The 72,089-nt window shown below is 42.0% G+C and overlaps 1 protein-coding gene and 2 long non-coding RNA genes across 3 annotated transcripts in view; 1 reads left to right on the top strand and 2 right to left on the bottom strand.

Annotated features, from left to right (window-relative positions):
- LOC143115166 (uncharacterized) overlaps positions 1–8,535 on the top strand; it is an 8,600-nt gene extending 65 nt beyond the window's left edge. Inside the window, exons 1-3 of the long non-coding RNA XR_012985062.1 lie at positions 1–35; positions 956–1,157; positions 8,362–8,535. The exon at positions 1–35 is cut by the window's left edge and continues 65 nt beyond it. This is a non-coding gene — a long non-coding RNA (uncharacterized LOC143115166). The remainder of the gene's footprint in view (positions 36–955; positions 1,158–8,361) is intronic.
- An 8,325-nt stretch (positions 8,536–16,860) lies between these two features.
- LOC143114481 (uncharacterized) lies at positions 16,861–18,694 on the bottom strand. Its single transcript, XR_012984927.1, has 2 exons — positions 18,219–18,694; positions 16,861–17,816 (listed from the first exon to the last, which is right to left on the bottom strand). It is a non-coding gene; the product is annotated as an uncharacterized LOC143114481 (long non-coding RNA).
- Positions 18,695–33,908: 15,214 nt separating this feature from the next.
- LOC143114395 (alpha-(1,3)-fucosyltransferase 7-like) lies at positions 33,909–63,129 on the bottom strand. Its single transcript, XM_076275978.1, has 2 exons — positions 62,977–63,129; positions 33,909–35,606 (listed from the first exon to the last, which is right to left on the bottom strand). The coding sequence occupies exons 1-2, from the start codon at positions 62,991–62,993 to the stop codon at positions 34,463–34,465; spliced, it is 1,161 nt and encodes a 386-aa protein (XP_076132093.1). The 5' UTR covers positions 62,994–63,129; the 3' UTR covers positions 33,909–34,462.
- Between the last annotated feature and the right edge of the window lie 8,960 nt (positions 63,130–72,089).

The raw sequence follows: 72,089 nt of genomic DNA, 5'->3' as shown, positions 1-72,089 counted from the left end.
CTAGTGCTTTTGCCCTCTGCAGTGCAAACTTGCTGGTACGTAGCCCTTTTCGAGTGTTAGCCAGTCTTTCCTTTTAAAATATACATTGACATTCAGTTTTATTTCGTATTGCAGAAAACTGCGGGTAATTAACAGCGGGATGGGGAACTGCTGCCGTGCTGCTGTGTAACCGCTGCTGCTTTGTCTTGACTACGTCGGACCCTTTCTGCCACCAGTGTTTAGGCCTTCTACACGAAGTGCTGCAATCTGCCCTTGAATTTTGTTTTATTGTTAGCGGCGCATAGACAAGCGGTCGTAACGCCGCAGCTTACACCTAGCTGGCTAGCTGGCCATCACTCTTCCTATTGTGTATTATCGTGTGACCATCATTGTCTCGACTTCATGTTGTCTTATGTGTCACCCCCTCCATTCTGTGTGTTTAGTTAAGGTGTCCAGCCATCTCACCTCTCCAACTCTGATTTATGTTTGATTTTGTAACTTGTTTCTAACGTCTGATTTCTTTTGTTGATTTGATTTGCCATTGGCAGGAGGCCCATTCACTTGTGCTGCTGATAACCAGTGTCTTAGCATTTGTTTTGTTATTCACTTCTTTATTTTGTATATTTGTCTGTTTGTTTGTGTTCCACTGGCAGGAGGCCGCTTCCCCTGTGCTGCAGATAACCAGTGTCTCAACCTCTGTTACTTTGTAACTCCTTTCTGGTTTGCAGTTATTCCAATTTGATTTACCATTGGCAGGAGGCTATTTCACCTGCGCTGTTGATAACCAGTGTCTTAGCATTTGTTTTGTTATTCACTTCTTTATTTTGTATATTTTGTTTGTGTTGCACTGGCAGGAGGCCATTTTTCCAGCTGCTGAGAGCCGGTGCCCTACTCTTAGTTATTGTTTTTCTTTAGTTAATTGGTTGGTTGACTGTGGCCCCACTAATTGTCTTACCCTGTCCTGTGTCTTTCCTAGGAGCTGAGGCCTGCGGTGGAGGGTCTGCTATCTTCCTGGTGGCGTTCCCCTTCTGGTGTGCTACTTACATCATGGCTGTTTCAGACTTGACCTGGCGTGTGTGTGTGTGTGTGTGTGTGTGTGTGTGTGCGTGTGGACACTTTTGCAGTGGTGTGACCTTTTCCTGGACGCCCCCCTCACTAGTTAGCCGGTCCCTTCACTGGTAAGCCTCAGTTCCTGTTGTCTGTCGCCCTCTTTGTGTGTGTGGTGTGCTTGAGCTACATCAGCTGTAATTTTAGACATTGTCAATAAAATTGTGTTTTTTACTTGGATGAAACCACGTCTCTGTCAGTTAATGAACCTGTGTGCATATTAGACCAATTCACTATATACATTTCCCTGGGTGCAATTCCCAGGGTGGCGTAGTCGATCTTACTTGGGTTAGTACCTACGTACTACTCAACTCCCATCTGCCACATTTGGCGTAGTCGGCAGGATTTACTGCTAAAAACAGAGACGTGTGTTTACATTCTTTTTGTTTCCTTTTTTCCCCTCCTCCTTTAGTATTTGCTTGGGTGATTGTGTGTTTGTGTGCTCCGCAAACTTCTATTTTGTTTGGGAGTGTAACATTTTTTTTTAAAAGGCAAAGCAGCAGCGGCTTTTTTTTTTTCTTTCTTTCTCTTCTCTCTTTTTCGGGGATATAGTTATGGAGGAGGAATTGCAAGGGTTGAGGGATCAAGTGGCACAGCTTAGAGCAGATAATGAACGGCTCCAACGGAAGCGCACTGTACCTGACCCTGATGCTGGGATTCCCACTCCATCTAGACCAGCTACTGTCCCCCCTACTGCTGGCGCTTCTGTATCAGAGCGACTGGTTTTTGTACCGAGGGAGAGGAGATGTCCCATGTTTAGGGGAAGATTGGGGATAGAGTTGAATGAATGGCTTGAGGAAATGCATGCTTGTATTAGATCTCGGCATCTTTCCAGAACTGATCAAGCGTTCTTTTTGTTTGACCACTTAGAAGGGGAGGCACGTGATGAAATCAAATATCGCCCAAGTGCTGATCGGGGCGATCCAGACCAGATAATCTCTGTGTTGCAGGAGCTCTATGGGCGTTCTGAGTCTAATGTAGCTTTGCAGGAGGCATTTTTCTCCCGAAAACAGCAAGACGGGGAGACTCTACAAGAATTCTCCCTTGCCCTAATGGGACTCATGGAGAAGGTCAAGCAGCGCGCGCCCAGTAACATGCCTAATGCAGAGGCATTGCTCAGGGACCAGTTTGTAGAATATGTCCTTGATGGTGCACTGCGTCGGGAGCTTAAGCAGATAGTCCGCAGGCAACCTACTGCAACCTTACTTGAAGTCAGGGGGGAGGCGATCAGGTGGGAACGGGAGGGTTTGCCTGGTGGTGCGAGGAGTCGAAGTCACTCTGTCCCTTCAGCTTTTGGCATCCAGTATGGGGTTCAGAGTAGACCAGAAGTCGTGTCTAGTGCCCCCCAGGTGTCTGCGATGAGTGAGTTGAAGGAGCTATTAAAAGTCCAACAAGAGCAGCTGAAATGTCAGCAAGAGCAGTTAAAGCAGCTCACTCAGAGCATGGCCCTGCTGCAGGGCTCCCACCAGCGTAGTCGTTCTCCTCGTAGTGGCCCCATCATATGCAGACGTTGTCAGCAGCCTGGCCATTTTGCAAGAGACTGTGATTGGGTACGTGTTCCTCCTCGCTCACAGTCTTCACATGTTTCTCCTCACTCTGGGAGGCAGCCTCATCCCGCTCAGGTTCCGGAAAACTAGCGCCCACCGCACTGCAGAGCCACAGTTCGGGTGGGGCCGCCACTGGCTCAGGGTTTGCTTTTAGGGGTGTCGGGGGTGAGTCTAAATTAATGTCGTCTTGTCCTCATTTAGATGTTACCTTGGGTGGTGTTACAGTGTCCTGTTTAATAGATACTGGGTCAATGGTGTCTACTGTAACTGAGAGCTTCTTTCTCCAGCACTTTGAGCCATGGGGTCAACAACGCCTCCAGTCCTGTCACTGGTTGCAGCTTAGAGCGGCTAATGGGTTGGCCATCCCCTATATTGGCTATTTGGAGTTAGATGTAGAGCTCTGTGGTAAGTTAATGCCAAAGTGTGGTGTTTTGGTGGTTAAAGATCCTCCTGGTGGGTTGTCCTCCTTGGTCCCTGGTGTTCTAGGGATGAACGTCCTTTGCAAATGCTACCAAGAGCTCTTTGGTCAGCATGGTTCGGCCTTGTTTGATTTGCCCCCAGTCTCCGGAGTCCCAGAACATATTGTGCAAGCCCTACAACAGTGTCACAGTCGACAGGCACAGGCCCCTCGTGACTCTCCCAGTACAGTAAAGGTTAGGGGTGGGAAGGCCTGTCGTGTCCCCGGAGGAATGATGAAGTTGGTGGCTGCCACATGCTCAGAACAGTATTCTGGGGTCACGGTGCTGTTCGAACCACCAGCCTCTGGGCTACCTGCCGGTCTGCTGGCTTCTCCTGCATTAGTGCAGGTGACACGAGGCACCGCTTATGTACCCATAGTCAATGTGGGTTCTACAGATGTACTGCTGTATCCTCGAACTAGTCTCGGTACATTGGTATCAGTGTATGTGGTTAGTCTACCAGCAGGAGTCACCGAGTCGCCAGCTTGTGTAGCTACAGTGGCAACTCAATCAGTGTCTCCCACTGCGCCAGATCCGGTGGAGGCTCTGGATCTGTCCCCATTGTCTACCGTAGAGCAGGGGCAAGTGAGGTCACTCCTTAAGAAATATGCCACAGTGTTTTCTGCCCATGACATGGATTTAGGTTGCACTAGCTTAATAGCCCATGATATTCCCCTTTTTGACAGCGTACCCATTAGGCAGCGCTACAGGCGGATTCCGCCATCAGAGTACGAGGTGGTAAAAGAGCATACTAATAAACTGGCACAGGTGATTAGAGAAAGTAGCAGCCCCTATGCCTCCCCCATTGTTCTGGTCAAGAAGAAGGACGGTAGTTTGCGTCTGTGTGTAGATTACCGCCAGCTTAACAACAAGACCAGGAAGGATGCCTTTCCGCTGCCACGGATAGAGGAATCTCTAGATGCCCTAACCGGAGCTCGCTGGTTCTCCACCCTTGACCTTGCCGCTGGGTACAATCAGGTCCCGGTTGTTGCGGAAGATCGCCCCAAGACTGCCTTCTGTACTCCGTTTGGACTTTTTGAGTGGAACCGGATGCCCTTTGGGCTCTGTAACGCCCCCAGCACCTTCCAGAGACTAATGCAAAGAATATTTGGTGACCAACAATGCCAATCATTACTTCTGTACCTGGATGATATTGTAGTCTTCTCTTCCACAGTGCAGCAGCATCTGGAGAGGTTGGATGTAGTGCTGGGTCGGCTGCAACAGGAAGGGCTGAAGGTGAAGCTCAGCAAGTGTGCCTTTTTCCAGCAAGAAGTGCGGTACTTGGGCCATGTGATTTCGGACCAGGGCGTCTCCACCGACCCTAGCAAGATCGAGGTAGTTGCCAATTGGCCACCTCCTAACACCATCACAGAGCTGCGGTCCTTTCTGGGTTTCGCCAGCTACTACCGTCGTTTTGTGGAGGGTTTCGCCAAGCTGGCGGCCCCTCTGCATCGTCTGGTTGCAGAGCTGGGGGGAACCAAGGTGAAGAGAAGGGCTGGGCGGAGTGTCATTGGGACCTGGACAGAGGAGTGTGACAGCAGTTTTGAAGCATTGAAGACCAGACTTACCACAGCACCAGTATTGGCCTACGCAGACTTTTCTCTACCCTTTATCTTGGAGGTTGATGCGAGTCATGGTGGCCTGGGGGCAGTGCTCTCCCAAGAGCATGGAGGTAAAGTTAGGCCCATAGCCTATGCCAGCCGGGGTCTGCGGCCCACTGAGCGCAACATGCTGAACTACAGTTCAATGAAGCTGGAGTTCTTGGCGCTCAAGTGGGCCATTACCGAGAAATTCAGAGAATACCTTCTTGGCCATAAGTGTGTTGTCTTTACGGACAACAATCCGCTAAGTCATTTGTCATCTGCCAAGCTCGGGGCTGCTGAACAACGCTGGGCATCCCAACTTGCCTCATTCGATTTTGACATAAAATATCGCTCTGGGAGAAGCAACAAGAATGCAGACGCCCTGTCACGCCAGTATCCACCAAGCTTGCAGGAATTGGAAACCATGGTTCCTGGTAGTCTGCTCCCCATGGCCATACAAGAGGCTGGACAGCGTGAGCAGGTTGAGGTAACTCAGGCCGCTGTCACAGTCTTACCAGGTCATACATTTTCTGATGTTTCTGCCCTCCAACAGGCGGATCCAATCATTCAGGAGCTTTTGGTGTTTTGGAAGCGGGAGCAGCGACCCAATGCCGACGAACGGAAGCAGCTATCGCGACCTGCTTTGACACTTCTCCGACACTGGGACCGCCTACTGGAAAAGGATGGACTGTTGTATCGTCAAGTCTTTCGCCCTGATGGTGCTGAGGCAGTGTTCCAGCTGCTGCTTCCAGGTGCCTTGAGGAAGGACGTACTGACTCAAGTCCATCAGGAACATGGCCATCAAGGGGTGGAGCGCACATTGGAACTACTTCGTCAGCGGTGTTATTGGCCGAATATGTCGGCTGAAGTGGCACAGTGGTGTCAGGCATGTGAGAGGTGCCAGGTTGCCAAAGATACTCACCCTGTGGCCCGTACTTTTATGGGACATCTATTGGCTTCTCGACCGAACGAAATACTGGCCATTGATTACACTTTGTTGGAACCTGCAAGGAATGGACTGGAGAACGTCCTAGTCATGACCGACGTCTTCAGCAAATACACCATTGCTGTCGCCACTCGTGACCAACGTGCCTCCACTGTGGCCCAGGTCCTGGTTACTGAATGGTTTTGCAAGTTTGGAGTACCGGCCCGCATCCATTTAGACCAGGGACGCAACTTTGAGAGTTCTCTTATCCAACAGCTGTGTGGCCTTTATGGCATTGTAAAATCTCGCACCACTCCATACCATCCAGCTGGTAATGGCCAGTGTGAACGGTTCAATAGAACCCTACATGATCTGTTGCGCACCCTGCCTGTGTCCCAGAAGAGAGACTGGAACTCCTGCTTGCCTCAGGTGCTCTACTGCTACAACACCACGCCTCATCAGTCAACGGGTGAGTCGCCATTCTTCCTCATGTTTGGCCAGGAACCGAGGCTACCTGTAGACTTTCTGTTGGGCCGTGTTCCAGATCCAGTTGTTGGCACCGTTCATGATTGGATTCAGGAACACCAGAACCGACTACAGATCGCTTTTGAAGGAGCCCGAGAGCGGTTGCAGACTGCAGCAGCCCGCCGTAAGAAAACCCATGACCTGAAAGTGCGAGATGCACCACTGAAGGAGGGTCAGCTGGTATTTCTGCGGGAGTGTAATACACGAGGGCGTCATAAAATCCACGACCTGTGGAGCTCAGTGGTGCATCGAGTCCTGAGAGCACCAAAGGAGGGTGGGCCAGTATATACTGTCGCACCTGTGGAGGACCTGACCAAATCCAGGCAAGTCCATCGTGCCCTTCTGAAGGCTGTGATTGGCGACAACTCTGACCAGATACCAACCAGTAGTCCACCCCCTATGGCTATACCACCCACTGAAGAGGATTCCTCCGGGGAGGACGATCTATTTGTCTTAAGGGAAGCGGCTCCTGAAGCAATCCCTAGGCCACCACCTGCCCAACCAGTAGCTGTGAGTCAACCTGCTTCTGCATTGCAGCCTGCACCATTGCCTACGGACCTCTTGGCGTCTGCTCCATTAGAAGTCCCCCATGCCCTAACGAGAAACCAAGCATCTGTCCCTGTGTCATCTGCTAGCCAGTCTGACAGTAGTGAAGTGGGACTACGAAGGACCGCACGCTCCACAGCTGGCCATCATTCCAATATCCACCATCTTCCAAGACCTTTGGGGGAACTGGCACCAGGGGTTGCGAACTCTCTTGATCCTGTGTCTAATTCAGTTTCTGCTCTTTTTAGGCCATGGAGTTAATGCTATTCTAGCCCTCTCTGGTCCATCGTTGGGGCAACGATGCAAGAAGGGGGGGTAGAGTGTAGCAGAAAGGAATGTGGTTCCTGTCTGTAGTCAACGTCACGTCAACTAGCAGGTAATTGGTCAGCCAATCGCTTTGGTGAGACTCATACATATATACTCAGTGACTGCCTTTTTCTGTTACGTCCGACTGGCTGGTTGTTGCTCACCCAATTTCCGCTATTTACACAGGTAACAGCGTTTCGGCGTTTTCCTCTCGAGGCTCTGCTTTTGTTTGACTTGGTGGCCGTTTAGTTATACTAGTGCCTTTTTGTGTATACACCGTCCTTGTGGATCGATCCTCCCCCATCTCTGTAGCTGGCATCGCTTCGCAGCTGGTATGTTTACACTTTTCTTCGCGGCACATGTAGGCTACATTGTGTCACATATAGTAAATGTTTGTTTGCATTTTAGGTAGTTGCTGCTACTTTCACCCTAGTGCTTTTGCCCTCTGCAGTGCAAACTTGCTGGTACGTAGCCCTTTTCGAGTGTTAGCCAGTCTTTCCTTTTAAAATATACATTGTCATTCAGTTTTATTTCGTATTGCAGAAAACTGCGGGTAATTAACAGCGGGATGGGGAACTGCTGCCGTGCTGCTGTGTAACCGCTGCTGCTTTGTCTTGACTACGTCGGACCCTTTCTGCCACCAGTGTTTAGGCCTTCTACACGAAGTGCTGCAATCTGCCCTTGTATTTTTGTTTTATTGTTAGCGGCGCATAGACAAGCGGTCGTAACGCCGCAGCTTACACCTAGCTGGCTAGCTGGCCATCACTCTTCCTATTGTGTAATATCGTGTGACCATCATTGTCTCGACTTCATGTTGTCTTATGTGTCACCCCCTCCATTCTGTGTGTTTAGTTAAGGTGTCCAGCCATCTCACCTCTCCAACTCTGATTTATGTTTGATTTTGTAACTTGTTTCTAACGTCTGATTTCTTTTGTTGATTTGATTTGCCATTGGCAGGAGGCCCATTCACTTGTGCTGCTGATAACCAGTGTCTTAGCATTTGTTTTGTTATTCACTTCTTTATTTTGTATATTTGTCTGTTTGTTTGTGTTCCACTGGCAGGAGGCCGCTTCCCCTGTGCTGCAGATAACCAGTGTCTCAACCTCTGTTACTTTGTAACTCCTTTCTGGTTTGCAGTTATTCCAATTTGATTTACCATTGGCAGGAGGCTATTTCACCTGCGCTGTTGATAACCAGTGTCTTAGCATTTGTTTTGTTATTCACTTCTTTATTTTGTATATTTTGTTTGTGTTGCACTGGCAGGAGGCCATTTTTCCAGCTGCTGAGAGCCGGTGCCCTACTCTTAGTTATTGTTTTTCTTTAGTTAATTGGTTGGTTGACTGTGGCCCCACTAATTGTCTTACCCTGTCCTGTGTCTTTCCTAGGAGCTGAGGCCTGCGGTGGAGGGTCTGCTATCTTCCTGGTGGCGTTCCCCTTCTGGTGTGCTACTTACATCACGGGTGTTTCAGACTTGACCTGGCGTGTGTGTGTGTGTGTGTGTGTGCGTGTGGACACTTTTGCAGTGGTGTGACCTTTTCCTGGACGCCCCCCTCACTAGTTAGCCGGTCTTATTGCTTACCTTCACTGGTAAGCCTCAGTTCCTGTTGTCTGTCGCCCTCTTTGTGTGTGTGGTGTGCTTGAGCTACATCAGCTGTAATTTTAGACATTGTCAATAAAATTGTGTTTTTTACTTGGATGAAACCACGTCTCTGTCAGTTAATGAACCTGTGTGCATATTAGACCAATTCACTATATACATTTCCCTGGGTGCAATTCCCAGGGTGGCGTAGTCGATCTTACTTGGGTTAGTACCTACGTACTACTCAACTCCCATCTGCCACACATCGTAGCTTAAGAGCATCGTGAAAACACTCGTAGATCTACGAGTGCTCCAGAGTACTCGTTACCGGCTAAGAGCGTCTTAACAGTACTTCTCACTGAGGTCACCAACAGGACATACAGAGGAATTACAACTTAGAATACATAATCCAATTTACGTTCCCATTCTGTGTTTACCTGTGATGAATCAGATTTTAGCGTGCAAAATAGCCTACATTTAATGGTCATAATAATGTGATGAAAAGCGGACAAAAATGCAATCAAGTTATGAAACGAGACGTTGCCAGAATAGTTTGACATTATCTTTGCTAAGTGAATATTTTATTAGGCCTATGAGGTAAAAAGCAGAGAAAGCAACATGTGGTTTAGTCTGTAGCCTACTGCATCAAAATCTAAGCCTACACATTTCCTCTCTTTCTTACTCGACTTCTTTCTTATCTTCAAACGTGTTCTTAAGTGGCACCGCGAGAATGGTGCAACAATCTAATCTTAAAATAATTACAATTATTTATGTCTCTGTGTGGTATATAACCTACTTGGGATGCTTACATGCAGATGTCAAAGTGTTTCTATTTTCGTATTGATGTGAATTAATGCGTAGATCCGAAGTTTAAATGCTAAGCCTAGCTGTGACGTGCAGTCACCTGACATCACCGTCAAATTAGAGTATATTTCAGAACTATTAACGTGGACAGCTCCCCTTAAGAGCAACTTAAGAGAAGTGCAGGCGCGTTCACGCTACGAGCATGTTCGGGAAACAGTCGGAAAAAACAAACGAACGATCGTAAGATGAATCGTAGAAAACCCTCTTAAGAGCGTGTCTCCGTCGTTATCGGGAAACTGGGCCCAGGTCTACTAATTCACTACATCAACTGTGTTGGTACACACTTATTGCTCTTTGATACAGTGGCATAAGTACTTAGTACTTGGGCAATTCCATGGAAAATTACGTTTTTTCTAACATCCATAACGCCAATAAAATGTGATGGTATGGTATGATGTGAATGATTACATGCAATTTGAGCATTTGCTATTTCTGGCTGAAGAATGTACATGAGAAAAATGCACAAAAAATGAATAGTAACATTCACATCATACAAATGCCAAGGCATTTCACTGGCGTTATGGATGTGACAAAAAGTCAATTTTCCGTGGAATTGCCCACTTACAATTACATATTACATTACATGTTGTGTCATTGGTGTCTTGGAACATGTCTGCCATTACCCTACATACTGTAGTACATGTATCAACTGTGTTATTTATTACTCTTTTGATACAATGGAATGAACCCATTCAAATAAAGTGTACCAGTTAAGTACTTGTACATATACATGTACATATTATATACATCCTGTCAATGATGTCATGCATCCTGTAATTGATGTGTTGAAACATGTCTGCTGTTACACCACACAGTACATGTGAATTAATAGACCTGTTCCAAGACATCGAAGACACAACATACATGTCATATGTGCATGTAAGTAATTAACTGGTACACTTAATAGGTTTATTCCACTGTATCAAAGAGTAACAAGGTTGTAGCAGCACAGCTGTTACATGTACACTGAAGACAATGAGGCCTTGACTGGAGCTAAGAATGGTTTGTATATCAAATCTATCATGACCAGATTTACCCCATCCAGCAGGTCTCAGGTCAGCTCTTTGCCTCTGATGAAAATGTAGGCAAATTGGCAAAGTTTGGTAAAAGCACTCAGTATTACAATGTAACAACTATAGCCTATGTAGGTACCCACAAATACATAATGCAAGTACAATGATAGTACAGTACCTGATAGTACATGTTATTACACAGGTTGTACCACTGTACCTAATTAGGTACATGTAGGTACACTGTAACAGCGACACATTAAAATAAAGTGTTGCTGATGAATTTCCCCAGTAGTGGACAATAAAGACTTCTATTCTAGCCTACACGTCACATGTAGCTTACTAGAAGTGATGTTTCAGCTAGAAGTGATGGTTCATAAATTAACCCTCCAACTTTGCTGATGCACAGAACAGGTGTGCTGAGTTGTAAGTAAGGTGGTGTAAGTAGCCTACAGTATAGGCAGGTGGTGAGACAGTTCAAGAAATATGGTGCAGTGAAACAGTACTATACAGTTGATTTTCAGAAGGTGGTTTAGAGTAGTATAAATGAAATATAAATATGTGCACTGTATTACCTTATAAGAGTAGAATAAATATGGCTATGAATAACAATGTCAGTTGATATTATTTTAAATGTTGGTGACACTACATTAATAAGGAGAATAGCAATAATAAACAATAATGTGAATGCAATATCAATGGGCAATAAATGGAAATCAACAAATACTATAACATACAAACAATGACTCAGAACAGCCTAAGTGCATGGTGAACAAATATGTCTTTACACCCCTGTAGACAGGTGCATGCAAAAACACAGAAAGCAGACAAGGATTTTGTTTTTATAACACATGTAATAAGCAATGAACATTTGAAGATGTATTGTTTTGTTCTTCTAACATCAATAGGAGTTGTGCAGAGGTTGTAACATAATGATAAATACATGCTGCCTGTCACATTATGAATATATACCCTGTCTTGTCTTGCACATCAGAAGCAGCAGCACTATGCTATTACATCGTTCTGCTCTGCACAAACATAAGCAGGGTCTGATTTAGCGTGGCAGAGTGCTGATTGACAATAACATGGTTCCCTGCAGTGTTTGGTTGATTCCCATTGATGTTTGTGGGTTCTGTTTGACTGTACATTTTATGTGTGGCATCTCATTCCTCAGTTCTCTAACATGTTTTCTGACGGCCACTGATTGCATTAGCAGCTGAAAGACCAACTTGTAACAAGGTCCCAATTGTGGATACACCCATTAACAGTCCTTGCGACCAATGACATCCGGATCAACTACAAACTTTTGATTGATTTTCAACAATGAACAGTTAGTTCAGTGTAATATGTCCAGCTCTCTCCCCCATCTTAATAAGTCAACATTATATGATATGACCCTATTTTTACATTATAGCCTACATATTGTAACGATCCTGTGTTCCCTGTCCCTCCTTTGTTTACTTCCTGTCAGCCATGTGCTCCTTTGTTTGTCTTGCCATGTCCCAGTTCCCTGTGTCTCCGCCCCTCACCTGTTTGTCATTATTAGTCTGCTCATTTAATTATGAATTCCAGCCCTGTGTTCACCTGTCTCTCGTTTTACCTTGTTTCGTGTCCACCTGTGCCTTGTTAAGCCCCTGTGTATTTAAACCCTCTGTCTCCCCTCAGTCCCCTGTCGGTCTTTGATGTTGTTTCGTGGTTGTAGTGTGCATTTTGTATTAAAGATTCCTGTTCTGACGTTTACGTGTGCCTCGATCGCTACTTGCCCTGCGCCTCGGTCCAGCTCTCCATACTGCAACCCTGACAGAAAGACCGACCGACAAGCATGGAAGAAGGCAAGTTTTTTGATTTTAATTCTGACTTGCCACTGCACCTAATGACCTGGGAGCTGTTCTGGGAGGATGAAGAGGAGGGGGAAACCTCTGAGGATGACTGGTCCTCTGAGGAGGAGGGACCAGGCCCCTCTCCAGTCCCAACTCCCCAACGCCCTGGGCCTGCAGTTCTTCCGGTAGCTCCCTCTCCAGCCCCGATTCAGACTCCTGCGCCGGCTCCCGCTCCAGCCCCACGCTCTCAGGCACCTCCGAGTTCCAGTCCCGAGTCCCTGCGCTCTGAAGCGCCTCCGAGTTCCAGTCCCGAGTCCCCGCGCTCTGAAGCGCCTCCGAGTTCTAGTCCCGATTCCCCGCGCTCTGAAGCGCCTCCGAGTTCCAGTCCCGAGTCCCCGCGCTCTGAAGCGCCTCCGAGTTCTAGTCCCGATTCCCCGCGCTCTGAAGCGCCTCCGGCTCCAGTCCCGATTCTGGCTCCAGCCCCGATTCCGGCTCCAGCGCTGATTCCGGCTCCAGCTCCAGTCCCGATTCCGGCTCCAGTCCCGATTCTGGCTCCAGCCCCAGTCCCGATTCCGGTTCCAGCTCCCTCTCCAGCCCCGAATCAGACTCCTACACTGGCTCAGGCTCCAGTCCCAACTCCGCCTCCCGCGCCGAGTCCGGCTCCTGCTCCGGCTCCTCCGAGTCCGGCTCCTGCTCCGCCGAGTCCGGCTCCTGCTCCGGCTCCGCCTCCCGCGCCGAGTCCTGCTCCTGCTCTGGCTCCGCCGAGTCCAGCTCCTGCTCCTGCTCCGCCTCCCGCGCCGAGTCCGGCTCCTGCTCCGCCTCCCGCGCCGAGTCCGGCTCCTGCTCCGCCTCCCGCGTCGAGTCCGGCTCCTGCTCCGGCTCCGCCTCCCGCGCCGGCTCCTGCTCCGGCTCCGCCGAGTCCGGCTCCTGCTCCAGCTCCGCCTCCCGCGCCGGCTCCTGCTCCGGCTCCGCCGAGTCCGGCTCCTGCTCCAGCTCCGCCGGCTCCTGCACCGGCTCCGCCTCCTGCTCCAGCTCCGCAGAGTCCGGCTCCTGCTCCCGCTCCTGCTCCGCCGAGTCCGGCTCCTGCTCCGGCTCCGCCTCCCGCGCCGAGTCCTGCTCCTGCTCTGGCTCCGCCGAGTCCGGCTCCTGCTCCGGCTCCTCCGAGTCCGGCTCCTGCTCCGGCTCCGCCGAGTCCGGCTCCTGCTCCGGCTCCGCCTCCCGCGCCGAGTCCTGCTCCTGCTCCGGCTCCTGCGCCGAGTCCGGCTCCTGCTCCTGCTCCTGCGCCGAGTCCGGCTCCAGTCCCCGCTCTGGCTCCAGCACCCGCTCCTGTCCTGGGTTTGACTCTGGCTCCGGCTCCAGGCCAGGCTCCGGCTCCAGTACCCCCTCCGGCTCCAGGCCTGGCTCCAGTCCCTACTCCGGTGCCTGCAGCCCAGTCGCCTGAAACGCAGTCCCTGACCGGCCATCCGCCCGGCCGCCTGCCTGAACCGCCGTCCCTGACCGGCCATCCACCCGGCCGTCCGCCCGGCCGCCCGCCTGAACTGCCGTCCCTGACCAGCCATCCGCCCGGCCGCCCGCCTGAACCGCTGTCCCTGTCCGGCCGCCCGCCTGAACCGCCGTCCCTGTCCGGCCGTCCGCCCGGCCGCCCGCCTGAACCGCCGTCCCTGTCCGGCCGTCCGCCCGGTCGCCCGCCTGAACCGCCGTCCCTGACCGGCCGCCCGCCTGGCCCTCCTGCCTTTGGCCCCCTCCACCCACCCTGCTTGGACTTCTCCTTTTTTTTCTGTTGGGCCGTCTGGAATCCGGCCCTTAAAGGGGGGGGTACTGTAACGATCCTGTGTTCCCTGTCCCTCCTTTGTTTACTTCCTGTCAGCCATGTGCTCCTTTGTTTGTCTTGCCATGTCCCAGTTCCCTGTGTCTCCGCCCCTCACCTGTTTGTCATTATTAGTCTGCTCATTTAATTATGAATTCCAGCCCAAGCAGTTGCAGTATGGAGAGCTACCTTGTTTCGTGTCCACCTGTGCCTTGTTAAGTCCCTGTGTATTTAAACCCTCTGTCTCCCCTCAGTCCCCTGTCGGTCTTTGATGTTGTTTCGTGGTTGTAGTGTGCATTTTGTATTAAAGATTCCTGTTCTGACGTTTACGTGTGCCTCGATCGCTACTTGCCCTGCGCCTCGGTCCAGCTCTCCATACTGCAACCCTGACACATATGTTATAGCCTAACCCTTATCTATAGGTGACTGATGAGATTCATGTTAGCATATAATTATTGGCGACACAATTAATATTGGAGCTATTTCACTGTCGCAGACACAGACGTGCTTGGTAGCCTAGGCTACGTAGTCATAGGCCAACATGAGACTTAAGCCCTCGTGTCGTCATGACTTAGGTTAGCCTATGTTCTTACTGTTGTTATTATCTGTAGGACATATTGTCTGTGGAACACAATTGTAGGCTAGGCCTATATTTGATTTTCAGTAAGCTTATATCAATGATAAAGCCTCTTTACTTTTTTGGAGTAATTATTTAGTTTTTTTTTTTTTATCTATGTAGGCGATTTCTTTAATGTTACATTATTATTTTGTTAATACATGGAATAAATCACCACAAACACACGCGACTGTAGCCTATGGGCTTCTCCTGTAGCCTACCAGGCTTGTGCAGCGTGGCTAACAACGCCCCTAAAACAAGTGTAACCGTCGGCTCCTCGAGGCTTATTACTTAAACGAAGTTATTAGGCCCGAGGTGCAGTGAAATGGCGTCATCTGGTGGTCATACAATTCACCCGCTATTAGACCCGAAGTGCAGGAGAAGTGGATATTCAACCACGCCATCCTTCAGGTCGCAGCGACACGTAGGTGAACTTTATGTGCTGTGTCATGCTGCCATCTAGCGGTTGTAGAATATTTAACACCCATTATGGTTCTGGGAATAGATGTGCCCTCGAATAAATGTTGTACTTTGTTACAAATTATTTGGGTAATCTATCTGATAAATTGTGTTTTTCTTTTTATACTTCGTACATTTATAAATTGGAGTGTATCATTAAGGTACCTTTTTCAATGTCATTACTCTGACATTCGACATTAGTCGACCGTAAATTTGGGCAATGGGCACATTGTTAGGGGTTGACACTTTGCATAAGATTTCTCCACATTACTTGATCCAAATTCTGTGATTTTTGTTGTATAAATGTTGTACAATTATGTAGTTTCGTATCAAAGTGGAATGGTTGTTTTCATAAGTCAGCGGCGTTAGTTTAAACACATAATTGACGTTTTGTTTACATGTGTTCAATGTAAGTCAATGGGAGCCGGAAATCCATAAATAGCGGCGTCCAAAGAATCTTTTGCCGGATAGCATGACGGCGGTGAGAAAAGAGACCGGTAGCCTACTCCTTCCAAGACGCCCCGGACTCTGAAGAAGTTCTGCCCCAATCCGTCAACTCCAACCGGTACAAAAACGCGAAGAAGCATTACAGAGGTAAGCTTGTATTTCTACTTCTTATAATATGACTATGAGAATAACCTCGATTGCCACGTTTCACATGAGTTAATAGTGAGTCGTGATTATTGTCCAATGTGATAAACACTGTGCATTCCCACACTCCTCATTTCCGTGAAATCTATGATTAAATCATCTAGTCATATTTTGACATGCCTTGTATTCTGGAAGCCAGCCCGAATTTCAGTGTAGTGTGAGCAAATGTTACCAGGATAAACTTGTACCTGATGTGTAAGTTGGCCTCTGTCACTTTGTCAACATGTAGAAACTTCATTTTGTAATGGACTAGCATGTTATCCAACCCCCACTTCTGTGCTCTGCACCTCTGTGGGGGGTGGGCAGTGTTTCTCTGACCTGCTCAGCAATTGCATCTGGTGTCACCATATTTAACAGTCTGTATTTTCCAATGTATTGTCAATGCACGTTATACTTAGGCTATACTGTAATTCTTCACACTGATGTGTTCACTTATATTTCAGGTTGTCACCCATTTTCCATCCACTTGACCTCCACCTGGAACACCTAAACAATTTTCTCAAATCATTTATGAGAGGATTGGGACCAAACATGTCAGAAATGTCAGCAGCCAGAATCAGTAGGTCCAATTTGCATCGTCAAAGAGCTAATGGACAAAACGGACACAGAGCTGGAGCTGACAAGGCCGGCTGGCATTCATCATGTGGCCCGAGAACAGGACGTTTTAACACTGGTAAACGTTTTCAGGGAGACACAACTTTCTTAACAAAAATCACCCAGGCAGGCAGTATCATGCATTCCCGAATTTCAAGAGAAACTTATTGGCAAAGCTGAATTACCAGGAGAAAATAATGGACTGGCAAAATGTGCCTATTTAAATAATTAAGTAAATGTGAAATGTAAATGGTGATGGTAATTTGTAAATATTGTTTTCATAAATGACAATGTAAATAATTGTTTTCATATAATAGTTTAGTAGTATCCACATTCTTGAAACCATTTTTGTGTGTTTTCTTATTGGTTGTATGTTCAAAGTTCAGCATATATCTTAAAACATTACCTATTATGTGTAGATATTAAAAATCTTTATTGACATGTCTTATTGTTTGTCTTTTAAATGCAGAAACATCACCAACCAGAAGTATAAACCATTTTAATTTTATTCAAAAATATTAATGTAACAGAGGTAAAAAAAAAGGCATTTGCACAACAACAGGACCCTGAAGCTACAAATTTGAGCCTGAATTTGAAGCTAGTCTGAGATCTTCAACATTGACAAGCCTGATTCCAAGTTACTTGGTGATGATTGTATCTTATCTTATCCTCATCCTCGTCATCAAAGTAACCAGTGTAATCCATGTCAACCTGAACACGGTCATCCTGAACAACACCGTCATCAAACAAATTAGTTTGACTCTGTTTGATGTCATCAAAAACCTCATGCATAATTCATAGTATCTCTTTTGCATGTTCCAGCTTGTATGTAGGGAGATTATGGATAATGAAGTCCAGGTCAAATATCTGTGTGCACTGTTCTAAAACTGATCAATGAGTTCATCTCCAAAACCAGTGCAGGCTGTGTCGACTGTGTAAAGTGGTATGTTTGTATGGTCCTGAAGTAAACTACTCCTGTAAGTTTGTAACAGTTCCCTGATCAAAGGTGTGCCCTCAGGTGTGACTATTCTGTGTTTGTGGTGTGATGAAACCTCCCCTTGAAAGTGTTCATATTTGGGGATTAGCTCCCCACAACCTTCAGGTTCACAAGAACAAACAGAATGGCAGTGAGTGCAGCACAGATGTCCTAGATCAACAGATGTGGTGTGTTCCTCAAAATGGCAGTACAAAGCTTTCCGCAGACAACTAGTGACTCCATTAAAGTACCGTCTTAACTGCTGGGTCAAGCTTTGTACTAACATCCCTCACAATCCAGTGTAGGCACTCCAGTGTATGGCCAGGTACTTTAATCAGACCCAGTCTGATGTTTGTTCTGTTTGGGCTCAGGGCCAAAATGATTGGATTGTCCATCTGAAGCTTTCATAACCCTGGCTCTGGATTCCCGATCAGCAGAAGCGGTTAATGTCAGCACAGGTGTACCTGGAATATATAGCAGTACAAAAAGCAACCAATAAGTAACAGTAAAAATAAGAAATTATGAGTAGTATCATTTAGTACTTTTTAATGACTGTGACATCTAAAAAGAATACATCACTTATAAGGGGTACAGTGACTACCAATATGGGTATGGTGCTTGAGTACATAAAGCAACACCCAAATGCCCTTCTGCCCTTTTGCAGCCTGACCACTGATAGAAATAAAACAGTAACCTACATTAGAATGTTTTAACAGCTAGTTCGCTACAATCACACTAACGTTATGATTGTACCAAGTCTGAGTTAGCGAACGTACAACGATACCTAGGCTACTATGTTTACAACATGGGATTCATATCACGACATTGGGAGTTATTTACTAAGTCAGACAGTTAGATTCTCTTACCATTTGTAAGTTAGATGAACTTCGTCCACGACGATACCCATTACGTTGGCTTGAAAAACATCGAAGCCTAGCATGTCCCTCCACTTGTTGTTCAGCAGCCAGGATTCCGGGCTTCACAAAAGGATCTGGCAACGACCGCTGGCTATATCCACCTCGTCGTGCACGCCGAGTTGCATCGCCGTGATGCCCATTTCAGTTGCTTCGGCAAAAAACATCTTTCTTATCAACAAATGCCTTGATCCCGTTACTCTGTTCCTCTTTTAAAATTAATTTGCTGTCGATATCTTCTAGAACAGACCTGATAGCAGAATCTACACATCTCAATTCTCCAGCGGCAGCGATCGTTGTTGTAAACGAATTCAACCCAAGCGCTCTTTGGTGACGTGGTTGATTACGTTACTGTTGAGCATCTGTCCATCATCGTATAAAGCCCGCCCTGACAATTTGATTGGCCCGCCAGCTTTTGGGCGAGCATACTCGCGCCACTATAGACCTCTCCAGAATATATCCCGCCTCCTAACTTCCGTATCCATCCAACTTCCGGGCGTGGATTGTCTATGGGAAATAACATGGCGTTTTGAAAGATTGTACCTGTCAAACTCTGTAGGTGACACAGTAGAAAAAGCTGCTGGGCAGATTGGCCTACACACTTCTGCCATCTAGTTTCCACTGGATTTTTTTATTTTCGGTGCCGTTTGAGTAGTATAGTCTATAGTATACTACTTAAACGGCACCGACAATCAAAAAATCCAGTGGAAACTATATGGCAGAAGTGTGTAGGCCAATCTGCCCACCAGCTTTTTCAACTTCGCTACCTACAGATGTTTTACCGGTATGATATTTCGAAACGCCATGTTATTCCCCATAGACAATCCACGCCCGGAAGTTGGATGGATACGGAAGTTACGGAGGCGGGACTTATTCTGGAGAGGTCTATAGATCAATAGGGGAGTTCGACTTGCGGCAGATCTGTGCAGATCTGACTTGATGTGATGCATGCTGGGTTGAACACAATGCATACTGGGATGGACGCAATGCATACTGGTTAGAAATTCTGTCCGACTTCTGGTGAGGGAGTTAAGTCATTTTCCGACGAATGACCGTCGCAGGAAGTTGCGTCATAACAAAGGGACGCCAGACCCTCTTGTAACAGCTGTACCCGGTGATACTGCAGACTCGTAAAAGTAGGTAGAAAATGAGGCAGAAAAACGACAAGTTTCCTCATGCTGCTTCCTTATGTTGGAATATGCAAAAATGTACAAACAATCAAGAGGATGCTTTCTTGTATGTGATTTCTGCAACAGTGATACTGCAAATGTGTTGATAGCCTATTGTTAAGCCTATTTTTATGCTGTAGCCTAGTGTAAAGCATGTCACACTAGCCTAGCCTACAGAAAACACTTAATTGATGTGATATAATGATAACTTGTATGCCTACAATGGTTTATTAAACATCGTAGTCATTTATTTAGTCAGTCATCATGTTCATGTTAATGAATAGGAAGGACATCTAAACGATACCAACATTTAAATAAACCAACATTTCGCGCAACATCTGCCGTGAGTCCCTATGTGTGAGTCACGAGCTCCTCCCAGCTGACTGGCAGATCACGTGGACACTCAGTCGCGATTGATTATTTAATAAATACATGTGAATTACGAATAATAATAAAAAGATTCTACCTAATGTGACTATTTTTTCCATGAACTGTAAAAGAAAACACGTTTTTTCCCACTGTATTCTCCATAAAGAGTAAAGTAAATTATGTACTTATTTCTGGAATTGACGTCACTTCCTGGACTCGTCTGAGGCTGGTCTAATGGGTCATTCGTCTCTATAGAGTGGTGAAGTCCCGCCCCTTCTACTTCCGGTCCATGGGACCTATCTTTCAAAAAATTATGAACGGGAGTTAATGGAGAGATAACAATTATTTTTTGGTCCAGTTTGAATTGTGCCACAAATTTCACATATGATGTGTGTGAATTTAAAAGATAATTTTTCACGTCAAGAAAGTACTGTTGTTCGATAGACTTCAAAAGTTATGTTGGTTTTGTGCGAATCCACTCAGTGGACTACATCTCTCGTCTCGAACGATGTACGTCACCAACGTAATGAAACGATAAGAGCTGTTATGCTAGTTAACGGTTGCATCTTGCTGCCTGCTATGTCACTTAACAGTATGTAATGTACAGTCTATGGACGAATACAACTTACCTGATGAGTTTAATCCTCTGACTCATGGTATTTTCTTCGGCAAGGAAAGCCCAATTAAGACCTGTTGCTGGTATGCTTGTACAATCTAGTGTGGCTGTGAATGAGCTAACGTCACTAGCGCGACTGATGGGTTTGTAGTCATTGGAATTACGATCTTTCACAATGTTGTAATTCAATAGTTACGAAACAAACTGCAAATGTCTTTACATGAAAATGTGTCTTTAAAATGGACAAACATCATATGGGTAATTCAAGGCACAAGTCAACCGGGACCAGAAAATAATTTATTTTTCGCCATAGACTGCCGTTCAAATTTTTTTGAAAGATAGGTCCCATGGAGGCAAACGGAAGGGGCGGGACTTCACCACTCTATAAGACTTAACTCCTACTGGACTTCTGTCAGCCGGGGAGGGACTTACCACCGTGACACCATGTCACATGGCCATAAAATATCGCGGGAGTCTTAGCCTGCAGACAGATCTTGCAGTTGCCTTCCACGAGCTGCACGAGCTGAAACACGCCCTCATGACGTCAGTTCAAAGACGTGATAGGGCCATTTGGGAGGAATGTCCTCATGACGATTATGACTAGAGGCTCATGCTGCTTCCTTATGTTGGAATATGCGAAAATAAACAGAAATCGAAGGGATACCTTCTTATACGTGATTTCTGCAACAATGGTAGGCTAGCCTACTGAAAACGTTTGGATATTCTGTTATTTTCTGCTGTTGGCTAAATAGATAGACACACATATAGGGGAAACACTTGATATTGAATGTATGTGCTACAATGCAGGCCTGTTAACTGTATGACAACAGTGGTTTATTTAAACTACATCATAAGAATTTATTTCGTCAGTCATCATGCTCATTTTAATGAGTAAGAATGAAAGTTCTGCTGTGTTTATTGCAAACAACATTCCGCGATATCTCCCGCGATGTCTCCCGCGAGTCACGTCAGGCAGACTGTAGCCAGAGAATGTCTAATAAGGGGAGAACTGCCACTCTCGGAAAACTTCCGGTTTCTGAACTGGTTGCAGTTCCTTCTGTGGTTCCACATGAGGGCGCTCGTCCACGAGTGCAGAATGCATGGAGGTCTATGGAGCTGTACCCCTCAAAATCCACTTTTCTTGGGATATAATTTTTTTTCAAGTAATTTGAATATTGCATTCGAAAGGGGAGGCAAAGAAAATACACTTGGTTGAGTATTATATTTTTTAAAGTCACTTAATTGTTCTAAAAAGCCTTTCAAATGTGTCAATGATGTCATTCATTAGCACAATGCTAGCGTGTTATGTGCAACAACGACCCAACCTGTAAGAAATCAAAAGGACATAAGTGCTCGTTCATTCAACTTTTGACCTATAACCCATGTTGAAGTTATACAAACTACAATCAAATCTGAGATTTGTCAACGACAATCAGGTGAAAGAGACAAATTTAGCTGTCTAGCTCCATTGACTCCCATTCATTCTGCACTCATGGCGATCGCCCCCAGTGGAACTCTGGTGGAACTGCATTCAAAATTCGGTACAATGGGACTTAATACGGAGTGGCAAGGCTCTCCGTAGACGGGCTCTGCTGTAGCCTTTCTGTCCGGGATGAGCTGCCCTCTGTTGTAGCTCCTCCCGGCTAGCCTTTTGAAGATCACGTTTACGTAGAAAGCCAGACGAAAGTCAGACTCAGACAAGACGAACAAGCCTATTAGCCTACTATGTAGACTACTTTTTAACGGACCTATACAGAAACCTAACCGGGACAAATACTAGGGGAGTTCGACTTGCGGCAGATCTGTGCAGATCTGACTTGATGTGATGCATGCTGGGTTGAACACAATGCATACTGGGATGGACGCAATGCATACTGGTTAGAAATTCTGTCCGACTTCTGTCAGCCGGGGAGGGACTTACCACCGTGACACCATGTCACATGGCCTTAAAATATCGCGGGAGTCTTAGCCTGCAGACAGATCTTGCAGTTGCCTTCCACGAGCTGCACGAGCTGAAACACGCCCTCATGACGTCAGTTCAAAGACGTGATAGGGCCATTTGGGAGGAATGTCCTCATGACGATTATGACTAGAGGCTCATGCTGCTTCCTTATGTTGGAATATGCGAAAATAAACAGAAATCGAAGGGATACCTTCTTATACGTGATTTCTGCAACAATGGTAGGCTAGCCTACTGAAAACGTTTGGATATTCTGTTATTTTCTGCTGTTGGCTAAATAGATAGACACACATATAGGGAAAACACTTGATATTGAATTTATGTGCTACAATGCAGGCCTGTTAACTGTATGACAACAGTGGTTTATTTAAACTACATCATAAGAATTTATTTCGTCAGTCATCATGCTCATTTTAATGAGTAAGAATGAAAGTTCTGCTGTGTTTATTGCAAACAACATTCCGCGATATCTCCCGCGAGTCACGTCAGGCAGACTGTAGCCTTTCTGTCCGGGATTAGCTGCCCTCTGTTGTAGCTCCTCCCGGCTAGGCTCTGAAGATCACGTTTACGTAGTAAGCCAGACCAAGTCAGACTCAGCCGAAGTCAAACAAGCCTATTATCAAAGCGTTGAAAGTTAGGTGGGTGTGTGCGTACCATCGCATTCATTCCTGCAGGCGCCTTGTCCACTTTTTTCAAAACGAGGATCAAAATAGTAAAGTCCACGTCCACCCCTGTCCCTGACAACGTTACCGTTATCGGCTCCAACACCCCCCTTGTTTGTATTTGATGTGGCTGGGCTGTGTGTGCGCTAGACTGCGTGTTTCAATGTATTTGACGTCGTGGCTGGCTAGGGCTGTGTGTTAACAATGTATCATGATGTGGCTGTGTGCGTGCGCGCCAAACTCTAGGCTACAATGTTTCATGAGTTCGGGAGTTGCACTGACCTGGGTACTGACAGTTTTTTTCAAGCCTTAGTTTAAGTAATTCATTGATGGTAATAATATAATATTTCAATTTCATTTTTACATTATCTGTCATAATTTAATTGCCTCTCTCTCTCTCTCTCTCTCTCTCTCTCTGTCTTATGTATATTGATAATAATAATAATAGTAATATATGTTGAAAAAAAATGGGGGGAGAGGGGGGGCCCTCGGGGAGGCCTCTGCCCCGGGCCCCAGATGACCTTAACCTGGCCCTGCTCGTGGCTACGGCCGAACAACACCCGTGGGAATATCCATGACCAACCCCACTCTCACTCGTGCTATATTGCTTAAATATAATATGGTTTGATAACTTGGACAGCCTTGACTTTTCCTTTTTTAGTGTATGTAATGAATCTAGAATATATGAAAGATTAACTTTTTGAAATAAATTAGGGAAAATTTACTTTTCCACAATATTCACATTTTGTATTTGCGTGTGTGTGTGTGTAAGAGAGAAAGAAAGAGAGAGAGAGAGAAAGAGAGAGATGTCACAGGCTGAATTGTCTTTTTTAGATCCTGAGCCGGTTTCCCCTGTCCTGCAACTCGTCACCCTGAGCTGTGCGTGCGCCACGCCCCCTGCACCCACTCCCTGGCTCTCCTGTGAGCTCTGCTGTTGGCACACCTGTGGCTGATGAGTGAATCAGCTACACAGGAAATTTGAGGAAATCAAATAGATGGTGCATTCAGAGCACCTCGGAATGACAAGGACCGCCCCCATGGCTACTTTGTTTTTCCGACAGCAAGTGTTCAAGTGCTTTGCCATCGAATGTGTGACAAACACTGATGCCACAACAAAGGTTAAAACATATACTCACTAATCCAAAACAAACAACTGTATTTGCTTAAAATATAGTGTAAGATGCTCGTGAAAGAAAGATATGCAGCTTTTCAAGTGATAAAAAGGGCAATCTTTGTGCTATTTTTGAAGACCTAGGCCTACCTATCAGTTGTTTCTGAGGGCGGGCTTTATCTCTCACTTTCTGTTACGCATAGCCTGCCTGCATATGGCCTGCAGCAGCGATATGACCAAGGAAAAAAAGAAATGTTAGCTAACAAGTACGGGCCACATACACTCTCTCTGACTATAAACTCAAGGTAACACATCATATTGTTAGGCTACTTTTCTCTTGCCCTCGGTGGATTAAATGAAATTGCTGAGGTGAGGTTAACAAGTGTTTACGCGAAACAAAACGACTCTGCACTGAGTGCGATTGTGAATTTAGCTCGGCTTAATAGTTTAATATTGTCTTGGAAAGTTATTGCTTGTTCACGAGTTATTTCATTTAGCATTATATTTTCGGTTTCCAACCGTGGTAAAGTTGGTTTTATATTGGACGTTGGATATTCGACACATTCGAAAAATCTATTTAGCACTGACTATGAGGGTCGAGTTTGTGTCAAACCAACTTTAATGTGTTTGAACAAGGCCTGCCTATATTACACAAAGCTTCTTTTGTCCAAAAACCCATGTTTTGATTTTATTAGATAAAAGATTAGATAAAAGATTTCAATCTATTATGCGGCTTCACCTTTTGACTTACCCATGTCAAAACTCATCTGGTGAACTCGGATTACTGCTCTATATAGTACACAAAGCTTCTTTTTCCCAAAAACCCATTCTTTGATTTTTATAAATATTTTTAATGTAAAAAAAAAATGCTTTAAATCTATTATGCGGCTTGACCTTTTCACCTACCCATGTCAAAACACATCTGTTGCACTCAGCTAACTGCCATTCATAGTGCACAAAGCTTCTTTTTTCTAAAAACTCACTCTTTGATTTTATATTAATATTTTACTATTCAAAAATTCTATAAATCTATTATGCGGCTTGACCTTTTGACCTACCCAAGTCAAAATGCATCTATTGCACTCAGGTAACTGCCCTACATAGTGCACAAAGCTTCTTTTTTCTAAAAACTCCCTCTTTGATTTTATATAATTTTTGCTGGAATGTGATCATTGCAGCCTCAGTAGACACGAGAGGAGCAGAAAGACACCAACATAACATGAGGGATAGATGTATTTGTTAAGGGGGGGGGGGGGGGCATTTAGACCAATACCCTATTTTGAATGACAAAACAGCTTTGGCGTGTGTAACAGCTTAGAATGGCTTACAATGCATCCAGCAACATATTTGGGGACATGAGCACTATGGCTCCAGGCATCCCAAAGTGCTTGGAGGAGATGTTCTTGAATTGTCAAGGACCAGTTGGGGCAGTTTCATGTCTCTGTTGCTGAGATAGTTTCGATCGTCAAAAGGTCAGAATTGCCAAGAATCTTGTAGGGGCTGTTTGGGGCATATCTCTGTTCCTGAGATAGTTTCGATCGTCAAAAGGTCAGAATTGCTAAGAATCTTGTAGGGGCTGTTTTTAAAGAGTAGAGATTGTCTGTGCTGTGGGGGGTGAGACAAGGTACTCATGTTTTGCATGATATCTCAGCACCCAAAGTTGTTATAAATCCATAGTAGCACATATATTATCATCTAATGTTGTGATAGACCTTTGTATGAACGTGTGTTCTATAGATATAACCTATTGAACTTCCATCTGCTATTTATGGCCTGTAGGCCTCATTGACCTGAGCTATTGCAAGTCAGAAAGGGGAAGATTCTATTGGGGAAAGGTTCCAGTGGGGGCTGGCATAGAAGCAAAGAGGGGGAGTGAGGGTGTTTTAATGTACAGAAGCACACATACAGTCCATCTAATCAATAAGTATGTGTCTGGATTCAATTTTATACACTGACCATTTTCTCACTCATTCATTTCTAATGGCCGGTCATATTTGAGACCGGGAATACACATGGGTGTTAAATAAAACACTCAAATTGTCATGAAAATTATCAAAAATTCTTTTGTGTGTTCAGATGCCCTGTATTAAGTCATGGCGCCTCATGGTAGTCAGAATAAGGTAACAATATTTTTGAGAGAAAAGAATTGTCAATCGGTCACATTTGACCGCAAACATAACAGGAGAGGTTTTATAACTGCAGTCTTAAGTGCTGCTGGGAAAATGCCTGAGCTGAGAATGGTTCACAATTTGCATAAGCTCAAATGCCAAACAGCTGAAAACACTTTTAAAGAAGTTTGTAGGCAGAGCGTCAAGACAGCAGGTACTGTAGATGAACTAAGTTGCAGCACAGGTTTTTCAAGGGTTTGGCCATCATAGCAGTAAATTCAGATAAGGAGGCTACATTTTGTCTAGGCTTGTGGTGAACTCTAATATTTAAAATTTTGTGATGAAAAAAAGAACCAAAGTCATTAAACATTTTTGTTGACTTGAAATCTTGAGGTAGCTCTGTTGGGGAATTTGTTAACTTAACTTATCAACAATGGCAAAAAGAGCACGGGAGTTATTAATGTGTTAATAATGTTACAATTAATGAAGAATGCCTGGCCCTATACATAACTCAGAGTTATAAATGTGGAGTCTCTTTTTGAAGATGTCATATAGTTAATCTGAAGCTTAGTGTTTCTCCATTTACGTTCAGCTTTCCTACATTCTCTCTTCTGATTTGCTACTGTTGTGATATTCCTCCATGGTGTTTTAGGTTTACTGAAGTCTTTCTAACCTTGGCAGATGCTATTATATAGAGTCAAGGACCCTGAGAATATTAGAGCTAAATTGAGTAAGATGGTCTTCCTGCACACATGATGTCATAGCTACATAGCTAAGGCTTCCATAAAAAGAGTGCTGCTATTCTCATTAATTTATTTGTGGTAATTTTATGGTTTTACTGTAAAGTTCACTATGATAGTTCATAGTAACACTGTCAACTTATGGATCTTTTACAGTTCAACCATGAAGTATTTATTAACAGTTCTACCATGACCGCTTTTAATGTGTTCATGATAAGTGATAATGGATGGCACTGTGTTCTTTAATCAAAAGTTTGTTTTTCTGTCATGTTGTTAAACTTTAGTCGATACAAGTAGCCTAACATGTGAGTAAGTAAACATAGCCTATTTGATGACCACATCAAACATGGCATAGGCTTAAAAGTAGCCTAGAGGTAGCACAGGAATGTGAAGGATATAAACAGAGGGAATTCATTTCATACAGTCTGGTATTATCCCAGAAATGTGATTTACTTTTGAAGTTGAAAATGTTAAGTTGAACTGTAAACTTTATAGTAAACCTCATATGAAAACCTCAGTCTGACTATAAACAAATTGCAGTCAATCATCATATTTACTTTTTAACTGTAAACTTTAAAGTCCGTATCAGACGTGCGACCATGAAGTTCATAGTAATGGGAGAGTTCATAGTCAAGTTATGATATATTCATGGTCGAACTGTAAAGGCAATGGTAGAACTATAACAAATTTAAGTTGAACTGTAAATTTAATTGTTTTACTGTGAAATGTTACAGTTCATTTTTTTCCTGGGTTTAGTTGATCATTGCAGCCTCAGTAGACACGAGAGGAGCAGAAAGACACCAACATAACATGAGGGATAGATGTATTTCTTCACAAAAAAATATCAAATAATAATGGATTGAAAAGAGGTACTAATAAACCAGACATGCTAGAATAGAGACCAGAAAATGGATATCCACAGTCCCTTAACACTAGTGATTGTTATAGATAAGGATTAGGCTTTAAAACAGATTGTCAACATTTATGTTGTTTGGTCTTTTTTTGGCTGCATACATGAAGGCCAAGGTGGACAATGTGTTTTCCCTTGTTTGAGGTAGTACTGACATTTCTTCAAGGATGGCAGGTCTGAAAATATCTTCTCCATCATTAAGTTATTCAATTAGGCTAAACATGGCCTTAACTCAAAACAGCTGGTAGGCCTACTGTTAGGACTATGTCATTTTAAAATGTAAAAGTGTCAAATGCAGCCATATTTAAATTCTGCTTACTGCACGTTTATTATAATATAATATGATAATATTCAATATTTATTATTGCAGGTCTACCTATGTCCATGTAATGGAAATAGTTAAAATGTAAAATCTTTTTCAAATCTTCTGCGCGGGGGCGGGCGTCTTTCGGAAATATGTCACCTTTTTCAGTCCTTCTGAGTTTGCAGGTATGAAGATGTTAGTAGGCTATATATTTTTTACACTGTAGGAATCACATATCATACTACAACATATATTCATACCAACACGATCAAATTCGTGACTATAGAGTTTTATTTTAGCATGGGTTTACTCCGTAAAAGAGACCTACATGTAACTTCACAGCATGCGGTTAAAATCCTTAAATTCACGGACGTGTTTTGGCTTTATTTTTTTGGCAAAAACATCACTCTTATCAATGTCAATGTCAAGTTTATTTATATAGCACAATTTAAAACAACCTGTGGTTGACCAAAGTGCTCAAAAAAATAAAAAATAAAAAGATAATAGAAGACAAAATGAATAAAGACACACAAAAAAAAACACAACAGGAAAATAAAACTAACATAATATGTACATATATATAGCCTATGTAATTACATTCCACACTTCATTTAAAAGCCAATGATATCATATGTTCTTTTAACTTGGCTTTAAAATCACCAATAGTTGGTGTGGATCTAATGTGAAAAGGCAGGTCTTTCCACAACTTGGGCCCAGCTACTGAAAAAGCACAGTCACCTTTATTTTTTAGACGACTCTGAGGTACTGAGAGCAGCAGTTTATCTGATGACCTCAGAGTTATGGGAGGGCAGTGAAAGTGTAAAAGCTCACTAAGGTATTGGGGAGCTTGTCCATTTAAAGCTTTAAAGACAAAAAGGGAACCATTGCAGAGATTTCAAAACTGGAGAAATATGTTGTCTTTTTAGATTTGGTGAGCAGCCTTAGAGCTGCATTTTGCACCATCTGAAGTCAGGATAGAGTGGACTGAGTGACACCAAAATAAAGAGAGTTACAGTAGTCCAGGCGGGATGAAATAAAGGCATGAATCAATATCTCAAAGTCTTTGAAAGAAAACATAGTTTTGGCTTTACTTAAGAATCTAAGGTGGTAAAAAGATGACTTGACAACAGCATTAATCTGTTTCTCCAATTTAAAATCAGGGTCAAGTAGAAAGCCAAGATTTCTTGCATAAGGTTTTACATATCTGGCAAAAGACCCTAGTTCACTAATTGCATTATTTGCAGCTTCATGTGAACCAAAAAATAGAATTTCTGTTTTGGATTCATTCAGTTTTAAAAAATTGGTCGACATCCATTGTTTAATCTCTTTTAGGCAATCAAGCAATTGGTTTAGACTATAGAGCACCAGAAGAACCACATTTAATGGGAGTACAGTTGTCTATCATCTGCATAACAATGATAGGATATACCGTGCTTTTTCATAATTTGACCATTATATAGGATAATTAGTCCTTTTAGGCAAGTCCCTCCACTCGGCGGCCATACGCTTTTTGGGCACTCGTCGGGCATCCATTTCGGCAGATATGCGCGTACGCAAGGCTTCACGACACCAATCTTGCTCCAGCGGCGAGATCACAACACATGATTGGCACGATGTCTTCACAACACACCATATGATTGGCTCAATGTATTCACATCACACCACATGATTGGCTCAATGTATTCACATGTCGACGTTTTGCCGAGGAAGGGGTGTGATATGTGTAGTTACAAACTAGGCCCATGCATTTCTATGGAGGATTATTTGAGTGCTCCTCATTAGAAAGTCTCTGATTTGACTGAGTGGCAACATGTACAGTGAGAATAAAATACAACTAAGCACTGATCCCTGTGGAACACCATAAGATAAGGGGGCAGATGAAGATGAAGTATCATTGAAAGAAACTGAAAAGGTTCTTCCCTCTAAGAAGGAAGCAAACCATTTCAGTGCAGTACCTGAAATTCCAACCCAGTGCTCAAGGCGCTCTAAAAGAATGGAGTGATCTACAGTGTCAAAGGCGGCGCTAAGATCTAGCAGCATAAGTAATGCACATTTCTTTGCATCCACAGATAGTAACAAGTCGTTAGGGACTTTAATTAAAGCAGATTCCGTGCTGTGTTTAGGTCGGAATCCAGACTGGAAGATGTCTAACATCTCATGATAGAAAGGATTAGAGTTGTTGAAAGACAACCATTTCTAGGATTTTAGAAAGAAAGGGCAATTTTGAGATGGGACTATAATTGTTTAAGTCAGTGTCATCAAGCTCTGTTTTTTTTAAGCAGGGGCTGCACTATTGCATGTTTAAAATGAGTCTTAAAAATATCTGTCGTGTTACTATGTTATTTATGTTGATGTCACACACCATCAAGCAGATGACTATCCACAACACACTTGGCCTATGGGTTGAGATTGAAGTCTTAGTTATTGCCGTCTCAGATGTAGTGAGTATAATGTTGTGATGGGCAGTACTGACATTGTGAATTTAAGAATTATGTTTCACAATTACTAACATTCTGTAGTCATCTTATTCAAGTCATAGAAATCCAAACCTAAACCTAAAATCAGTTAACCCTGAAGTTCACATCCCAACCATAAGAGGGGGTAGTACAGTCATAGTGCGTCTGTATTTCCCCATGATGCAGATGCACAGTGCAAGACACTCTTATCACACAGTTTGGGATATCCAATTTTGTGACACTTACTCAAGTAATCAGGTCAAAGTCACTTGAGAATACAATCAATAAGCCAAGAAAGAGAAGACTTGGGATTTTTCAAAATCTCCTTTATATTTTGAGGAAGGGCTTCTTAATGGTAGTTCTGACCATACTCTGAAAATCATCAACACAATAATGTTGCCCATCCACTGTTCAACAGTGCACATATCTTGAGACGCCACAATAAACAGTTTAGAGAAAAAATAAACATTAGAACAAAGTCCATAGTCAACACTAGTCAAAGCTAGTCTCTTTCAGTTAAGAACCCTATCTAAAATCAAGCCTTGCCTAACCTTTATGGACTCTATATGTTGGCCTCAGCCAGGCCTCCCTTTCCCATTTGCAATTGGTTCAAAAAGCAGCAGCTCACCCCTTAACTGGTACCTGTAAGCGAGAACACATTTCTCTCATAGCCTCCCTTCACTGGCTCCCTGTTCACCATCTTAGCCCCCCTTCACTGGCTCCCTGTTCACCATATGATTCATTTGAAGATTTTGCTAATAACCTTTAAATGCTTGACTGTCAAAGCCCCCACCTATATCTCTCAGACATACAGTATTACACAAATACTCCCGTGTGTGTGTGTGTGTGTGTGTGTGTGTGTGTGTGTGTTACAGTACATGTCTGTGTTTGTGTGTGTGTGTGTGTGTATGTGCATGTGCATGTGCATGCAAAGGCCCCACCTATCTCTCAGACCTATTACAGTTTTTTTTATTTTATTTATTTTATTATTTTAAAGCACTTTGTTCAACTGTTGTTGGTTTTTAAAAGTGCTATATAAATAAATTGACATCGGCCCCGGCCGTGGTGCGACTGGCTGGGGCACCTGCAGCATACGTCGGCGATCAGGGTTCGATTCCTGACCCGTGGTCCTTTCCAGGTCCCACCCGGACTCTCTCTCTCCCACTCGCTTCCTATCATTCTACACAAAGGTACCATTTTCTCATAATCCCTAGAAGCAACTCACCAACTGAATATCTTGATGTCAAATTGATGTCTTGCAGCACTGTGCAGATCTGGCTGAGTGTGATGCATGCTGGGCTTGTTTGCGTTGTGTAAAAGGTCAGCATGTATCTGCACAGTTCTGCAAAAGGTCCAATAAGCCTACTGATTGGCGTCAACTTGATTTGCAAAGTTTATTAAAATTTGGTGTACTTTTGGACAAAAAAAAAAGATTTAAGGTCCAGTAAGTACATGACTGTTTCATCCCCTTGTGGAAAGGGGAAGGCATAGCTTGTGATGACAAAATAGTGAAATATACAGTATATACTTGCACCTTCTCAGGGAGTCCAGTAGGGGGAGAAAACCAAAAAGCTAAACATTGGAGTCTGTGTCTGTGGAGTCTTTAACTCATTGAGTGCCAAAAACGTAATATTACGTTTTTCCTTCCCATGCGTTGAGTGCCAAAAATGTAAGATTAAGTTTTTAGCTTTTTTTTTTAAATTATGAAACTAGACACTCTAACACACCTTATATGTGATTTTGGGAACTCTGTGATGAATGCAAAATGAAATATATGACGATCGAAAACTCATGAAAACGCACAATCTGGACACTTTATCATAACTCGGTTGCCGCTTTGGGTCGAATCAGTGACGCATGCACGTCAGGTCAAAACCAGGCCATTTTCGTGGGTCTATCACTAGGTGGCAGTCTCACCAGGTCTCGCTGATCACTTCCCGGAAAGTTTACAGGCAACACTTCATATTTCATTAAAGACGTTATATCTCCATTTCTAGAAAAAAACAGCGATTTTAATGAAAACTAGCCACTGTTTAGCTTGGGATTTCTCAGGAACAGAGGCGTGTAGAAATACACAGTTTGCAGCCACTAAGAGCTTAAAGTCTCCCCTTTTAAACGAGCCATTGTATGTGTTCATAGCTATAACACAGAATATGCTGTGGCTGTACAAAAATCATCAACAATGGTCTAGATTGCTGGCACTCTAGGACAAAGCTCCCGAAAACAGCTTGGCATCCAATGAGTTAAAAGCCAATTTGATTATTTTCAACTTCCCTGGAAGTGCTGTCATTAAACAGCCATCTGTTTGCCATGTCTCAATTGGTCTTAACCGGGTTAAGGGGTTGTGGGTAACTTTAACTTGACATCTCAAGGACAATATAGTAGCCTAATCAGTGGCGTAACAAACCATTGGTGGGCCCAGGTGCGAGAACGCTGCGCGGGCCCCATACCGACGAATTTTGGCCCAGGATGAATTAGCTCTGATACATGCAATACACATTAAGGGTGACTTCAATTATTTATGCAAAGGGCCTGAGGCACCGAAGTAGTTTAGTAGTTACAGATTACAATTTCAAATAAAAAACACACGACTATTTCATTACATGTGAAAACATTAAAAAATAATTGTATTAACAGCCTGCAGGCCAGGGTAATCTAATATTACTGCATTAACATCAACTCGCATGGAATTATGGGAACACTCAATGCCCCTCTTCAAACCTCTGCTGAAACTGCAAGCGTAGATTGCTTGCTTATAAATTCGCACTGCGCAGACACAAAACTTAATGTAGCCTAACTTATTTAACCGTCCAGAAACCAAATAAAATCATTCATATGCATACAATCCCCAATATGCGTGAATTAGGCCATTAGAAGAAGGCCATCTTACGAGCCTTTCGTTGTGCAAAATCGCCAACCATGTTCCCAATATTTAATGCTCTGGCTCTCGTATTTTCAATGGACAGGATAGCTAACCCACGGAGCCTCTCCTGCCCCATGCTGCTCCTTAGGTATAGGTCTTAATAAGTTTGAGTTTGGAAATAGATCGCTTAGCTGTTGCCACAGTCACAGGCAATGTCAGAAACATGAGTACACACTTCCCCGAATGTGGATGTTACACTGTCATAATCTACCACCAGCATTTTGGCAAGTTGAAAAATAGATGACTTCTGTGAAATCTCTGCTTTAAAGCAAGACCTGAATGAGAGGAGTTGTGTTGGGAATGTCGGTGCAATGTCCCTGCTATAATGGTCGGACAAACGTCTTGCCTTTTCAAGCAGTTCATCATCACCTGCGAGTTGAAGGGTCATACGTAAAGACTCAAACACATGACAAGTTTCCCGCATACTTCCAAATCTTTGGGAGAGCTGACTGATTATGATGTCCAGAGTTGCATTAAATACCTGCACTTTGAAGTATCTCTCTGCATCGGTTAAGCGCTCATCTTCAGATAGATCGTCAAAGTGACGCTTCACTCTCCGTGCTCTAACATTTTAAAGTTCTAAAAAAAAAAAAAAAAAGGAGGCAGGGCGGGGGTAGCGACGGGCCCCCGGGAGGTCACGGGCCCTGGTGCGACTGCACTTGCTGCACCTACTATAGTTACGCCACTGAGCCTAATAATACTAAAGTAATAATTGACTGAATTTGTGTCAATTTCCCCTATTTCAAAGAGCAGTATTGGGTATCATATAACACTCTCTAAAAGAACACAGGTGCCAATATGTTTAAAAGTGCCCTAAAATCAAGTGTGATCGCATAGGCTACCAGTAGCACTTTTTTACAAATTTTTCCTATTTCCTATTTTGCCAATTCCAGCCATGTAAGTCCTTATATATCTTTGATGTAGGCAAACTGCTAAGAATTGGGCAGATATTGCACACTCTCTCCGCCCATCCTGTAAGACCACCAACGGTATAGTTCAGACGCCAGGCGAAGTAGGTGGCGTAGCGCTCTTTATCTGCAGCCAGTGTCTTCATGAAGTGGCCCAGTTCCTCTACTGTGCTGAAGTCATTCACATGGATGAAGGAGTTCTTTGGCAAGACTGCCTCGTATTGTTCCCGTGGCGGGCCTAAAACCACTGGTATGGCACCACCCTTAAAGGCGTTCTTCCAAACTTTCTCCGTGATGTAGTCTGTAGCAACGTTGTTCTCAAAGGAGAGGTAGAAATAGTAACGAGATATTGTGGGTAGGAAAGTATCAGCAGAGAGACGCTTATTTGTTGCTCCTCCATACACATCCACCGGGATGACATTTTTCAGCTTGTTGTACACTTGTGTCCTCAAATATGTAGCATGGTAGTTGCTCACGATCCAACAGGCCAGAGCAGTTTTGCCCTTTGGTATGAAGTCATCAACAGTTGTGCCAATAGGAGCTTTGCTTGGCACAAGCCAGCCATACGGTGCGTAAATGTCTGAGTCCCGGCGATAACACATGGTGTAGTTGAAGTGACCGGCGAGGGGCCTCATATTTCCATTGTACAGTGGACTCTCCAAGGATAGCCAAACCCATTTCTGGGTTTTTGGCCGAGGCAGATTCAGGGGTAACCTACGCTGTCCATTGACCAACTCACGGTTGTGGAAGACAACCAGGTCTGCTTTGGGGAACCAGGACTGATCGGTCACTAAATGACAGTTGGGAATGCCATATTTATCATTGCAATGATTGCCAGATACACTGTCCGATTGGCCAAAGGGCCAATACCACAGCAGAATGATAGTAGTCTTGATGGGTTTCAGTGTGGTAGAATCTGACCAATTTGTCCAACTGATGACCTTTCCCTCCTGCATCTGGAAGTTAACTGGAATTGGATGGGAAGGTTGTAATGTTGGCCATAGGGAATACTGCCCGACAAGAATAATGGAACCAACAGCAATAATGGCAAGGATCTGCTTGCTCAGATGTTTGGTGCTGTTGGCCTGTTCACATTTATCATGCCTGAAAAGAAAAACAAAAACAGTCAGTTGTGTTAAAGTAAAAGACAGCAACTCGATTCTTACCATGTACAAAACAATATCTGAATGATTATTTTTTAGACAAAAGAAATAATCATATAATGCATAATACTTAAAGCCCCCCTATGCAGTTTTGGCAATTTCTGTTTTCTCGCTTTTTCTCAGCAGAGCTCCCCCAACAGCTTTATAATCTATCATAAATAAATGTTCTTCATTACACACAAGTGTAATTCCAGCGAAAATTGACACAAGGCTGATTTTCTGCATTAAAACACATCAAATAAGCCGTGGAGACAGTCATTTTTGTTGATCAACCACTACAGAGCTTGGCCTGGTATATGCTATAGCCCCAAATCGTGAACAGTGGAGTAGCTATGGGCAGTAAGCTAAACGCTTCCCAAATAGCATTTTTTTAACCAGTATTATTGTTCAAAACAGCACCAAACCTCGTCAGTAGCTTGCTTAGGGTCTCTACACATAAAGCGAAACACCAACAACCTAGTTAGCGAACGCAGTGTTTATTACAGAAGACTTACCGCAGTCACGCTATCCAGAGAAATTCTTTGGTCAAATCGTTAATAGAGGTGATCAAAGAATTTCTCCGGATAGCGTGACTGTGGTGCTGGTAAGGAGACAGTTGTAAAGTGTTCTTAACAGTCTTCTGTAACAAACTCTGGGTTCGTTAACTAGGTTGTCGGTGCTTCGTTTTATGTGTACAGGCCCTAAGCAAGCTACTGACGAGGTTTGGAGAGTCTTTCTGTCTCTGAGTCCGGTGTTACACGGCAACTGGCTCCCATGTTAACTGGCTGCGTTGATGACGTTTCATGATTGATGACGAGTCTTTCACAGATGTGGCCGCTTGCAGATTTGTCACTTTCTGATATAAACTAGAGATGAACACAAATATGCATGACATGTTTAAAAGTCAAAATTGTATGCAGTACTACATGCACTGGACCATGAATATGCCACCCAAAAAAACCCCACCTAATAGCATAAATTAACTCTACGTGGGTATCGAACCACAAATAAATTAAACTCAGAAATGACATCGGAAGACGAAGGAGTGAATAGTGGCAAGAGGCAAGCCGAAGGCAGCTGACAAGGGCCCGACGCTATTATAAAGCAATTTACAAAAGATTCACGGAACAAAAATGCTGATGTGGTACATGAAAATGTATCTAAAAATGTGGAGAATGCAATGCAATCAAGCATTTTGGACGATATATTGGCACACAGAATAGGCAACAGGCCGATGTGTGTTTTTCATTTGGAGACTGTTTTGCGAGACAGAGACTGAGTTTGCTGCTGATATTCTGGGGATAGGCTACAACATAGCTAATGTAGGACTTTAGCCTTTTAATATATCCAGGGCTGCTAACTTTTCAAAAAACCTTGGAGTGAGATTTGGTGGGGCCAACCAAAATTTTTGTTTGGCTCATTCAGCATTATACCGTACAGTAAAAAAAACGTACATCAGTGGTTTTCAGGTGTAGGGACCAGGCATGGACAGATTATGAACTTTCGGGCCCCTGGGCCCAGATGTATTAAGGGCTTCCCACTAATTGTCGCATATGTGGAAGGGGGGTTTGGGGGTACTCCCCCAGAATTTTTTTTAATTTGTTTAATGTGATTTCCTGTATTCTGGTGCATTTTGGGGATGGGCAATACTAAATTCAATCAGATTCATAGCCTACATCCTGATGTGTTAATATTGAGGCAATGATTCCATGCAAAGGCTTGGGCTTCAGGGCCCCCTGACACCTTGGGCCCCTGGGTCTGGGCCCGGAAGGCCCGTGCAGTAATCCATCCCTGGGACCAGGGTCCCAGAGTTAAATGAACATTGGTATGAAAGGGATCTAGCCTACTACTAGGACCATGGGCGTTGGAGGCATTGTAAAAATGGGTGGGACATTTAAGCGGGGGTATGGGGGTCCTCCCCCAGAAAATTCTTTTTGGACTAGATGCAATTTTCTGAATTCTGGTACATTTTAACAGGTTATTTAGATACTTCTATATAACAAAATAAAGCCAGCCTACGAAATTAATAAAAAGTAAATCATGCATAATTTAAAAATAACTCAATAGGCTACTTGGTTACGCAATAAGGTTTCCATTACAGCACCGCGGACGTTCAATGAACGCATGAAAGCGGATGGTTTGTTTGAAATCCCGACACTCTTTCAACTATGGAACGTAATAGTGATCATCAAATACCTCCCCAGATTTCAGTGCCCATCAGTCCCAACATTTAACAATATAATCAAACAGTCCAAAAGTAAATTAAATATCAAACTAAACCGAAAATGTCATGCTTTTGAAGGCCTACCAGTATGCCGCTCCAAGAAACGCATGTCTCAAAATAAAACTCGCATAAGAAATAAAGGGCTGTCTCAAATACAATCCTGCCCCTAAAGGCCTGTACTTTGTCTTAAGACCCCGGTCATAATTTGAGGATTTACAGTTATCTAAGTAGACAAACTGGCTTCAGATATCCAACAGAGTGAATAGAGATTGTGCAGTCTTAGCTGTGGTTAGTGACGTGATGCTGTTAATGGAGAGTTTTACATAGCCTAGCGTAAACCTATAGGTTATTATTTATTTGCCGTACCTATAAGGCTTTTTACCTTATCAAAAGTGAGGGGGACGACTGATCTCTTCAACACTGCGGGGGATTTGGCGCTTGTCACTGTGTGTGTGACAGAAGCGGAATGGGAGAATGCGTGTAACAAAAACAAATGAGCGATTTACGCGCAAATGGGAGAAAATGACAATGAAGCACTAAACAGATGCTGAAAACAGCACTGGTATTTCGCACGGCAAAAGTGGGGGGGTCCAAACTAACAATGTTAAAAAGTGGGTGGGTGTTTTGTAAGAATTTAAGAAATGTTTATATTTTAACTTTTAAATGCATCAATCAGGTGCACTTTCAAAATAAATTCAGAGGTCAGACTTGCTTATTTTTTTGGAAATATTTGTGCTGTAGCTATTTTGCACTTCAGAATTATAACCATGCACACACAGGTGGAATAGTTATGGTGATATTGCAATAAGTTCACAACCACAAAAACATATGCTACATTTCACAATTCAGAAATGTTCAAAAATGTGTGTACATTTCAGCACTCCATGAAATTATGCAGAAGTGGTCACCTGTGTTATTCAGCTAGTTTATTTAAGATAATATATTGGTCATTGTAATGGCCATAGCCTATAGCCTACATGCTATTCCTTTTTCAGGATGTACCCATATCTGCATGATGTGAATGTTTGCATATGGCTTAGGCCTATGTCAGGCTTTATATCAATATTTGTGTCTCGTTATTTGATTTTCTTCATATTTTTGCATTAATGTCACTAGGAAGCATGCCAATATAAATATATTCATTTATCTGTAATGGGATTGGCTGGAACCTGACAATATAAGAACCATGATAGTGGGATAATCTATGGCTGAGCAATTTACAAAAATGTATGTAGGCCTACTATAATTTCGCCCCAATGAGGCTATGTAGAAATGTGTTGCAATTTCAAAACCGGATTACTCAGGAACCACTTATTGCACAGAGGCATGCTTTATATCCTCGTATTCGGTTCGGTTTGCTGTTTATTGTGAAATATGGTTTGCCACGTGTTGTGTGAAGGGTTAGTTAAATATTAAACCGAGAGTAATGGGTGTGCACTGTGTGCAAAATGCAAATATGATTAGCCTAAATTGCACGTCGGTTCAATGTTAATTTTCTCGCGAACCATTTATTACAGCAACTTGGCGCTAATATCATTGGAAAGCTTAGATTCCGCACGTTCACATGATGTGTGATATGTATAGGTTTAGTTTAGTTGAACCTCATCTGCCAGGTATTTGACCTACCAGGTCGACACTCAGCGTGAAAAATACTCAATAACACTCAAAGCATACCTGAAGCCGGGGAAATGCTGGGGGAATTCGCCTGGGATGGCTTCTGAAGTAGCATCGCAAATGAGAGAAATTTTAGAAAATTCCACAGACAGGGGGTGCTCTTGAACCCTCTCACCGTTTCTGAAAGCATAACCGTGGCTCAACGGGTAGATCTATAGATAGGCGCAACTCATTTTTCAGGCATCTGACCAACCGGGTTGACACTTCAGCGTGAGAAATCGGGGGTGTGGCGTGTGAGTGTGTGAAACTAATCAAACGCGTGTGTCTCACGGCCAATGCGTGAGAGTTGGCACCTATGATATATTTGCTGCATTGGATCAGTCTTTCCAGCGCAGGGTGGGCGGGTGCGGTTTTGAAAATTGGTCAAAAAACTTTGCTTTGCAGAGCCCGCTAGCATAGCAACATGCTAACACATTCGCGCCGCGCGCCAGAGCGTTTGAGTGCACATACCGACGCGGGAGAGGTATGACTCAACTCGTGAAAGTTAAGGTAAGAACATATATTACTACTGATTTTGGGTGTCGTGTTCCTTTAAGAATTCAGTTTATGAAACACAGGCATTGAAACGCACACTGCAATAGGCAGGAGAAGTCTACTAGAGATGCACGGTTCGCGGTTACAGCCGCGGACTCCTCGGTTAAACCGCGGATCTGGCGGATGACGTGAAGAAATATAATATTTTAATTAAATTCGGGCGGGTGGCGGTTGAACCAATCAAATGGAAAAAATATATAGCCTATACATTGTTAAATTGTGTTACCTACATCCGAAAAAAACGAGCACACTTTGAAATAGTCAAATTTTCATCAGGCAGTTTGGCCTAGTTGCTTCTATGCATGCTGTTTTGTTTATCTATCAGAGACGGTGTTGCGGAATTGGTGTAGCCTATTCCGATGTTTCACTGAGCAACCCCTCTCACGCACACACACACACACACACTAAAGGTAACAAAGTTTAAATTAAGTAGCCTATCGTAGCCTACCAGCATGTTTTCCTCTCCAGTGTGCAATAAGAAAGTAGAATAGGCCTAGACTACAGTGCAAGTTGACCGATGATTCATCTCCCATGTCGCGTCTCGTTGCAGAGCCTTGGTAGGCAGGCCACTAAGCAAATCTGCAACCTATGAGCTTAGCTGCCAGTATTGGAGGAGGCCTAAACATCTCGTAGAAGAGACTGACTGGGTTATTTTGTTATGATATTATATATAAAACACATAGTCATTGTAGCCTATACCATTCAGGGAATAGGCATGTAAAAGGGAGACAGATTATGGAGTGATATGACTCAGAACTGACATCGGGCAATGGCAGTGCGAGATGTTCAGAACGTAAGAGCTAAAACTTCTACAAGCTCAGTAACATCCACAGCGGGGAAAAAAGGTAAGAAAAATAGTCGGAAAACTTAGATGTGTAAGGCAAGCAAGCAAGTTTGGCGGTTGTTACTGAAAATGTGAAAAAAGCACGTTGCACTGCTGTGCGGTGGACTTTCGGAATGAATAGAGTCGGCGTTTCTTTAATATCGAAAAAGACGCGCTCTCTTCCCATGCAGTCAAAATGAATGGGAGTCTTATTTAGAACAGGCTTGTGATAGTGTCACGACATGACAGTGCGTAAAGTAGCCTATAATGTGAATGACTTGTTATTTTATTAAGGATTTCTTTCTTTTTGCAAAAAATAAAGTACAATAGGCATTAATTAGTAGGCTAAATAGCAGCATGTTGAAATGATGTGCCAAATTGCGTTTTTATTACAATGATGATAATTGTAGGCTACAGGTCAATGTGCGTTTTATTTGGAGACTTTTGCAGACAGAGACTGAGTTTGCTGCTGATATTCTGGGGATAGGCTACAACATAGCCAATGTAGGACTTTAGCCTTTTAATATATTTGCTGCATTGGATCAGTCTTTCTAGAACAGGCAAGAGCTTTCTAGCCTCACGTCAGCAGCACCGCATCACCCATATACATTAAAACAACCAGCTGATGGCGGGCGGGTGCGGTTTTGAAAATTGGTCAAAAAACGTTGGTGCGGATGGATGGCGGATGGATGATAAGTTTTGCTATGCGGTTACGGTTGAAATAATAGCCCATCCGCGCATCTCTAAAGTCTACGTGTCCATATTTTACACAAACTTTGCGCACAGGGAGAATCAAATAGAATCTTATAGGCTATTGACGTTAATTTTGCTGACATGTAAACATGGGTAAACATGGGTTTGATGTTTTTTTTATATTTTATTTCTCAAATTGGTGTTTCTCCTGTGGCACAACAGGTTAATGCGTGCAGATTGCTTTTTCACGCAGTTGACATGAGTTCAATCCTCCTCATCACAGTTTTTGGGGGCCAAGCAGCGAAGCTGCGAAGGCACCCATTGTGTTTGTTAGTTTTCTTATTATTGGGGGCCAAGCAGCGAAGCTGCGAGGCAACCATTGAGTTACTAGCTTTTCCTATTATTATTCCTCTGACATTGGAGTCTATGGCAGCCCATAGAACGCCTGGCTAAAAAGTTCAGATTTTTTGGCAGAAAGTTTCGGGACACTCCACTGATCACTCACACACATTTACGGACCTCTACACCTAGCCGTCTAGCGCCACCAACAGTTCGAAATCTGGCCGAAAATTGAACCGCTGGGTCTAAAGTTATGAAATTCGGCACAATGATTCAGCACTGTCCCATGATCACTCTCACCAATTTACAGAACTCAATGCCCAACACTCTAGCGCCACCAATGGGTCGAACCTGGATTGCACAAATCAGGCACTGTTGGAATCCCTGGACCGACCTGAGTTCATTGACTCCTATTACGTCACTTTCCGCCATATTGGACCTCCGCCATATTGGATTTAGTCCAAACTCTACGAAAAGTTTCAGCGTTCACAAATTTCATCCGATTTTCACAGAACTTGGTGGAGATGATCTTCTGTCCGAGCCGCACAAACGATACTTGTCAGATTTTTCAATTTCATTTTTGTTTTCCCGTGACGGCCAATCAAATATGGCGATGAAGCCGCCAAACAGGAAGTGGACTAACATCTCCGTGACGCTTTGAGTTAACATAACAAAACTCAATACCATTAGCCAGGACACTGTCCCAATCACTCACGGCAATTTTCATGCATATACATTGAACACTCTAGCGCCACCACCAGTTCAATGCTGGACATGCGTTCATGCACTTGATCCTTGACTCTTTTGTCTGATTTTCACAATTCAGGTAGCGTCTGAATCTATGGACCATCCCGAGTTCATCGACCCCTATCCCGTCACTTTCCGCCATATTGGACCTCCGCCATATTGGATTTAGTCCAAACTCTACGAAAAGTTTCAGCGGTTACAAATTTCATCCGATTTTCACAGAACTTGTCGGAGATGATCTTCAGACCGAGCCGCATAAATGATACTTGTCAGATTTTTGAATTTCACGTTTATTTGCCTGTGACAGCTAATCACACATGGCGACAATGCCGACTAACAGGAAGTGGGCTAACATCTTGGCTACGCTTTAATGTATGAAGTCCAAACTTGGTACAGGGACTTGGTATCTGATTGTGAGGACGCACTAGGAAATTGGCATCATTTGGCCTTTATAGGGGGCGCTGCAATACAGGAAGTGAGCTTGTATCTCAGCAACGCTTTGGTGTACAAAGTCCAAACTTGGTACAGGGACTTATGGCAAGCGATTTTTATCATTTACCCGCTAAGTTTGACTATCTGGAATTAACATTGTAGATATCAACAACGTCTTTCTGACTAGTCGCAATTACATTTTGGATAGTTGGAATTGTCATTCAAGATATCTGTAACGTAATTGTAACTAGTCGAAACGTCAGATAGAGATATCTGTAATTTAGTTTTGACTAGGTAAAACTGAATTACAGATATCTGTCCTCACGTCATTGAAAACAACATTCAACTCGTCACACATCTTAAATGGCAATCGCAGATATCTTTAATTCAGTTTTGACTAGGCAGAATGAAAGGTGAAGATATCTCAAACGTCATTATGACTAGTGCAAATTATTGTGCAAGACGTTGCTCTTTAGTTCCGTAGCAGAGCCCGTCTAGATTTCTAGGCTAGCCCATCTACTTAGACATTGTCAGCTAATTTCCCCTCCCCAACATAATCGAAAAAAGTGGGCTTATTTCCTTATTTCTATGAATGGAAGAAGAATAAGCAGGCTGTAATGTCGTAGCCTACATTAATTAGTAGGCCTAGGCTACTAAATTCACCAGCACCAGCTACAGGAAATTCCATTCATAATGGTGTTGGCTGTAATCGAAAAAATCAAAGCAACATTGAATCATCAATTCTTGCTGCCAGCTCCTGTCTTGCATAGGCTGCAGCATTAAAAAGACGATTAAAAACTCCTTCGCCCTCTGGCTGCTCTGACATGGTGCTAATTACAAAGTTAACAGTTAACAGGTGCTATGTGATTTGATGATTTCAATAACAACACGCTCTTCTCCCGCCTAAAGTGGGATGCGGGCCTAATTTGCATAGCAATACAGATATCTCTAACGTCATTTCGCCTAGTCAAAACTCTAATTCAAGATATCTATAATTACATTTTGACTAGGCAGAATGAAAGTTATAGATATCTCCAATTTCAGATATCTCTAATCAAAACTCATTCAAGATATCTATAACTTGATAATAGATATCTACAATCAAATTATGACTATCCCTAACTCCAGTTTGAGATATCTACAACGTCATTTTGACTAGTCAAAATTCCATTTACAGATATCTACAATGTCATTTCGCCTAGTCAAAACTTAAGTCAAGATATCTGAAAAGGAACATGTAGATATCTTGAATTGAAGTGAATTAAAGATATCTTCAACTGGAGTTATGACTAGTCAGAATCAAATTGTAGATATCTCTAACTGGAATTACAGATATCTACAATTCAATTGCAGACAGTGTTGGGAGGGTTACTTTCAAAACGTATTCCGTTACAGAATACAGAATACATGCCCAAAAATGTAATCTGTAACGTATTCCGTTACGTTACTCAATCTGAGTAACGTATTCTGAATACTTAGATTACTTCCGCATTGAATTGCATTGGAATGTGGCAATCAAATCCTGCTTAGGCCTACTAAACAGGCCTATTCTGGTGTGTTCATCTGTTCCAAATGACTGTGTTAGGCCCACATAGGAGAATGTAAAGTCAACTAGGCCTAAGCTACCTGATACAACTTTAAAATAGCAAGGTGACCACTAAAACTACAGCAGGCGACTAGGCTAATTAAAACAAACAAAATAAATAGGCTACTTTAAGGGCGTAGCCAGAAATTATAATTAAGGTGTGCCTGTGAGATTTTTCGGTGGCATCAACCCAGTACAAGTGAGGGGCGCATATGACTGGTGGAACGCAAATGACCTGTACATGTAAACACTATGGGCTACTGTATATCAGTGCTCTCAAAATGAACGTGATCGCGTAATCAAAAACCGCACGTTAAAATATGCTAGGCCTACTCGCAAGAATAATTCTTCAGAGGCTGCACCATATAATTCATTTTAAAACGTAAATGTAGATCTAATTAGAAAAAATAATAATCCATAAAGCTATTTTAAGTTAGAATAAACAACTTAGAATGCAGTGCCTATTTTAGAGATTGGTTTTATTGCCTAGGTCTAAATCAACACGTGAACTAGGCTTTGCTTATTGCTTAGCAAACTGTGTAACCGATTGGCCGAAGTAGCCTGAGCTATTAATACTTGGGAAAATATCCTTTGAACAGACATCAGGAACCACGATCAGTGAGGAACAGGAGTTACCTCCACTTACTTTACTCGTAATTTGCTGTGCAAACAGTCATTTCAGGGTCTCCGATATGACGCGTCCATAATGCGCGCTGGCTGCGCTTTGAGGCTAGTGCAAGACGGCGGGGCTTGGATTTAAACATGTAAACAATTTCATCATAGATTGCTTTCAGGAGCTTCTGGGAAATGGACTTGCCTTAATTTATTTAGTGAGTGAACAAACTTATGAAACAGAGAAGTATCGTCATGTAATCCATTGATTTCAACAATGTAACTGTATTCTAAATACCAACTATTTAACTTGTAACTGTATCGGAATACAGTTACTCATAATTTGTATTCTGAATACGTAACGCCGGTACATGTATTCCGTTACTCCCCAACACTGATTGCAGATATCCGTAATTCACATAGTGGATATCTGCAACTGAATTGTAGATATCTGTAATGATAAACCCCATAGAAATGAATGGCAAATGTGGCGTCATTTGTCCTAGGAAGATTGTCTTTGTGGATATCTGAAATGACGATTATGGATAGGAAGAATTCAGTTGCGGATATCTAAAATGTTCGTTTTGACTAGGCAAAACTGAATTATAGATATCTGCAATACATATCCAGTCTAGCGGGAAAATGTTAAAATCGCTTGCCATAGGGACTTGGTACCTGATTGTGAGGACACAGTAGGAAATTGGCATCATTTGGCCTCTATAGGGGGCGCTGTAATACAGGAAGTGGGCTCATATCTCAGCAACGCCTCATTGTATGAAGTCCAAACTTGATACATGGACATATTAGCTGATTGTGAGGACATGCAAGGAAAGTGGTCTCATTTGGCCTCTAGGGGTGCTGTAATAAAGAAAGTGAGCTCACATCTCAGCAACACTTTGGTGTTTGAAATCCAAACTTGGTAGAGGGACATGGTAGCTGATTGTGATAACGCACAAGGACATTGGTGTAATTTTCGCCTCTAGGGGCACTGTAACAAAGTAAATGAGCTTATTTCTCAGCCATTCTTTATCCAATTGCAATCAAACTTGCTGTGAATGCTTGCTCATGCCGTGGCAACGCCATTCCTGCTATAGCGCACTGCTTGGCCCCCACATTGCTGCTTGCAGCTATATTTGGGGGCCAAGCAGCGAAGCTGCGAGGCAACCCATAGTGATTCTACGTATTCTTATTAGGGCCCGAGCACCGAAGGGCGCAAGGCCCTATTGTTTTTGTAAGGATTATTATTATTAGGGGTCCGAGCAGCGTAGCTGCAGGAACCCTATTGTTTCTGTACCGTTCATTTTTTGGCCAAAATTCTGTAAAAATCATACTGCAGCCTAAACCGTAACTCCAAAACTCTTGAAATTTTCAGGTATGGTTACCAGTACCCCCCTCTACCCATAACCCAAAATTTGGGGTACTGCACCCAAAGGTGGCGCTATTGAAAAAAAAAGTTAATTATGCTTATTTCTCCTTACCAGATTCACCTAGACTCAAAATTCTTTCAGAATATTAATCTCTAAACTCAGATGCATCTTTTTGGCCCTGGTCTTATGGTCTACAAATGTTTACTTTTTCCACAATTTCATGGAAAAGCCAAACATTATAAAAAGTTTCACACTCTTCAAAAATAATCGAATCTTCACCAAAATTCTCACAGACAATGTTTAGACCAAGCCTCACAAAAGTTATCGCTCAGAATTTTGATATTTTGTTCCATTTCAGAGATATAGGCCAATAAAGTTAGACCACTTAGGCCTTTTTTCCTAGATCACCTATATTCCTATAAACCGTAAGTCCTAGAAACTTGACATTTTCAAGTATTGTTACCAGTACCCCCCACTACCCATAACCCAAATTTGGGGTACTGCACCCAAAGGTGGCGCTCTTGTCAAAAACGCTTATTTCTCCTTACCAGATTCACCTAGACTCAAAATTCTTTCATCATATTAATCTCTACATTCAGATGCATCTTTTTCACCCTGGTCTTATGCTCTAAAAATGTTTACTTTTGCCACAATTTCAGAGAAAAGCCAAACATCATAAAAAGTTTCACAGGCTTCAAAAATTATCAAATCTTCACCAAAATTCTCACAGACAATGTATAGACAAAGCCTCACAAAAGTTATCAAAAGAATTTGGATACGTTGTTCCATTTCAGAGATATAGGCCAATAAAGTTCGACCACTCAGCCCATTTCTCCTATATCACCTATATTCCTATATGAGTATTTTTTTTTCTTGGATAACAACCATACAACCATCATTAGGTGGATACCATTAACAGTGCACATTTTCAGATATGTACTCTTTTTTATAAAGCCCTTAATTCTATTGTCAAATGTATGCTAGGAATTTTCTTGATGTTGTGTGTTTGCCAACACACATTTTCACCATTTGAATGTGACTGCTCAATGTGTATGATTGTCAGTGGCTGAGTGGGATAATGCCTAGTGCTGGTGTTCGAATCCTGCTAGAGCTTTAGGCTCAAGATGCACATGCTATTGGTTATTGAAGATTCACACTATTGAACAGCACCTGAATGACATCAGACAATTAACATTCACACTCATTAGTTGCCAAGAATCAGAATGCCGACACACTCTATGACATATAGGGGAACTTCTTTGTTTACTATTTTTCCTTCATCATTAAGTCTATCATATTTATATTTCATCCATTACTGTTCTTCTCTATAAATGTCTAATTGCCCCAGAATATCCAAAAGTTTTCAGGTGTACTCTTTCAGGAAAGCCCTTCATTTTATTGTCAAATGTATACTTGGAGTTTTTCTTGTGTGTTTACCAACACATATTTTCACCATTTGAATGTGACTGCTGAATGTGTATGATTGTCAGTGGCTGAGTGGGATAATGCCTAGTGCTGGTGTTTGTTAGGTTGAGAGTTCGAATCCTGCTAGAGCTTTAGGCTCAAGATGCACATGCTATTGGTTATTGAAGATTCACACTATTGAACAGCACCTGAATGACATCAGACAATTAACATTCACACTCATTAGTTGCCAAGAATCAGAATGCCGACACACTCTATGACATATAGGGGAACTTCTTTGTTTACTATTTTTCCTTCATCATTAAGTCTATCATATTTATATTTCATCCATTACTGTTCTTCTCTATAAATGTCTAATTGCCCCAGAATATCCAAACGTTTTCAGGTGTACTCTTTCAGGAAAGCCCTTCATTTTATTGTCAAATGTGTACTTGGAGTTTTTCTTGTGTGTTTACCAACACACATTTTCACCATTTGAATGTGACTGCTGAATGTGTATGATTGTCAGTGGCAGAGTGGGATAATGCCTAGTGCTGGTGTTTGTTAGGGTTGAGAGTTCGAATCCTGCTAGAGCTTTAGGCTCAAGATGCACATGCTATTGGTTATTGAAGATTCACACTATTGAACAGCACCTGAATGACATCAGACAATTAACATTCACACTCATTAGTTGCCAAGAATCAGAATGCCGACACACTCTATGACATATAGGGGAACTTCTTTGTTTACTATTTGTCCTTCATCATTAAGTCTATCATATTTATATTTCATCCATTACTGTTCTTCTCTATAAATGTCTAATTGCCCCAGAATATCCAAAAGTTTTCAGGTGTATTTTTTCAGGAAAGCCCTTCATTTTATTGTCAAATGTGTACTTGGAGTTTTTCTTGTGTGTTTACCAACACACATTTTCACCATTTGAATGTGACTGCTGAATGTGTATGATTGTCAGTGGCAGAGTGGGATAATGCCTAGTGCTGGTGTTTGTTAGGTTGAGAGTTTGAATCCTGCTAGAGCTTTAGGCTCAAGATGCACATGCTATTGGTTATTGAAGATTCACACTATTGAACAGCACCTGAATGACATCAGACAATTAACATTCACACTCATTAGTTGCCAAGAATCAGAATGCCGACACACTCTATGACATATAGGGGAACTTCTTTGTTTACTATTTTTCCTTCATCATTAAGTCTATCATATTTATATTTCATCCATTACTGTTCTTCTCTACAAATGTCTAATCGCCCCTCCATGCTTGGAGTTTTTCTTGTGTGTTTACCAATACACATTTTCACCATGTGAATGTGACTGGCCAACATGTAGGATTGACAGTGGCTCAGTGGGATAATGCCTTGTACTGGTGATCCTTAGGTTGAGAGTTCAAATCCCACTTGAAGCATTAGTGGGTTGTGGATGTTAGCATACTACAATAGAATGCTGTTGGGTTGTGGAGGATAACACACTATAACATTACAGCTACTTGTCAATATGGACTTGTAGTGCAAGGCAAGTATTACTGTATAATTATAAGCTGTAGCCTATAATTATTTGTTATTCTTATAATATTTGTCATTTCTTATACTTATTTAGTCGGCTCTTCCACTTGACAGAACAACTCTATATCGGTTAAGGATGTCACGCATGAAACAATGCTGCAGAAACATGAAAATACGACTTTGAGTTTAGTAGGCTATAATTTTCAGTTCCTGTTTATCTATTGCACAATGGGTAATAATTTAAAGGAATCATGTTGCAGTCTTGTAAATAGTGACCCTGCAAGATCCCTAGTCATTGCAAAATCATAGTCTGTGACTTAAAACTCTACTACTTGTCTTTAGATGTGAGAGGGTCTGAGACTGTAGTCTTTCAAAAATCTTTTCCAAATCTTTGCAAATCTTTCCAAAGTTTACCCGCTGGGAAACCCTGTAGCTCCGGAGCAGGGGCTCAGACCAGGATAAATTGTTTGCTCGCCCTCAGTTCGCTCTTTTGTTCATCTCAACCCAGGACTCCAGTGTGTCCTGCTCTGTGTGCGTCTTTGAGTTAACGTAAGTCATCACTTTAATCACCCTCACTATGACTTTTTTGATGTTTATCAGTTTGTAGAGTAGCTCTGCCATCATGTGTAAAGTTAAGGTCTTTGTTTGTTGGTTTGGTGTGTTGGAGTCCCATGTGAGAGATGATTAGGTGATGTTGGTTGACTTGGGATGTCAAGTATTGTTTAGTTGTACCTTATATAGCCTTATGATTTCAGTTTATTGTTCAAATGTCAATTGGTTTGTTTGTGAGTTGGGATCTGTACTGATTTACCCCATTTCACTGATTACTCCATTTTCTGTTTGTTTCCTCTTTGATGCAGCACACATACAAGTAAAGAACAAAAGAACAGATGAATTGAAACTCAAATAAAGTTAACTTGTGTTGCACCGAAACCTGCCATCTTCGTGTCATCACTCCATACCATTGAGCCTTCTGAGTCACACCATTGAACAGCACCTGAATGACATCAGGCAATTAACATTCACACTCATTAGTTGCCAAGAATCAGAATGCCGACACACTCTATGACATATAGGGGAACTTCTTTGTTTACTATTTTTCCTTCATCATTAAGTCTATCATATTTATATTTCATCCATTACTGTTCTTCTCTATAAATGTCTAATTGCCCCAGAATATCCAAAAGTTTTCAGGTGTACTCTTTCAGGAAAGCCCTTCATTTTATTGTCAAATGTATACTTGGAGTTTTTCTTGTGTGTTTACCAATACACATTTTCACCATGTGAATGTGACTGGCAAATATGTAGGATTGACAGTGGCTTAGTGGGATAATGCCTTGTACTGGTCATCCTTATGTTGAGTGTTCAAATCCCACCTGAAGCATTAGTGTTAAAATACTGTTGGGTTGTGGAGGTTAGCATACTAGAATAGAATGCTGTTGGGTTGTGGAGGTTAGCACACTATAACATTACAGCATTACAGCTACTTGTCAATATGGACTTGTAGTGCAAGGCAAGTATAACTGTATAATTATACGCTGTTTATCTTATTGACTCCGACACAGAACCCACCACCACAAATACAATTCAATTCTGTGGGAAACACTGCCTTCCATTATCAAACCCTTCATCTTATCCACAACAAATAAATAGTCCTGTAGAATCAAGTATTGTTAGAATACTGTTGGGTTGTGGAGGTTAGCACACTATAATGTTACAGCACAGGGTAATCCTAATTTTATGCATCAAATTTATTCCAATCCAACTCAAAAGTGTTGAACGACACAAAGTGAAGGTTTTATCCAGATCAAAACCAAGAATAGATTATGTGATCTAATCCAATTTCAGGATCCTTGTTTCCCTTTGAACCCATTTTCAAGATTTGATCCAATCCGATAGCTGAAATCCGGTAACTGAAATCCGATAACCGAAATCCGATCACGTTTCTTTTGAACAATTGTGCCCAAACAATCAAAGCATATGTAAAACTAAAAAGCTATGCCATCATGTTCGTTTTGCTCGGACCCCGTAAATCACCGCTTGCGGTTATATTTATTATTAGGGCCCGAGCACCGAAGGGCGCAAGGCCCTATTGTTTTTGTAAGGATTATTATTATTATTATTATTATTATATTAACTTTGTCTCAGAGCGTTTTCCTTTTTTGAGGTGGTTAACATGGTCGAAAACTCTTGAAATTTGGCACACATATCAGGTGTCACGCAAAGCAGTTAGGTACAAGAGCTTGGCCCTGGGCGTGGCCCAGGGACTCAGTAGCGCCCCCTTAGGTGATTGAGGCAGTGGTTGGCACATACTTTCAGCTAGACGCATCAAATTCGGTAGGTGTGTGTATCTCCCCAAGATGAACAACTTTCGTATGTGCAATGCATTAGCCACGCCCAACAGGAAGTGAGGTATTTGGGATTTTGTGCGGACTAAAATGTGATGAATTGTGATGCCAGAAGACGTTCTTCCCATCGGTGAAAACGCATGAAATTTGGCACACACGTCAAGAGGTACCATGAATACACAGGGGGAAAGCCTTGGCACTGGGCTTGGCCCAGGAACTCCATAGCGCCCCCTTATGTCACTGTGACTTGTGGTTGGCATATAGTTTTAGATACACACACCAAATTTGGTGGGTGTGTGTAACTCCCAAAAACAATCAACTTTTGTATTAACATGCCATTAGCCACGCCCACAGGAAGTAAGGTAATTGGGATTTTGTGCATTGTGGACATGATCAATTTTAACGTACTCCTCCTAGACGATTGATCCGATTCATGTGAAAGTTGGTATACATGATGCCAATATGCTTCTGATTCTAAATTGTGAAGCTTTTTTTGATATGTTGTAATTTGACGAAATGGCGAAACTATGAATTTTAATACCCTTCCACGTTAACAATAAATGTGTCTTAATTCACCATGCATGGCTTGAAATGTTTTAAATTTCACAGGTCTTTGAATACCATAGTAGTGATGATATTCACATGCCCATAATGTATATTTGGCATAGCGCCACCACCTGGCAACAGAAAGAATGGCAATTACATTGATGTTACATGATCAATTTTAACATACTCCTCCTAGACGGTTTGTCGGATTCATGTGAAATTTGGCTAACATTATGCCAAGATGTTGCTGATGTTAAATTGCGAAGGGATTTTTGATATGTTGTAATATGTCATGATTTTAATATCTCACCATATAAACTGGAAATGTGTCATATAATCACAGTGCATTGAATGAATGGTCTGAAACTTCTCAGGTTAATAGATATTATGATTATGATGATATCCAGACACCCAATGGGCCTGCCTGACATAGCGCCACCACCTGGCCAAGTAGGAAATGTGCCAGAAATGGACAATGCCTTAAGTGATTGATCTGAAACTTTATAAAATATTGGATATCATTATTGTGATGATATTCACACATATAATTCACATGCCTAGCATAGCGCCACCATCTGGCCAAACAGGAAATATGCCAGAAATGCTCTAAGCTTTGAATGAATGGTCTGAAACTTCTCAGGTTAATAGATATTATAATTATGATGATATCCAGACACCCTATGGGCCTGCCTGGCATAGCGCCACCACCTGGCCAAGCAGGAAAATGTGCCAGAAATTGGTAATGCCTTTATTGGTTGATCTGAAACTTTACAAAATATTGGATATCATTATTGTGATGATATTCACATGTGTAATTCACATGCCTAATATAGCGCCACCATCTGGCCAAAAAGTGTATAAAAAATGTTCTTTGCTTAAAATGGATAATCTGAAATTTCTCAGGTTAATATATATTATGATTATGATGACACACAATGGGCCTGCCTTGCATATTGCCCCACCTGGCCAAGCAAGTAAATATGCCAGAAAATAACATGCAAAAACAAATAACACAAACATCAAATATGTACATTTTACAAATGCACCACGTCGGTGCTTTGTTGAATTCTGAAATGTCATGGGTTGTGGCCCGCAGGTGCTCGGGCCCGCCATTGCCGCTTGCGGCTATATTTATTATATTAACTTTGTCTCAGAGCGTTTTCCTTTTTTGAGGTGGTTAACATGGTCGAAAACGCTTGAAATTTGGCACACATATCAGGTGTCACGCAAAGCAGTTAGGTACAAGAGCTTGGCCCTGGGCGTGGCCCAGGGACTCAGTAGCGCCCCCTTAGGTGATTGAGGCAGTGGTTGGCACATACTTTCAGCTAGACGCATCAAATTCGGTAGGTGTGTGTATCTCCCCAAGATGAACAAGTTTCGTATGTACAATGCATTAGCCACGCCCAACAGGAAGTGAGGTATTTGGGATTTTGTGCGGACTAAAATGTGATGAATTGTGATGCCAGAAGACGTTCTTCCCATCGGTGAAAACGCATGAAATTTGGCACACACGTCAAGAGGTACCATGAATACACAGGGGAAAAGCCTTGGCACTGGGCTTGGCCCAGGAACTCCATAGCGCCCCCTTATGTCACTGTGACTTGTGGTTGGCATATAGTTTTAGATACACACACCAAATTTGGTGGGTGTGTGTAACTCCCAAAAACAATCAACTTTTGTATTAACATGCCATTAGCCACGCCCACAGGAAGTTTGATCCGATTCATGTGAAAGTTGGTATACATGATGCCAATATGCTTCTGATTCTAAATTGTGAAGCTTTTTTTGATATGTTGTAATTTGACGAAATGGCGAAACTATGAATTTTAATACCCTTCCACGTTAACAATAAATGTGTCTTAATTCACCATGCATGGCTTGAAATGTTTTAAATTTCACAGGTCTTTGAATACCATGGTAGTGATGATATTCACATGCCCAAAATGTATATTTGGCATAGCGCCACCACCTGGCAACAGAAAGAATGGCAATTACATTGATGTTACATGATCAATTTTAACATACTCCTCCTAGACGGTTTGCCGGATTCATGTGAAATTTGGCTAACATTATGCCAAGATGTTGCTGATGTTAAATTGCGAAGGGATTTTTGATATGTTGTAATATGTCATGATTTTAATATCTCACCATATAAACTGGAAATGTGTCATATAATCACAGTGCATTGAATGAATGGTCTGAAACTTCTCAGGTTAATAGATATTATGATTATGATGATATCCAGACACCCAATGGGCCTGCCTGACATAGCGCCACCACCTGGCCAAGTAGGAAATGTGCCAGAAATGGACAATGCCTTAAGTGATTGATCTGAAACTTTATAAAATATTGGATATCATTATTGTGATGATATTCACACATATAATTCACATGCCTAGCATAGCGCCACCATCTGGCCAAACAGGAAATATGCCAGAAATGCTCTATGCTTTGAATGAATGGTCTGAAACTTCTCAGGTTAATAGATATTATAATTATGATGATATCCAGACACCCTATGGGCCTGCCTGGCATAGCGCCACCACCTGGCCAAGCAGGAAAATGTGCCAGAAATTGGTAATGCCTTTATTGGTTGATCTGAAACTTTACAAAATATTGGATATCATTATTGTGATGATATTCACATGTGTAATTCACATGCCTAATATAGCGCCACCATCTGGCCAAAAAGTGTATCAAAAATGTTCTTTGCTTAAAATGAATAATCTGAAATTTCTCAGGTTAATATATATTATGATTATGATGACACACAATGGGCCTGCCTTGCATATTGCCCCACCTGGCCAAGCAAGTAAATGTGCCAGAAAATAACATGCAAAAACAAATAACGCACACATCAAATATGTACATTTTACAAATGCACCACGTCGGTGCTTTGTTGGATTCTGAAATGTCATGGGTTGCGGCCCGCAGGTGCTCGGGCCCGCCATTGCCGCTTACGGCTATATTTATTATTATTATAACGAAACGCTAATTTGCCATTGAACCATACAGTAAAAAGTTGGGATATTCGGCACATTGATTCGGTTCAGTCATATCTTTAATTTATCAAAGTTTCAAGTCTGCACTTTGAGTGCTCTAGCGCCACCAACGTTTCAAATGTTGAATTGCATCTATGCATTTACCGTACATCACATTTTGAACATTAAGGTATATTTGGAATCCTTGGATGAGACCGAACTCAACGCAGATGTCAATTTATGGGGTAAACGTAATTGATCAGGCTGCCATATTGGATTTAATCAAAAACACCTAAAAGGCATCAAAGTTGGCAAAGTTTGTCCGATTTTCACGAAACTTGACGCAGATGTTCATCAGACCATGACTCACAAATGCATTGCTTTTTGGAGCCATATTTAAAACCCTTCGCCCGTCGTGACCAATCAAGTTTGGCGGCGAAGCCGACAAACAGGAAGTGAAGTGATCTCAGCAAGGCTTTCGCGTATCAACACCAAACTCAGTACAGGGTCTCAGTACCCAATTAGGAGGAGGCTCAATACATTTGATGACTTTTGACCTATAGGTGGCGCTATAATTAGCAAAATTACATTTTAGCCTGTAACGGGTCATGTGTTTGGAATTAAAGCATATTAGTGATATCTGTTAATACCTTGAGAGGTCCTTAGGCCGACACATGCCAACATGTGACGTCAACATAATTGTTTCGACCGCCATATTGGATTTCAACAAAAACATTTAAAAGGCATCAAAGGTCACAAAGTTTCTCCGATTTTCATGAAACTTGACGCAGATGATCATCAGACCATGACTCATGACGCATTGCTTTTTGGAGCCATATTCAAAACCGGTTGCCTGTGACGACCAATCACGTTTGGCGGCAAAGCCGCCAAACAGGAAGTGAAGTAATATTTCAGTAAAGCTTTAACGTATCAAAACCAAACTCAGTACATGGGCTCAGGACCCAATAAGGAGGAGGCTCAATAAATTTGATGACTTTTGACCTATAGGTGGCGCTATAATGAGCAAAATTACATTTTGGCCTGTAACGGGTAATGTGTTTGAAATTATAACTTGCTATTGGTGTCTGTTAATGTAAATGTTAATGTACTAGTGGTGTCTGTCGGAGGCCCTAAGGATGACAGATGTGATTTTGTGACATCAACATAATTGATCCGGCCGCCATATTGGATTTAATCAAAATAACTTAAAAGTTTTCAGAGGTCACAAAGTTCATCCGATTTTCATGAAACTTGGCACAGATGATCTTCCGACCATGACTCACAAACGCATTGCTTTTTGGACCAATATTCAAAACTTGTCGCCTGTCACGACCAATCAAGGAGGCTCAATAAATTTGATGACTTTTGACCTATAGGTGGCGCTATAATTAGCAAAATTACATTTTAGCCTGTAACGGGTCATGTGTTTGGAATTAAAGCATATTAGTGATATCTGTTAATACCTTGAGAGGTCCTTAGGCCGACACATGCCAACATGTGACGTCAACATAATTGTTTCGACCGCCATATTGGATTTCAACAAAAACATTTAAAAGGCATCAAAGGTCACAAAGTTTCTCCGATTTTCATGAAACTTGACGCAGATGATCATCAGACCATGACTCATGACGCATTGCTTTTTGGAGCCATATTCAAAACCGGTTGCCTGTGACGACCAATCACGTTTGGCGGCAAAGCCGCCAAACAGGAGGTGAAATAATATTTCAGTAAAGCTTTAACGTATCAAAACCAAACTCAGTACATGGGCTCATGACCCAATAAGGAGGAGGCTCAATAAATTTGATGACTTTTGACCTATAGGTGGCGCTATAATGAGCAAAATTACATTTTGGCCTGTAACGGGTAATGTGTTTGAAATTATAACTTGCTATTGGTGTCTGTTAATGTAAATGTTAATGTACTAGTGGTGTCTGTCGGAGGCCCTAAGGATGACAGATGTGATTTTGTGACATCAACATAATTGATCCGGCCGCCATATTGGATTTAATCAAAATAACTTAAAAGTTTTCAGAGGTCACAAAGTTCATCCGATTTTCATGAAACTTGGCACAGATGATCTTCCGACCAGGACAGGAAGTGAAGTGATCTCAGCAAGGCTTTCGCGTATCAACACTAAACTCAGTACAGGGTCTCAGGACCCAATTAGGAGGAGGCTCAATAAATTTGATGACTTTTGACCTATAGGTGGCGCTATAATCACAAGAAGTGGGCTCATATTTTAGCAATGCTTTCACATATTGAAACCAAACTTAGTATATGGACTTGGGACCTCATCCTGAGGACAGACAATAATTTTAGCAACCTTTGACCAGTAGGGGAGCTATAATTTGCAAAACTTTCTCGTATCAACACCAAACTTGGTATGTGGACTCGTGACTACAACCTGAGGATGCACAATAAATTTGGTGACTTTTGACCACTAGGGGTGCTATAATTATCAACACTTTCTCGTATAGACACCAAACTTGGTATGTGGACTTGTGACCACATCCTGAGGATGCACAATCAATTTTTGCGACCTTTGACCACTAGGGGTGCTATAATTTGCGACACTTTCTCGTATCGACACCAAACTTGGTACAAGGACTCGGGACCACATCCTGAAGACGCTCAATATATTTAGTGACATTTGACCACTAGAGGCACTATAATTATCAACACTTTCTCGTATCGACACCAAACTTGGTATGTGGACTTGTGACTACAACCTGAGGACGCACAATACATTTGGTGATGTTTGAGGTATGCGTATGTGTTGGGGGCTATTGGGGTGTGTGGGAGAGGAGGTTTATCTGTGTATATGTGTGTGTGTGGGATGGGGGGTTAATTGGGTGTGTGTATAATGTAACGACATTGGGTTGCCATAACAACTCCTGCTCAACTGCTTGGCCCCCACATTGCTGCTTGCAGCTATATTTATTATTCCTCTGGCATTGAAGTCTATGGCAGCCCATAGAACCGTCTGGTGAAAAGTTGTGAAATTTGGCACACTGATTGGGGACAGTCTCATAATTAATTTCACCAAGTTTCATACCGGCACCTTGAGCGCTCTAGCGCCACCAACAGGCCAAAGTTGGACTTGCGTTCACGCACGTAACTTCTGACCTGTTGACCCGATTGTCAAAAATCAGGTATCATTGGAATCCTTGGACCAAGCCGAGTTCAACGCACCCTATGGCGTCATTCCGCCATGATGGATTTTCCGCCATATTGGATTTTAGTGAAAGTGAAACTAAAACTCATCACCAAACTTGACACACATGCTCTTCAGACCAAGCCGCACAAAAGTTATCCCTTTTCGTCTTCGGAACTCAAACCGTTTGCCCGTAATAGCCAATCGAAATATGCGGCGAAGCCGCCAAACAGGAAGTGAGCTCATATCTCAGTAACCCATTCATCTATCATAACCAAACTTAGTGCATGGACTCAGGACCCAATCAGGGGGACGCTCAAGAAATCTGGTGACCTTTGACCTCTAGGGGGCGCTGTCATTAAGAAACATGCCTTTTCGACTGTAGCTGCAGTTGTGGTTAGAATTAAAATGCACTAGTGGTGTCTGGTAATACTGTTGGAGGTCCTTAGGCCGACCCAAGTCAACTTGTGATGTCATCGTAATTGATTCGGCCGCCATATTGGATTTAATCAAAACACGTACAAGTTTTCACAAGTCACAAATTTCAGCGGATCCTCACCAAAATTAGCAGAGAGCATCTTCAGACCTTGCGTTATCAGTGCACTACTTTCTAGAACAATTGACAGAAGCATTAGCCCGTAACAGCCAATCGAAATTGGTGGCGAAGCCGCCAAACAGGAAGTGAGCTCATATCTCAGCAACCCTGCCATGTATCATAACCAAACTTACTACATAGATTCAGGACCCTATTAGGAGGAAGTTCAAAAAATGTGGTGACCTTTGACCTGTAGGGAGTGCAGCAATTAGTAATATTGCATTTTGATCTGTAGTTGCTTGTTTTATCGATCTTTTATTTTTTGATGTGAAACTGATGACATGTTCCATCCAGTTAATTCTAATGCGTGCGTGCCATGGCGTGTCGGGGCGGGACAGCGTGGGACGGGCAGGGGTGATTAGGTGGGGGGCTGGCTGGCGGAGGCGGCGGCAATACTCAGCCCTGTTTCAGCCCTACAAAATCAGTTATGTTTTGATGTGAAAGTTGTTGAAAGTGTTGATCGCGGATGCCTGCTGAGTTCTATCTTGTCACCGTAGCTACTCCGGCCTATTCTGCTTGGCCCCCTCATTGCTGCTTGCAGCTATATTTTTTATTATTATTTTATTTATTTATTTTTAGAACAGCAACGCTTCCTCAATTTAGGCTACAGTTAGACTAGGTGGCCACAGAGAGCCTGACCTGTGGCGTATACTACGAAGCACGTTAGACATATCTAGACATATCGAGGCTTGACAAAGCCTTGACTCAGGGGTATACGTTAAGTGATACTACGATTGCAGTTATGTAATATATTTGTCAAACTAGGCTTTCAGCTCAGATCTGTGCGCGTTCTCGGTGTTGGGATGACTTTGGCCAATCGTGTAACGTGGAGACGCACAAGACCACCTCTATTTAAAAACAATTACTTCCGCATTCATGAGCGATAGCTTAATCTACACTGCGGTGATTTTTTGTATATCATCAAAAATCATTGTATATCATCAAATATCATCTATAACATCAAATAAATCAATTGTCATCAGTTGTTGTATGGTATGCACGTCCATAGTGGGATATTTGCACGCACCGCCCTATTAAAGCGCATTCGAGATCCAAAATGTTAGTAGAGGCGGAGCTCCACCTGTAAGATATATGACAGAATCCTACGTGAGATAACCTCGTTTTTAAGACAATTGATTGGTCAGTGTGCGGTAGATTACACGATTTGAGCTATAACTTAGCACATAACCTCCCCCCGACCAGGTTTGGTTGACAGCATACAGTAAGATACCATGGTGATATAGCGACACTAAAACAGATCCACTTTCGTGTCACAGCATAGCCTGGCTTTGAGCGCAACATACCTCGCTAACCCACTAATCGAGATTCGTAGTACACCCCACAGCAGTCAGTGAAATGTTTGAAAACTTAACCATGATACTTTGAAGACCTACTGGCTTGGGCAACTGTTGTAGCAAGACAACACCGTAGGTAGCCATGATCAGCCGTGTTAACTTGCTACAATCATATATCAGCTGACTTCTTCTAATTGTATAGCCTAAGTCAAGTAAATTTCACTATGACTTATCAGCTGGTTTGTGGCGCAAGTACTTACAGTAGATGAATGGTTATCATGTAAGAGGTTTCATGTAGGAAGCAGGTTCGATACCCACGTGGAGTTATTACAGTTTTTTCTGAATGCTTAAACACAACCGTGATTCTTATAGCACAATTTCTAAAACTATTAATACTTATAGCAAAACCACTCACTGAGTCCGCAAAACTAAAAGCACAAACACTGCTTTGCACTCAGTTTGCAATTTTATAACACACACTTTGCACAACTGTAGGCACAATTCACTGCACAGCACTCTTTTTGCGGAACTGTAAACACAACTCATGCTTTACACTCAATTTCCAAATGATCAACACACTCCTAGCAAATCTATACACATGTATGGCTATTATTTTCACTATTTTGCCAACTCTCTGGCACACTTTCTCATATGAAAACTGTTTTAGATAATTATTTCACTTTGCAATCAGCCTAAGCACTATAAATATGCCACAGGTAATGTACAATGGGTACAATGGAGGGAGCAGGAAGAGTGAGAAGAGTAAGAATTAGAGGAGGCCGAAGAATAGGACGTGGAGGTGAAGAAGTAGGAGGAAGAGGAGGAAGAGGACGCGGAGGTGAAGAAGTGAGAGGGAGAGGATGACAAGGACAAGGAGGTGAAGTTAGAGGAAGAGGACAAGGAGGAGCAAGAGGAGGATGAGGAGGGGGAAGAGGAAGGGTAAGAAGAGAAAAAAATAGCCCTTTTACAGGCAAAAAAATCAGTCTACATGTGGGGATATTGTCATGTCAGGCCTGGATACGGCATTCTTCCCCGGTGCCTTGGACTAGGACGTTGCATGTGATGTAGACGAAATTTTGAGAGAGATGACCAGATGTAGACTGATTTCAGTGAAATTCACACTCAGTGAAATTGCTATTTTGTGTCTTGACTTGGAAAAACAAACTTGTGTTTGTTTTGATGTGTGTAAATAAACCCCAATACTTGAAGTTTGGATCCCTGTATGTTTACAGAACTTTGACAAAAGTATGACCTCAAACTGACATAGTCTACCTTGTGCACAGAGAAAGCAAAAGCCAGATGTGTTTTTTATTCATACCATCAGTGTGTAGTTGGCACATTGTGTGCTTACTATTGTGATGGCTTGTGTTTACTGTTTGATACGAAAACACCATTTTTACGAAGGTGTGTTAGCTAGAGAACTAGAATGTTTTGCTGATTGGGTGAAAGGTTTTCCTATTTGTGTGAGTTTTGCAAAAAAAGCCATAGTTACAAAAAATGTGCTTAAGCAATCAGAAAAAACTGTATTAGGCTATTTAGGTATGTATTTTTTTGGTGGCATATTCACGGTCCAGTGCATGTAGCGTACTACAGACAATTTTGACATTGAAATATATGTCATGCATATTTGTATTTGTTTGTCTCCAGCTTCCATCAGAAAGTGAAAAATCTGCAAGCGGCCACATCTGTCAAAGAAACATCATCACTCGTGAAACGTCACCATCGCAGCCAGTTAACATGGGTGCCAGTTGCCATGTAACACCGGCAAGTTGCAAAGCTGGTTTTTCCACTCACAGATGCTAGAGGTAAGCGAGACAGCCACCATTCACCCCAGAAAAAGTCATATAACCATTCCAATGACTCTGAAGTTGTTAAGTTAAGGTGAATTAAGCTAAAGACATATCTTGGCTTACATAGCTCCACCTACACCAGCAAACAGACATATGACAAAGCTAATCAGTCAACATGAATACGACCACACCTAATCAAATCATGCACATCCAGGAAACAATAGTGGTGTCCTCAACGGCGATAGAAAAGCTTCCTTCTTGTAATTTCATTCCATTACCTTAAAACTTTGCATATTTTCACATGCGATGGCATATTAAGAAGAAAATAAGCTTAAATGCATTGTTTTAGTAGTAGCCTATATAAATTGTATCTCAACCAATGCAATTTCTTGAAGCTTAGTGGAAAAAAAGAGCTTTGATAACTTAGATAACTCTTCACAACTGTGATGGAACTCTGATCCTTCGTATGAAACGTCTGTGTAACCTCCGCAACATTAGAGCCAGCTGTGTTTTGCATGATGTAATCCGTTTGATTATGACACAGAACACACAGCACATAACCAGCAAGGTCATGTTAAAGTTGTTGGGAGGAAATAGTAATAACATGCTGAGTACCAATAGACTAGGAAGAAAGTGCGAAGGGACAGCAGTATTGGATAAGCTCTTTACCTCAGAGAAGGGTCCATCTCAGGCACTGCTGCTAATCCTGTCCGCTATCCGTCCACTCTGTCTTTCTCAGGTCTGTGTAAGGTTCTGGCCAAAGTCGATATTGTAAACTAAACAGGCACTAGTGGTTATCACCTGCACTGGTTGTCAGACCAGTAAGTCTGGTTTAATACAATTGCCCATGCTGAACAGGCACTGATGGTTGGGGTAGTATTTGCCTACCAGTAGTCTAACAAGTTATGTCAACCCATCATTTGAGGTATAGCGCCACCTAGCTAAAAATGAAAAAACAAGGTGTTGTAGCAGGTACAGTACCTTTGGCTGACATGTTCAAAACGGCACAGAATTTGAAGTGTAGGATCATTATGACACCCTCTGAATGCATGTCAAGTTTCATGGAATTCTATTCATGGGGGGGCACACAATAAATTAATATTTGTACATTTAGTGACTGTACACTGCACACACGCATAAACACACGGGCGCACACACATAAACACACACACACACACACACACACACACATACATTAACACACACACACACACAAGCACAGACACACACGAACACACAGAACGGTTGAGCCTTGGAAGCAGGCTTCGCAACAATGGAATCAACTGTAATCAAGCTAACTGCCCACCGTCCACCAGCCTTATTATCTATACATTTGTTATGACAATGAAATGTGCCAACCATGTGCCAGTGTGCTATGTATGACAGCCTCTGGGCACGTAGCCGTGTTTGTGCTATGACTGTGTGGGTGCCAGAGGGAACTTTACAAACAGAGATAAAGATCAGATATTGTTTCTCTTCCCAACACACTGAATAGGCAGTGACTGATTGTGTGTGTGTGTGTGTGTGTGTGTGTGTGTGTGTGTCTCCTTGACCTACGCCTCATTGTCATGCCAGGTCCTGTAGGGAACCAAAACTCATCAATTAGAGACCATCAGAGTAATGCTGCTTTCATGACAGAAATCCCAAAACCCCAACCTCTGACTTACAGACATAAGACATTTGGAAGTCAGGATTGTTCATCTCAGGTCTTCCAAGTTTACGGTCGTCATGAATAAAGTATAATATCTGATGCTTTCTCTTGGATACGTGGACTGAGAGACTGCAGAGAATACAAGCTACGCCAGATCCAGCGCCTCAACAATACCTCGTTCTGCGAAGGTTGAGGGCCCTATTTTCGCGACGCAAAACCTGGGGGGAAAGCGGATTATTATCCCAGCGCAAAGTTTATTCTTATTTTACACGTCTCTTTTATTGAGCAATGTGCCAAGGGCAGGGCTCGAAATTAACTTTTTTTACTCAGTGTCCCGCAGCTGTCCCAAATTCTACTTGGCACTCTCCCGGACTTAACCACCAGTGTCCCAAATTCAAGTTCTTGTTTTTTCCCATTCTACGTAATAAACAGCATAATAATCAGTAACTTGCACCACTTAATTAACTCATTCTGGTCCACCATAAGTTCTGAACACTTAATTTATTAAACACCATTTTACTAACATTAATCATCTGCTGTTTCACACAACACTCATTTTCAGAGGTTGCGCTTTTGACTCTTTTTTGAGGTTGCACTAGACGTTCTCATTGTCCGTCGTTTTGATGGACAGGTTTGTAAAACATTCTGTCAATAATCTATTTTCACGTGTCTTTAATTTCAATGTCAGTTTGATGTGATGTCATGGCCACAGATCTAAGTGAAAACAATAAGAAGCGTGGGAATTGACCATGAAGCTGGCCAATTTCTGTCTATAACTTTACCGAAGTGAAGCTGTCAGATAGGCTACTCTCCGGTTTGTTTATTTTCTCAAGCCTATAGCTTAGAACTGCCACAACGAAATGTCAAATGCTAACTTAAATAACTGTTTTCATAGTTATAGGCTACCTTGCAACACTATTGTTTTGTCAAGTCGCAGTTGCAGTAGGCTATTTAGCTCAGCATGGTATTGGTGACGTTTCGTCTGTCACTGACAGAAAACACGTCGCGTTTTAGTCAGAGGACTGTCATCTCGTTTTTTTTAGAACACCAGTGTAACCTTACCCAATAAACAAAATAAAATCCTGGCGACGTCCCCTAAAGGTCCCCTGGCGAACGTCACCTCCTTCGGGAGGTCTAAAAGACGTCCAGACTTTGAGAGGACGTAATGGTCACCGCGACGTTATGCGCGCAACGTTTATATTTCCGCGATGGTAAAAAAATAAAAAATTAAACTCGATATGGTATGGTATTACATCCTGTAAGCTTCATCGCTGCTAGGAGAGAGGCAGACGGAACATGAACGCGCATTTATGACTTGCTCTACAACTACACATCCATCTTCACTTACCTCAAAGACTAACACAGGGTAGGCTACCCGCGGAGCGTTAAAAGTATTAAAAAGTATTACATTTCATTTTCCTAAATTAAGGCCTTAAAAAGTATTGAATTTCACCTCAAAGTCTGGAATTTTTTCACGGAGGTCTTAATTTTTCAAATGATCAGTTGATTTCACGTATCGTAAATCACAAGGATTAAAGTTCTCCGTCGTACGACGGATTTCCGTCAATTTGATTTTAGAAATGTCATATTTGAGATCGATGCAGATCCGGTGAGAAAAAAAAAAGGGGGGGGGGGGTCTATCACCTTTTCTTTTCCTTTTTTTAGGGCAACTACAAATATTAGGTCCGATGAATGAATGTGTGTGATGGTAAATGTTTAAAGACCTAATAGTGTTCTTGAGAACTTTCTGTGTCTCAATCAGAGATTGCTCAAGAAGATAGGGGAGCGCGGGGCACAAAGTAACGCGGGGTTAAATGTAACACGGACTTTTTCCCTATTTGCAGGGGGTTGATCGAGCCATGCTATTGGTCAGTATGGACGTGTTTCCACGTAGATCTGCAGCAAAACGCCTTTTGAAGACATCAACGTAAATGTCTAGGTGGTACTTGTCTTGCCATTACTGAGTTGTGGGTGCAGCTCACCGACTCCAATCTTGTATCATCTTAATAACCGTCTTGTAGGCTAAAAATGAACACCGTTTTGAAACATGTAGCCAACTCATAGCAGGAGCTACCCAGCAAACACATAACCTTTAGGGAACGTTCCCTAAAGGTTCCCTTAAGGTAATTACCTTTAGGGAACGTTCCCTAAAGGTTCCCTAAAGGTTTTTTTTTTTACATTCAGCTAACCTTCTATGAACGTTCCCTAAAGGTTCTCTTTGAGGATGCATAGGTAAATATGGGATGTCTTAATTATAAGACTCTGAATAAGCCAAATCGATTGTGTGGAGGGAAGAGAAAAGCTATACATGTAATACAGACTATGTCTGCTTTTCTGTGTTCTTCTAGTGAGCTTGTTGCTCTGAGTGTGTGTGCCCCCGGATGGATAAAATGCAGAGATCTCCTACAGTCTAACTTAACTTAACAACCATGTTGGTCCAGTTTAGATGGCAGTCCTACACCAACACATACTAACACCCCTGTTAATCCAGTTTAGATGGCAGTCCAACACAAACGCATGCCAACACAATGCTAAAAACCATGTTGGCCTAGTTTAGATGGCACTCCTACACAAACATAAGCTAACAACACGATTCTACTATGAAAACAAGAATAAAGAGACACTGACACAAGTGTTAGGTTTACAAAAGGATTTTTTTTGTATTTTCTATTTAGAACTGTCTTAACATGGTTAACAAAACTTCAATTTATTCAAAGCTTCAATTATATATATTTATTTAGTTAGTTAATTAGTATACACACACACACGCAAACACAATTAAACTATACAAGACATTCAATGCATTTTACAACTATATTGACACCAGATCTGTGGTGTGTGCATTCCATCACAACTGTATCTAAGCTGACTAATGTTACCTGTAAATGGTTTACCTAATTGTTTTAATGCTGCGGCTGATCTTCTAGGTAATGGTATGGGATCACATCCGCGCATCTTCTAGGAGTCCTTGACAGAACTTACCCCACGGGCTTTCCTCCTCATGAAGACCTGTGAAGAAAACAGATCACACATTTAACTGGTCACCCCACCCCACACACACTCACTTCCACTCAATTTGTTTCACAGATATGGGCCAAACACCACTTGCACTTGCCACTTTATTTTTTCTCTTCTATGTCCAAGGCTACTCATTCTTACTGTTGTTGACTTATTGACAAACATTTCATTTTAATTTCTAATGTTAACAAATACTGTATTTATTTAAGTTGAGCTGGCACATGTGTATAATAATAAGAAGAAGAAAAACTCATTGCTGGTTAATTGTTGTTTAGGAGTACTTGACAATTACAGATTACACATCCTGAGAGTACACTCTCTTTAACCTCCTAACCTCTGGCAGGCAATATTACTTTGCACTTTCCATCCCAATCCATGTGTACTTTACATCCCAATCCTATGTCTTATTTGCATTTTTTGTATATTATGTTGATATGTGCCTACATTATTATTATTACAGTATGTAGCCGATCCATATTACTATTTGTCTATGTACACTAGTGCTGTCAAAATAACACATTCATTTCAATGTATTAATTACAGAAACTAAAAGTCTTCAAAAGTTTGTTGAAGGTGTTTACATTTATTTCAATTCCAATAGCATTACTTTTCTTTGTCTCGTTTTCCTACTGTTTAGTTTAATATTTTCTTGAACTGCTCTATTTCTTATCCTGGACTGCCACCTACTGGATAGTAAAGGCAACAGCCTAGTAATTATGTGAATAAAAATCTACAAGAGTATAATTAATTAGATTGTTTGTTTAATCGATTGGCAGCCCTGATGTATTATACTAGTACATGTTTATTTGTTGACTGTACATAGAGTTAACACCTACCAAAATCAAATTCCTTTTGTACGTAAGTAAATAAAATTCTAATTACCAACTTGAACTAGCCTATCACACAGGTCAACAAGCCTGATTTAGAAAAGCATTCTAAATTCTAGAAGCTCGCGACAATAACATTAGCAGCTACTTCACTAACTGCCACTGAAGTAAGACTTCTCTGCTGACGACGGTCTGCACTGCTTTCATCTACATATAGACACTGCTATTTTTAGATCTTTATCTCAGAGAAAATAATTATTCAAATCACCGCTAAAGACCACTGTCACCACCACTGGTAAGTTACGTTTTGCGCTGAGAGCTAACTAAGGTATTTCCAAAACTCTTTCTTAGCCTAGAAAGTGCTTACGTTAGCTGCTAACGTTATGGGTCACTTAATATTCATTTATACACAAACCAAGAACCAAACTAGATTTTGTTCAAACCTACACACCTATGGCTACTGAAAAATATAAGGTTAATTTATCAAATGTTATTTTGAAGTATTAGAAAACATCGCTGTTTTAGAATTTTCGAACGAAAGGGTTGGTAATTGGTGGTTTTACGATAACGTTACTAACGTTAACGTTAGCATTTAACCAAGCAGCTGCTAGGTTATCTGCTATCGATATTCAAGGGCAATCCTCTATTAACCAACACATCAAACTAAATTTCAACAAGATAAGAGTCATATAATGACAACTGATGACCACGAAAGGTGCAGGCTTTAGTTAATCTGACGACAGGTCTAGCTACAACCTACAAAGACATTGGCTACATTAATGATGGTAGCTGCTAGGCCAAGTTAATAACGTTATGCACGCTTCACTCAATCATCCACAAAGCCGTATAACACAATAATCTATGTCGGGATAGAAGTACCAATCAACTCTGCTCCAGGCTGATACGTATTGCCAACTCATGATGGGTCAAATTCATTGAGAACGTACTTATAAATATCTGACATTTCCTGTGTGGAAAATTAAAACTAGCTAGCAGCTATCATTTATTTGTTTCAGTGTTCAAGACCTTCATGGATCCCTGCGATGTGCACGTTCAACCTCTAATGTAAGTTGTGTACGCACTATTACTGCTTTTAAACAAATCTTGCAAAGGAAAATAAATCAATATCAGTCTATAAAAATTGTGTCCAAATAGAAAAACGTTTGTCTTTTCAGTGTGCACTTGTGATTCAATACTCACATTTGATTTTCGTTGTCCTCCTAAGGATGCTATTGGAAAGGACATGAAAATTAGCACTTTGGTCAGCTGTCACCCATGGCCCATATCTAATCCCACCTGTGAACACACAACAGAGGCCTGCTTTGGTAAAGAAAACGGTACGACTATGTCTTAAGCATTATGCATTTACTAGCCAGCCATATAACATGTAGTTTCTAGCCAGCCATATAACATGTAGTTTCAGATCATACAGTACGTTTCAGATCATGCATGTTTTACAGGCTTAAAATATAATATGGGCTACTGCCATTCGCTGTTAAATTACATTTTCTGAAAAAGTTACAGTTATACTACCTGTGTATAGCTATGCATATCACGAATTGTTTGACAACTGGCTTTTTTGTGTCTTTTAGACCAACACATGGAGTGGAGGCCAGACGTGTCGCTGGATTCTAGAGACCATATCAGCTCAGGTACTGCTACTGCACACGTAACGTTACATTGTAAACAATGAATCAAATACTAGGCCAAAACCATGCCTTGGAAAATGCACTGTTTCACACACACGTGGTTAAAACAGTATGCCTGCATAATGATGTAGCCTTTTGGTGCGGAACATGTTTTCAAAAGCATTGGACAATTAACATACCTGCCATTCTCTCGTCCAGTAATCCAGTGTGATTTTGATCCAAGGAAAACAGGTAACCCAAATATGTGCATTTGAAAAGAACACGTAGATTTAGTGTCATGTCTTCTCTCGTTCGCAGGAGCTGCATTGAAAGACCCATCATCCAAAGGCAGAAGGACTCCCGGATTATCTCGGATTGAAACAAGTGTTGCCCGAATAAATTCCCGGAACCTTTAGCGAACCAAACATTGTTATGTGGGTAGCTTATCTTATAACAAATGTGGCCCAGCGGGGTTAGTTGTAACGCGCTGTTACAACTAACCCAGCTAACAATTTATGGTTTCCAAAACGTTCTGGGAACCATAGTTTTTGGTTTCGGAAACGTTAGTTTTTGCAGGGTGTCCGCGCGGTAGTAAAAGGTAGTAAAAGGTAGTAAATAGAATCTACCAAAATTAAGGCCCTTGAAAGGTAGTAAAAGGTAATAAATGCAATTTGACTTGGTAGTAAATTTTTCATCACCACCTCAATATGAGTTTACATTTTTTGCTTAATATTTGTGTCTACATGTTTTAACTTCATCTTGCCTAATTAAAAAATATATACTGTACGTGCTAACAGGACCTGAGTGAGTCGGAGTCGATAGCAATGACGTAGAAGTAAACTGTGTAGAGTTCCGTGGTTGACAGCCTATCAGCGACGCCAACAAACAACATTTTCACCTTTTTGCTTCAGTTGATATTACAGGATGCAGGGATGCTTTTCGGCGACTCTCGCGTTTTTCACGTCATCTAGGCCCTACCGCAGGCTACCAGAGCAGCGTTTATCATATGGGCCTGCTGGTCCGGTGTCCGGTGCTTCTGTCACTCATCTAATAATATTTGTTCATGTAGCAAAGGAGCGGTAGATGTAGGCCTAGGCAAGCCTATCACTCTGATAGCAGCTAAAAAATATAGGCTACACTCACTCCGTTAGGAGGCAACTCTCTCAGTTTACACTAGGCTACTTCAGCTGGAAGTTTTAACAACTGTGGACTTGACTAGTGTAAGCTTTTGTTCAGCTGACGGTAGCGCTGCCATCTGACTGTGATCATCTAGAACCGTGCAATAAAATTCCACCTATCCCATCAGTAACAAAGTTCGAACTAGTCACTGACATAGTAACCGACAACATTTTTTTAACGTAACCTAGACCTAGTATCTAATGTTACGGAATTGCAAGAAAACGAGTGAAAACAATTCCTTAGTTTTAACCTCGCAAGTGCGCGTGTCATTTATTAAAACGGTAGAAAACGGAATCAAAGACGGTACTGTCCATCAACAAAAACAGCATGCAGTTTAAAAGTCCCGTTATTTAAAGTCCCAGACATTTAAAGGGAAAGCGATCACTCAAGACAGACCTACACCACAACTGAGTGATGAACATGAAATTCTTTGAATAGCCTACAAAACACTGCATTTAGATGACAACTGCGTGAAGAACCACGCTAAAGTTAATGGCGAATTAAGTTTATGGCATTCACATTTAAATCATTCAATAGCCTATGAAAACTTGATCAGTTAAATTGTTCTCATAAAAGGAACAGCAGGCCTACAAAATATTCCAAATAGGCTAGTTTTATTGCAGTGACAGAAAACTGCAACATATGAGTTTAAAACCATGTTAAATTTGAAAGCATCTAGCTAGTGACAGGAGGTTTTAGGGGGGGAAAGAAACTCTGTAACCTACTTGATTCCACAGTCAATGTTCAGTATTTGGCCTATAATTTAGCCTATAATATTGGCATTTGAATCCATGAAAACTAACCAAAATCTATAATTTCCTATCGACAACAGACCAGTAATGCATCGAATCGCATTGCTACACATTTTGAAGTATTGAAAAGAATCAAATCATTGGCTTAAATAATCTATATTTTATCAAATTGTGATTAAACTTGATATACACTCCTTACCTACCTACCTAACTGTTGTTTTGGGAAGTATTTATCATGCAAGCATCGTGCATCCATGCTGAGTAATGCAATGAAATCATAGTTTTCAATTTTGCATTAGTAAAGCAGTCCACTGATGTGCATGTTTTCACGGACTGCTTTGTGTCAAATGTGCAACAACAATACCAATAATAATGGCTTTATATATCCATATAAATAGATTCCTGGGCCTATCCTTAGACTGGAGTTTTTTTTTTTTTTTTTTTTTTTGGGGGGGCGGGGTAGTCGGTGGTGTTTGTTCTTCCTTTTTCACCACACGTGTTTGGTGTTTTAGCGTCATTTGTGCCAAGGTTATCATTCACCTTATTAGGGCTAAGGGCTGGTTAGGATAACTCAAGGGCTAGGGTTAAGGTAAGGACAACTGAAACTGAACTCCTCGACACTACAAAAAAACATTGTCATTGACAATGACCATACTTAATGATCACAATTAGAAATTATTAGTCTACCTAATATTTATGATTTATACCTTATAGCAAGTAGTAAGTG

The sequence above is a fragment of the Alosa pseudoharengus genome, unplaced genomic scaffold (genome assembly GCF_046254945.1).
Source record: "Alosa pseudoharengus isolate Yale_2024_CS ecotype anadromous, Long Island Sound unplaced genomic scaffold, YU_APseudo_1.1 YU_APseudo_1.1_scf_9, whole genome shotgun sequence".
Taxonomy (NCBI): Eukaryota; Metazoa; Chordata; class Actinopteri; order Clupeiformes; family Clupeidae; genus Alosa; species Alosa pseudoharengus.
Note: the sequence above shows the minus strand (reverse complement) of the source record. Positions and strands in the feature narration are given on the sequence as shown.